This window comes from Tasmannia lanceolata, unplaced genomic scaffold (assembly GCF_043159265.1).
Source record: "Tasmannia lanceolata isolate RefF3 unplaced genomic scaffold, GAP_Taslan_0.1 ptg000007l, whole genome shotgun sequence".
NCBI classification, from domain to species: Eukaryota; Viridiplantae; Streptophyta; class Magnoliopsida; order Canellales; family Winteraceae; genus Tasmannia; species Tasmannia lanceolata.
In genome coordinates, this window is record NW_027518684.1 from 10,796,048 (window position 1) to 10,853,240 (window position 57,193).

The 57,193-nt window shown below is 37.0% G+C and overlaps 4 protein-coding genes and 1 non-coding gene across 7 annotated transcripts; 3 read left to right on the plus strand and 2 right to left on the minus strand.

Moving 5' to 3' along the window:
• The first annotated feature begins 1,907 nt into the window (after positions 1-1,907).
• Positions 1,908-6,770, plus strand: LOC143881857 (glucan endo-1,3-beta-glucosidase 14-like). 3 transcript variants are annotated; one of them, XM_077385174.1, is made up of 5 exons: positions 1,945-2,079; positions 2,858-3,084; positions 3,783-4,810; positions 5,580-5,756; positions 6,264-6,770. In XM_077385174.1, exons 3-4 carry the CDS (start codon positions 3,995-3,997, stop codon positions 5,634-5,636), a joined length of 873 nt encoding a protein of 290 aa, XP_077241289.1. In that variant the 5' UTR covers positions 1,945-2,079; positions 2,858-3,084; positions 3,783-3,994; the 3' UTR covers positions 5,637-5,756; positions 6,264-6,770. The 3 variants fall into 3 exon arrangements, with proteins under 3 accessions (XP_077241288.1, XP_077241289.1, XP_077241290.1); XM_077385175.1 differs by having other exon boundaries at positions 2,858-3,064; XM_077385173.1 differs by lacking the exon at positions 2,858-3,084 and having other exon boundaries at positions 1,908-2,079.
• A 1,043-nt stretch (positions 6,771-7,813) lies between these two features.
• On the minus strand, positions 7,814-29,175 carry LOC143881858 (Iron-sulfur cluster biosynthesis family protein). The gene is made up of 13 exons (XM_077385176.1): positions 28,637-29,175; positions 27,252-27,359; positions 27,048-27,148; positions 26,297-26,380; positions 22,752-22,821; positions 22,594-22,659; positions 19,937-20,026; positions 19,053-19,118; positions 15,126-15,268; positions 10,064-10,150; positions 9,925-9,988; positions 8,841-8,984; positions 7,814-8,242 (listed from the first exon to the last, which is right to left on the minus strand). Exons 1-13 carry the CDS (start codon positions 29,015-29,017, stop codon positions 8,099-8,101), a joined length of 1,548 nt encoding a protein of 515 aa, XP_077241291.1. The 5' UTR covers positions 29,018-29,175; the 3' UTR covers positions 7,814-8,098.
• Positions 29,176-30,290: 1,115 nt separating this feature from the next.
• Positions 30,291-42,895, plus strand: LOC143880565 (1-(5-phosphoribosyl)-5-[(5-phosphoribosylamino)methylideneamino] imidazole-4-carboxamide isomerase HISN3, chloroplastic-like). The gene is made up of 10 exons (XM_077383560.1): positions 30,291-30,306; positions 30,572-30,868; positions 32,712-32,752; positions 34,143-34,202; positions 34,864-35,071; positions 36,793-36,878; positions 37,728-37,829; positions 38,765-38,898; positions 40,049-40,097; positions 40,466-42,895. The coding sequence occupies exons 1-10, from the start codon at positions 30,291-30,293 to the stop codon at positions 40,640-40,642; spliced, it is 1,170 nt and encodes a 389-aa protein (XP_077239675.1). The 3' UTR covers positions 40,643-42,895.
• On the plus strand, positions 36,268-36,371 carry LOC143882395 (small nucleolar RNA snoR99). Its single transcript, XR_013252234.1, has one exon. It is a non-coding gene; the product is annotated as a small nucleolar RNA snoR99 (small nucleolar RNA).
• A 1,420-nt stretch (positions 42,896-44,315) lies between the features above and the next one.
• On the minus strand, positions 44,316-44,972 carry LOC143880955 (uncharacterized). Its single transcript, XM_077383931.1, has one exon. It carries the CDS (start codon positions 44,901-44,903, stop codon positions 44,400-44,402), a length of 504 nt encoding a protein of 167 aa, XP_077240046.1. The 5' UTR covers positions 44,904-44,972; the 3' UTR covers positions 44,316-44,399.
• Between the last annotated feature and the right edge of the window lie 12,221 nt (positions 44,973-57,193).

Consider the following 57,193-nt stretch of genomic DNA (forward strand, 5'->3'; position numbering starts at 1 on the left):
CTATTTCCATATTCTAATTTTATTTTTATTTTTTATAAAAACGGTTGGATTGGGTTAAGATCTCATCGTTGGATCATCTTGCAGGTAGATTGGGTAAGTTGGCTAAATGAAGCAACTAGATAAATTAGCCAAGTGGATTAGAAGAGGCAAGCAAGAGAGATTAGGAAAGTAGATTTGATTAGGTTATATTAGAATATTCTAGTGTTATCTCTTTCCATAGTTGTCTTGATTTATTTCTATTTTTATCATTTAAGTGCTCTTTATAAGCACCATCAATTGTCTTTGTAATTTATCCAAGATATTTAAGAATAATAGAAATTCTCTAAAATTCTTCACATAACATAGAAGCCCCAGTTGATCATTACAGTACACAAAAAAAAAAAAAAAAAAAAAAAACAAGAGAAAAATGAATGTTTTCATCACTAAATGGGGTTGAGAAATAAATGTGAATGATTTTTTTTTTTTTTAATTAAAAGCAATTTGATTTGAAATTACGTCAACTTTTGATATTTTTTTACTTCATATTAATTTAGTAATTGTTATAAAACTACCATCCTCTGCCCCCCAGAGCAAATTCCTGGCTCCATCCCTGAGTAGAGGGGTGTCATTATCAACATAGAGAGACAGGGAAAGATGGAAAAAGTATCATTCCTAAGAAATCTAAGCAATGCCCATTAAAAAAGAAAGAAATCTAAGCAAAAAAATCACATTTTTTGTATTTTTTTTGCTTGGATTTCTTTGGGGGGAAACAACGGTGACACATCAGCATCGACAATAATCAACTAGGGACATCCCTGGCAGTCTACAAGGATTTCAATGTTATATTGGTAGCCGAAGGAGGAGTTCTGCTGACATGGCACCAACAGGCCAAGCAAAACTCTTAAGCCATGGCCACTTGTGTACAACCAGACCCTGGGTTCGGGTTGGGGAGACCCAAGTTGAACCCTTATCTCTCATTATTGCGATTCTTGTTTGTTCTTCGTACTGGTCATCCTGAACAGAATAGTTTTTTTTCACGGAAAGGTGAAGGTTTAGCTATTATTGCACCTTGAAATAAAAGCCAGAGATGGTAGGAAGACACTTAGACACGCCAAGTGTCATTGAATGCGTGTTGTGCCACTTGCCTTTTTGTATACATGTATCTATCATATGCTCCCTTCTTTTAAACAAAACTTATTCCTGCTTTGCTAGCAAATCTCTTCAAATAAATAGCTAATTACTAACATTAAATATAGGGCGGTGATAAATGCGCACCCGACTGTAGGGGAATTAGCCGACAGGGGGTGCGAATTTATCATCGCTAAATATATTATAATTTATCCAAGATGGAGAGGAATTCTAGACTGAATGTAGCCCATGCAAAAAAAAATGTGAAAGGACTCTCCTATTAGCTGCACATCACCATCATGTTTGAATTAATAACTGCTGAAAAGTAACACATGAATGGACCAAAGAAGAAGGAATTCAAGACTGAATGGAGCCCGTGCAGAAAAGAGGTGACGTGCAGCCGATAGGAGAAGCCCTTTCACCTTTATTTTGCAAAAGGCTCCCTTCAGTTTAGACTTCCTCCCAAAGAAGATATAACCTTTTCCAGTTAGACCAAACAAAGATGTAGCCTTTTCCAGTCACACACTACAACTTTTGTAGGACGGGGCTATTCTATTCCGTTGAAAAACTAAAATTTTTAACGCCCCTTCACTTCTAAGGTTATTTTGGTCATTCAACTGTGTGAAACTGCAACTCATTTCGGCGGTGATAAACCGTTAATACAGTAAACGACTAAACGATATGTGGCAGCTAGAGAGAGACACGCCGAACGCGCTTGGACAGAGTTGGGTAAAAATGAGGGTATTTAAGTAATTAAACACTGATTACATGTCGGTAAAGGCGGGGGCCATTGTCGGTAATGCCGTCTACGAGGAATGGAAAATGTGAACACGTGTAGGTATGCGCCACCGGCTCAAGGTTATTTAAATAGCAGCAATCCATCTGTGAAACAAGGGTTGGTGGAGAGAGGAGCAGATTCAATGGCAAGTTTCCATCTTTCTCTTCCTCTTATGATTCTCATTCTCCTCTCAGGTACGATTTTGTTCTTCTTATCATTCTCCTTCACCTGATATTTTGTTTTCTAGATCTATTTATAGATTGGAAACTGAGGTTTTGCTGTTTCTTTGTTGAGATGAATCAGACTGTTTTTTCTTTTTCCTCTGTTACATTATAACTTCATTAAATCTCATTTTTTGGAGCCTAAAAGGCTAAAACCTAGTGTTATTCGAGATTTTCTTCTTCATATTCAAAGCATTATCGTTTCTCAGCCTACTTGTTAGATCTGAAGCTTAAACGAGTTCTTCTTCTCTGTTCTTATTCTTCTTCCAGATATTTTGTTTTCTAGCGCTCTGTTACATTAGAACTTCTTTAAACCGCTTTTTTGGAGGCTAAAACCGTGTAGTGTTCGAGTTTTTGTTGTTCATATTCAAAGCATTTTCCTTTTCCTGGTTACTTGTTAGATCTGAAGCTAAAACCGTATCTTTCTAGCTATCGGATCAGAGAGCTTTTCCTCTGTTTTGCTAGAATTGCTTGAAACTTTTTTAAGGAAGTGAAAACGGTGTATGTTCTTCTTCGTGAACTACTACTTTTTCTTGTGATCTTGATAGATTGGAACTGGATGCTTGAGAGTGAATTTTTTTTTTTTTTTCGATGTATTTTTCCTCTGTTTATCTTAGAATGCCTTCGAACGGCTCAAATGTGTTGTAGCTGAAAACGTGTGGAATTCAAGATCTTCTATTCATAATTAAGCTCAATTCATGATGGATCGAAAACGATTTAAATTAATTGTCTTTTGAACATCAAATTGCAGAGCAAAAGTATTGCGGGAAGTAGAATTAAAGATCATCTTTTTCAGTAATATAGCTTTACTACCGAGGGATCTTGACAGATTGGGGAAAAGAGATTTGGCATTTTCTTCTTTGCAACAATTAGGAGAGATTAATCTTACGATGTTGATATGGTAGGATTTTGGTCCTAAATCTCAGTACCTCTACATGGACATGTATTAGATCTTCCGGTATTTTCTTCATCTTCAAGGTCTCCCTTCATGCCATTGTTTTTTATTTCTATATTCTTCTCATTTGGTGGTTTCAAAAGATTTTGATACCCCCCTCCACCTTTTGATTTCTGATATCTAGTCCTTCATCTTCATAGATACGTTTCTTCCACGTGTTTGCATGAGCGTGCATGATCTTCCTCTGTTGTGTTGAAACAGCTGAGGATTGGACAGCTATCAGAGAATTTCTGGTTTTGTAATATAATATGGTTGCCTTGATCTAGTCTAAATTCAAAAGAAATTCTTTTCTAACATGCCCTGAAATAAAATATTCAGGCAACTTTTGAACATGTAATGGGTCATTTTGACCTTTCTTTTTTGGTATTCTGCTACTTTTTGCAAGGCTTTCTCCTGAATTTTTTCAGAATAACCTTTCCTACTGCTACTTTTGGAGTACCTGCAATTTATTCCAAATTGCAGGTGTTTCTCTCTGTTTTTTTTTTTTAATGGTTTCCTTTCATGAGAAGATATTCTAAGACTTTTTCATCCAATCTTCTCCAGAAATAAAAGCATTCTAGAATTCTCTTGGTGCAAATTGTTCTTTATCAGTAACAAAGATAGGCCTCACAAAAAGTATTGAAAACCTTACTTTTCTAGGAAAAACCATTTCTTCTCTTCTCTTAGACCTCTAAATACCTAACACTTGCTGAAAATACTTGTACTCTATTTGTTTTTGCAGGTCCAATTCACCAAACCCTCAGCCTCGGAGTTGGAATCAACTATGGTCAGATTGCCAACAATCTACCCTCTCCAACTCGAGTTGCTGGCCTCCTTCAGTCCGTGAGCATCAGCAAGGTAAAACTCTACGATGCTGATCCAAACGTGCTGCGATCCTTCTCCAATTCAACTGTTGAATTCATTATCGGAATCGGTAATGATAACATTTTAAACATGGTAGATCCAAATAAAGCCCTTGCCTGGCTCAAAGAAAATGTCCAACCTTACCTCCCCCAAACCAGAGTAACCTGCATCACCGTTGGTAATGAGGTCTTCTCTCTTAATGACACTTCACTAATGTCCAATCTGCTCCCTGCAATGCAAACCATTTACCAAGCTCTTGTATCCCTTGGATTGGACAGCCAAGTGAACGTCTCCACCGCTCATTCTCTTATTGTTCTAGCAAACTCATACCCTCCTTCCTCTGGGACTTTCAGGCAAGACCTTGCACAATTCATCCAACCCCTTCTCAATTTCCATTCACAGGTCAAGTCCCCTTTCCTCATAAACGCTTACCCTTTCTTCGCTTACAAGGCAGACCCTGGTCAAGTTTCACTGGAGTATGTCCTTTTTGAATCCAATTCCGGGATGGTTGACCCAAATACAAATTTGCATTATGATAACATGCTGTATGCTCAAGTTGATGCTGTTTATTCTGCAATCAAAGCAATGGGACATTCAGATATTGAAGTTAAGATTTCAGAAACAGGGTGGCCATCTAAAGGGGACCCTGATGAGGTAGGGGCTACGCGGGCGAACGCGGGGATTTATCATAATAATTTGTTGCAAAGGATGGCAGAGAATCAAGGTACTCCAATGAAGCCTTCAGTGCCAATCGATGTTTATGTTTTTGCATTATTTAATGAGAATTTGAAGCCTGGACCAGCTTCAGAGAGGAATTATGGGCTCTTTTATCCAAATGGTTCTTTTGTTTATGATATTGGGTTACCAGGATATCTTCCAGTTTATACATCAGCTTACAGGAAAGAGGTAAGAAACATTGCTTTCTCTAGAAATGCTCCTTTTCTTACTATATTTGTTTTTCATTTCCGTCCTTCTGGATTAATATTCAGGCACTAGCTCCTACCAAAAACAAAAATTATTCAAATTTGTTTTCAATTTTTATATTCAATGTAGTAATCGATTAATTTTAATTACTCAGCCTATTAAACTTCATTCTCTTTAGTAACTGGTGAGCTTTTAACTGAGCCAAATCTGTGGTATAGAAAAATACGAATTGTTGCCTACAATCAGTTCGGAATTCAACATTGATATCTACTGTTGGATTTGGCAAATCTCACAAAGAAAGATTTGTGGATTCGCCAAAGTATTTTAATTTTTAACCTAAAAATATGGTTATAACAAGTAATACATTAAATAAATAGAATATTTTAATTTTCGTCTAAAAACATTTACTATCAGGATGGATAAAACTCAAAACATGTTGTAATTATCAAGTTGTGACATTAATATTTAGAATAAAATAAGATAAAAGAGATTTTAAAGTGGCCCGCAAATCGTAAATATTAAAATCTGTCAGAACGACCGTTTTGTGCCGTTTCCACAAAAAATACACCTCTTTTCCTTTCCGTTTCCGTATCCAAGGCACAACTGAACAGACCCTAAGAATCCTTATAGCATGAATTGTTTTGTCGTCTTATTTCAAATTGTTGGACTGAATACAAGATTTTAATTTCAAAATTTCATATGTAATTGCATTATATAGTAACATTCTTCAATTTGGCCTATGCTTTTGCAGATGATAACTGGTCTAGGGTTTTGGTTTTTAATCTCTATTGGGGCCCTTCTAATATGACCTCCAAAACAAAATCTACATTAAATAGTTTGATGGAGAGAGAGAGAAGGACCACGAAAGAGAAAGAGGCTATCTTCCTGAAGCCGAAATCCTACAGAAATTCAAGCACCACTCTTCCAGGTGAGAAATGCTCCAACCTTCACCATCACAAGGATAATAATATCAACTCTAGGATCTTATCTTCATACAAAATTATTCGTCTTGTCCGCAATCAGACAAAAAGTTCCATTCTCTTTCATCTATTAATTTGGAGAAGTTCATGCCTCCAAAATTATCTTAACTTTTATCAAGAAAAGATCTAGATGCTCATCACTTTCGAGTGGGTCCCTGAGCCAAGGGCAGTCCAGGCTGGGGCCCACTAGATGGTCACTATATTGAAAGGTTTCTTTACCTATAAATCCCTAATTTGTAAAATGAATTCCAACTACTCACTGAAAGTCATGATCTAACAAAAAAGTTAGGCGTATTTCAACTAAAATGAGTAAAAACAAAATTTTGAATCAAGGGTAGGACCCACCTTGGGTGAAACTCAACTTCAAATTTGAATAAAGGGGGCACACATTATCATACTTTTTTGACTTTTTTTTTTTTTTTCTGGCACGATTGAATTTTGGTATGATTTTACAGGCCACCGCCCTCAGTGCATATAAACATCATTCCGGTTCGCACTACCACAGACAGAGATCCTCCCTTCACGCCGTAGTATAAGACGCGTCTGACTGTATGTGACACACAGAGATACTAGTCATTTCCAAAGCCTTTCCACACCAGAGAGAATAGGAATACTGATAGGAACCACAAAACTAACTCTATTACCCTTCATTTATAATATTTTTTCAATGCACTTTTTGGTTATTAAAAAAAAAAAAAGAGATTAAAGAGGAAAAATAAAAGACTTTAGAGGCGAGATGGGTACGCGTATACTGGAGAAATTTCTGTACTTTAGGATGTTCCATGGTGTATTATTATAGACGTCTTCTACTTAGTTTTGTTATATCTTGGGAAATAAAGCATCTGTAATTTCTATTTCTTCCTCTTCTTTAACTGGTAGTTTGTACTTTGTACATTGAGGCGTATTAAAATAGCTCGTGTATTCTACATGCTGGAAATTTTGAAATTTGGAGTTTTCTATGAGATTTTGCCTGATCCGTGTATGAATTTGAACGAGCAAATTTTTACCGTCCACAGTGAGGGCCTGCCGAGGTAGGGGACAAGGCCAGACCCAGCCTACTACAGGACAGGTTTAAAGGGCCTAGCCTAATGTGTTTCATTTTTAATGCCGTAACTATGGATTGGGTCCCTGAAATGGGCTTAGAAAAAATCTTATACCCATTTTTAGTGTAAAAATAGGTATAATTTTTGTTTTACGCCCAGTTTACGTCAAGGAAACAGAACATGAGTGAATCTTGGAAGAACTAAAATAAGGCAAAATTTCCTCTTAATTTTTGGACAGTTTGCACAATGGGTGCTGCAAATTTTCAGTCGGGCTTATAGTTATTAGGGGTGATCTTAGAAAAACATCTAGAATAAGGTGGTTTTTTCAATTCAGTAATGGTCAGCTTGTAATGCAAATCTGCAGTCTAGAACTACTTCCATAGTAAGCTTCTTGCGAAATGAAACTCAAACCACTTGTGCTGTTCCCCATTGGTATAGCGATTGGGGTTTTATTTTATCCTCCTACAGGCTTGCTATCCTCCGCTAACGTCAAGAACATATCCAATGGGTGGAGTGTACTATACAAGCAGTGTAGCCAGTCCCAAAGAGTTTATCCCAGCCAGGAACAATCTATCCAACAATTTTTATCCCAATGGAAAAACATCCCCATTATTCATTTCAAGGGGTGCAGTCTCATGTTGGCATCCTAGCAACCTAGACATATTAAAAAGAAGCTGTAAAAACGCCTGCATCATTAAGGAAATAAGTCACACATGACGTTAGCCATGGTGCCCGTATCAAATATTAGTGTCACAAATTTTCATGGACGACCCAATAGCAAACTAGATGTGGAGACCAACATTGCTGCAGTGGAGTTTAACAGACGGCTGTAAGATGTACAGATTTAGGTTTGTTTGTAGCACCCCAAATCTGAGTCATTCGATCAAAGATGGAATAGCCATATTAAAGTTTCTCAATATCATTCTCTTTTCCTAAACAGGCAAAAAAAATAACGCCAGTAATGTTTGAATCTGATAAGGGAATCAGCGTTTCATAAATTACTAAAAATGCCAAATACATACAAATATCCATATCCCCACTACCATTTTTTGCTCAACATGTTGTAATCAATATATATGGGTGAACCTATAATACAAAGACCTCTGAGGAAAACGAATGGGTTTGAACCTGTGGGGAGAATTTTTCTCTTTTTCTTTTCTCTTTTCTCATAACTATTGATTTTTCTATCATAAATAACAATTGACCAGGGCGCAAAGCGAGAGCTATACCTGTAGAACCTAATTTTTTCAGTCTGCCCTTTCAGTCTCGCTAAATCTTTGATCCCAATCTCTGGCATCGTAGTCTTGCTCGGACAAGTCCTTGTCGGTGCTGTACACGATCCGATCTGGCCCAATAACCGTTCGCCGGGCCATGTCTCGAGCACTCAGCAGCTGAACAAATTGGGGAAACATAAGCCATAAAAGTCATGTGAAATGTATGCAACTTGTGGAGAAAACAAACATTAAAATCTAGAATATAACCTGACCAAGGGTTGGGAATAAGATGACATAAAACCATGGAAGATTCCAGTCCAAATTGGACTGGATAGAGTTGTCAGCCTAGGTAAATCCGATAACTGTTTACAGTTCTATGAAATCTTGGAAGTTCTATGCTAATACAGCAAATAAATCATAATGTAAAGTTTCAAGAGGAATTATATGGTGCCTGCACACATAAGTTGGGTGCAACCTGTTCAACAGTCCAAACTGTTCATCTACCAGTTCCCACTGTTAACAGGTCACACCTAAAAGTCTCTGCTAATTGAAAACTTTTGTTAGTAGTAAAAAGAAAAGAAAAATCAATGAAAGGGGTCTAGAAGTTCATAACAAATCCATGAAGTGTCGGAATCCGACATGGGTACTTCGACCATTCAGAAGAATGCATGAAACAGTCTCTACCAAAACAAGGGATTGTGAATAACAATTCCCTTGGGAAAGATAGAAAAGAAACTGAAAATGAGTAACAGCTCAGCTAGGTTCAAGATTCTACCTTCCGTTTTAGAGACAAATCTGGGATTTCAAGTGCTCGAGCTTGCTGCTCTCTTGCCTGATTCCTTTTCTCTATTTGTGCATTCTTCTCGCGTAGAAGGACCCACCGAAATAATGGAATTGCAAAAAATGAGGCGGCATAGATCTGCATTCATTTTTCCTGTTAACTATATTTATAATAACATAACCGCCAGAACCATCATACAATCACACAAAAGAATAACTGGATTGCAAATCTGATCCTTTTTACGTAAACCCATCAAATGATATAAGCAATTTTTAGAGACAGAACCATCTCCTCTGCAATTCACATCTGCCGCTGTTTCAATAAATCCTAAATTACCATAATTGGGTTGAAAAACAAGGAAAATTTCTCACTCATCAAATTCCACCATTCTGAAAGACCAAAAATGATCTCTTCAAAATCCACCAGAACACCCTTAAACCCTGTAACGCCCAAAAAGAAAACCTCAAACCCTAGAAATCTCCAGTGCAAACAAAGTGAAGTCACTCCCGACAGAGACCCAGATGGCAACCTAACCTAACTGCAGAAGAGAAGGAGAACAGCCCAGGACACAGGCGTCAACCTCTCAGCCACCAGCACAAGTGAATAAGAGAAGATCATGTCTTAAATCTACGTAGCTGGAGACAAAACATTAAATCTCATCTGTAGTGTCATTGGGTTGCAGCTTGTCAGTCACCGCATGAGGTGGCGAGGGATAGAGCAGGTATGGTATGACAGGACCATCAACATGAAAGACAGAAGAGTGGGCCAAAAGGCAGAGGGGTTGTATGCAACCAGCATTAGGGGGTGTAAAAATCACAAATACACAGTTAGGGTGCGTGCATGGGTAAGTGTTCTGATGTTCTCAAGAGTGCCATAGTTAAGGTGCTCTACAGAAGTCTACTGCATGTCCGGCCCATGTGCAGGCAAACAGGACCCATCGATCAAGAAGTGGCACTGTTGATGGGGCACAGTCCAAAACCTCATTGATCAAACATTAATAGCCATCCAATCAATGGACTTTTACTGATTGAAAATGTTAGTCGTTTTTAAATATAGCAAGGGAAACATCGGACAATACCTGAAGTATAGGAAATATGTCAGCCACAAATGAAATGAAACCTCCTGGTGTGACTGCAACATTCCTTCAGATAGAAATGAAATTTATTAATAGAAAGGCAACATAATAAGAAAGAAATAGATTGAACAAGAAAACATACTTCAACATGCTACTGAGAATGATAACTCCAAAAAGATTAAGCCCTCCCAATCCTATAACCATTGCTCTTTCTGAATTTCCTGTGTTACTGCAAAATCACAAACTTCTCATTTAAAAACACAGTAATGAATCAACACTTCATTTTCAAAAAAATAATAATAATAATGAATCAATGCTTCTGCCACCAAAGCCAGGCAGTCTACTATTTAGTATCTAGCTCAGGTACCCAGCAACATGATGACATATAAAGCATCAAAGGTTCAAAGATGTGTAACAAAATAATCCATTACCAACCAAAACCATGGATCAGACAATGGTTTGTGTAAACTGAATGCAGATAATTGCAGTTTGAGAAGGAAAAAACAGCAACTAACGCTGTAGAAAGATAACTTTGATGGTTGTAACAGCAGGATGCAAATATGGAGGGGCCCCCACTGTCAGACCACGCCACCACGTCCTACATTGTCTGTACAAGAAGTGATGACTCGCAAAGATAGGGTACAATTGACCATCATGTTTTAATATTTGAAACTTTTTTTCTGAAGAATGGTTAATGGATCACTACCAAAAGCTTCGTAAGAGCAATGATGTAATTGAGCAAAATCCATTAATTTTAAAGCAATTAAATCACTTACCTATGGGTCAATAATTTTAAAGCAATTAAGCAAAATCCTTTGGTCTTTGAGTTTTCTAGCCTCCTTATGGGTCTTTGGAAAGAAAGGAATGGGAGGGTCTTTGATGATGTAACCAAGTCCCCTTATTATCTTTTCATCAAAGTTATTGCCTTGACTATAGCTTGGGCAAAAAGTCTTCCCCTTTTTCCGTTTTGTTTTGGCATTTGATCTATGGGAAGGTTGGAAGGAAATATGCTTCAGTGTAGAACAACGGCCCTCTATTGTGCAAGTTTGGCAGGCCCCTCCACCTGGGATGCTGCAATTGAATTTCGATGGCCCAAGTATATGAAATCCTGGTCGGGGAGGCCTAGGAGGTGTTCGTAGAGACCAAAGGGGGGAAGTAATTTGCGCTTTCTCAGGGCAATAGGAATAGTAGATGCTAGTGAATCCGAGGTTAGAGCCATCCATAAAGGTATCTTGCGCTTTGACAAGGAGTGTCTTGATCAAGTGATCGTAGAAGGAGACTCTCGATACAATAAAGTGGCTAGGGTTCCTCCTTGGAGGTTCACTCAGTTTTTTGACGAGATCATGGATAGTATTGAGGGTTCCTCTATCACCTCCAATCATGTAAGGAGATCGGCTAACAGTTTAGCAAGGGAATGAGTAGATAGGCAATCCTTGGTGTGGTTTGATTTTTTGCCACCGTGAATTGGTTCTCTCGTTGTATTTTTCTTTTCATTTGTTTATCTTTCTGGTACGTTGTATCTTCCAGGTTGACGCCCTTCATCTATTTTAATAAGTTCTTGCTACCGTTCAAAAAAAATTAATTGACTACCCTTTACAAGAAAACATATTCCAAACCATATGACCCACTGCTTCAAGAATATATATATATATATATATATATATATATATATATATATATATATATATATATATTTATAGAGAGAGAGAGAGAGAGAGAGATATTGATATAGATATATACATAGATAGAGAGACAGAGAGACATGATCAGTAAGCATAATAAAAAAAATTAAGACAACAAAAACTACATTAGAACAGCAAAGAAGATACAAAGGGGAGGCCAAGTTGACCCAAAAGAAGAGAAGAAGAGAAAAAAGAATAAAGAAAAAAGAAAGAAACAAAACCAAAATCACCCTACATAAACAGAAAGGATACACCAATAGTCTTTTTTCTGAACCTGCAAGGGAAAATGTTATTAATTAGGCAACGCTAGCATAATTACAATGGAGGCAGAGATCGCCCCACATACATAGAATCGTTATCCACAGCACCCTCAGCGAGATGATCACTGATCTCGTTTATGCCACAAGGGATGTGTGAAAAGGGAATAGAGAAACATGAGCAGAAATAAGTAATCTCATTTACAATCCCATGTGAAAACAATTGATGAATTCCCCTCGACTGACAGCTGTACTCTAATCTTCTCAGCAAACAGTCCCAAACCAATGAGGAAATTTCGTGCCTCCACCTAGTTTGAGTCCGGTCTACAAGTCGGTTCAGAGAAGGCAAGCAAAATGTCTTGCCAACAGAAGCACTGTTGAAGTAAAACTTGATAGGAGATTATGAACCCAAAGCAATTAAGAATTGAATCCCACACCTCAGCCTCCATCTTGCACTGAATAAAGATATGAATACTACTGATTCTTCTACTTCGATGCACAAACACACGTTCAATAGTTAACTCTTTCCTCTTCAACATGTGAAAGTGTTAATACTTTTCACTCTTGCTATCCCATGAAAAGCTATCACTCAATGAGGTACTAGCGCACCCTAGGTAATGGAAAGATGGGATTACAAGCCAACACTTGAATGAGTAAGGAGAAGTAATATCTAATCGAAAAGGGACCATCCATATCCAAAACCCAACACCTCATCATTCCTAAAGGTAGACAAAGTAAAAGACTCAAAAAACTTGCCAATTAAATCTCTATCTAATCTTAGAATATTGAAGATGGGTGATAGTAGTGAAAGGTGTATAAATCCTTCAGTTAAAGCTCTTTCTTATACTCAACAAAGGAAGATACTCAAGCACAAATGCACTGGATCCCATCAAAACTTCGAAGTTAAGCATACTTGGGCGAGAGTAGTACTAGGATGGGTGACCTTACTCAAGCCTTGCCAATGAGAGAGAGAGAGAGAGAGAGAGAGAGTAAAGTGACTCTAGTCGGTCGAGTGTCTCTAGTCGGTCGACTAGAGAACCTTCTCTCGTCCGCCGACCAAAAATACAGTGGGCCCACATTATTTGTATAATCCAAAACATTCATTTGATAGGGCCCTGACATAGATAGGGTGTGCCCAAAAAATCAGCTCCATAGGATCATCCTAACCCTTTTATTTGTGAGGTTAAAAATGGACAGATTTGTGGAGTTTATCCGCGTCTATTTTAACCCCCACAAATCGAACGGTTAGGATGATCCTATGGAGATGACTTTTTGGGCACATCCTATCTATGTCAGGGCCCATCAAATGAATGCTTTGGATCATCCAAGCAACGTGGGCTCACTGAGTTTTTAACCTCCACTGTCCATTTTTAACCTCCACAAATCGAAGGGTTAGGATGATCCTATGGAGCTTATTTTTTGGGCACACCCTATCTATGTCAGGGCCTATCAAGTGAATGCTTTGGATCATCGAAATAATGTGGGCCCACTCTGTTTTTGGTCGGCGGACTAGAGAAGGTTCTCTAGTCGACCGACTAGAGACATTTTTCTCATATATATATATATATATATATATATATATATATATATATATATATATATATGTGTGTGTGTGTGTGTGTGTGTGTGTGTGTGTGTGTGAAAAAATATTAAAAAGTATAAGCACATCGGAGAATAATAAAAAAGGGCGGCCCCAGTGCACGAGGCTCCTGCCATTGCGAGGTCTAGAGAGGGAAAAACCCATTATTCATTTTCCATCATAACCCACTAACTTAAATAGAAACTATCATGATCTGTTATCAAACATCATAATTTGAATTGTTTGCTAACAAACTTGTCACATACTATTTTTTTTTTCCTCATCCAAACCCATGCATATTGGATAATAACCATAAAAATAATAAAAGACACAAGTTCATATAAATTCTCAAATTCTCAAACATTGATATTGTCCTCATTATAGCCGTCGCCCTCTTCGATGTGAGTAATGATACCAAGTACATTAATTGTGCATGACTAGTTCAAACTGGTTCGATTCATTCGGACTCCACCTTATCTGCCTTCTTCCTTTTCACGAGGATAGCGTTTTCAAAGGCTTCTCTTATCACATAAGGGAAAAAGGGTCTTTCAAATGTAAGTCACATTTTCTTTTCTATAAAATTTAATTAGGAGAAATCACATGAATCATATATGAATTGTACGATTTATGATTGAACCACAAGATTTAATCAAAAATTGCAAGATTCATACAAATTAAGATTCAATTATAGGATTAAAATTGAAATCCAAAAGATTTTATTTGAATCTTAAATTGTAATATTTTCAAAACAATGTGTCTACTAAAAATAAAGCTTCTTACAGCCAGCTCATTACTATATCTTCAATCTCTCCCATCTCCACTGTCTGGTGTCGGTTGGTTTTTTTTTGAATAAAAAACATAGAAAGCAAGTTACCGTTGATTTTCGCCTCATTTTTTTTATACAATGATCCCAATTTAATCTATGAGCAATTGTCACGTGATTGAAGAAGAGAAGTTACCGTTGATTTTTGTCTTCAACCTACTCCCACCCCACCTTAGAATGTCCTCATGTTATTGTTCAAAAAGAAGCCTAGTCTCTCTTTCCTCCTCTAAATAATACTATATCCTCTTCCACGCTATCCAAGCAACTGACTCTGAGCAATGCGTTTTTTTTTTCTTACAGATGCTACATCAAAAAAATTCTCACTCCACTCATCAAATAATATAAAATAGACAAGTAAATATTGATCATGTAATTATAAGATACTAATCATAGAGTGATCTTCTTATGGAAGATCAAAATTGAAGTATGAAAGCCACGGTAAGGAATAAACCCCAAGGACAACAGAGTGCAGACTAAAAGCATGTTTAGTTGTTAGCACTAAAGTAATTTGAAGCATATTTGCCAGCACAAAGCAAGAAAAAGTGAAGCCCTTGATATTGGAAAGAAAGGAAAACTCTTATGCAAGAAGATTCTGATATATTTTAAATTTTGAACAGAATGTAGTGGCATAAATAATAGAAGCTGAAAAAGTAAAATTAAAAAGATAGCTGGATTCTCAACTTAACTCCGTCAAAAATAAAGGTAAAGGATTTACAGCTAATTACAGTACAAAACTATTTCTTTGGCCTTCATATTTACTTTGGTCAGTTATCTCAATTTTCCTTTTCAGTAAGCATTTCCCTCGCTGGGTAACTCATTCTTTACTAATCATTAAAAGCAAATAACTTAATGAAAAACCAAACCTGAATGGCCATTTATTTTCCTTGAAAACCTTATCAACCCCACCAACCCATTCAGCCCATCTTTTTCCAACATATTCTTTTCTTCCACTCCTCTGAGATGAAGCCGTTCGTTGCAGTGATGGAAACCGATAGAGAATATTCCCCTGCATGATCAGTAGTTAATGTGATTTTAAAAAAAAAAATAGTCCATCAAGAACAGTAGCAGGCCATACTCAGCAACAATTGCATTTGTCCTATTTAACCAGAGGATGAGGTGAGAGACCAAAGATGCTCTTCCAAGAAATAGATTGACACTTATCATGATGCCCCCAAATAATTTTTTTAACAATAAAGGTGAATTAATGTTTTCTCTTAACATCTCTGTTTTTTTTTTTTTTTTTAAAGGTAACATAATTTTATTCCCTCAACGCAATAGCGTACACAGCGGACAAGATGTCCCTAGAAAAAGCATGACCATGATATCAGTAAAAAATACAAACATAAGGCAAACATCAATGTAAATCAATGGTTTTCTCCCGTCTGTACAGCATCCCCACAAAGCATAACTTCGCGATCGACGCCTGCCTTTGCCAGTTCGGCGCCTTTGCCAGTTCATCCGCCATAGAGTTCACGGACCTTCTCATATGAACTAATTGCGGGCATATGATACGGACCAAATCCCTAATCTCGTCAATCTTGTTGGAAAGTCGCCATGGCCCACAGCTCCGATTCCTTGCCCAAGCAATAGTACTAGAGAAGTCGCCTTCAACAATCAGGGGACCCATATTGTGCTTTTCATACCATCTCAATCTGAAAACTAGAGCCGTTGCCTCGGCTTCATTAGCATCACAGACGCCGGTTGAAGACGAACCCTTGGATTGATGAAGATCTTCGATTTTGGTCCCTTGCTTGATATAATGATTCAAGCGCCTCAGATGTAGAGTTCAATATAACCGAATTAATTGATTCAGTCACTAGTGTTGGCCAAACCTATGAAGATGAGAGGAGAATAGGGTTGGAGAAATTTGAGAGAAACAGAGAGCTTGGATTCTTTTTTCTATGTCTATGGGAGAGGTGAGGATTGTATTTATAGAGCTTTGGTTAGGGGGGTTGCAAAGTTTAGGCATAGGAAAAAATCAAGGTTGTGATCAAAAGATCAAGATTTGGAAAGCTATGCAATGGTGGATGAGACAAGGAACTAGAATGTTCTTCTTTTTTAACTTAAGCAACCCTCTATGGACAGCCATACACGTCTAAATTTGACGTATGAATTGAGAATTAGAAAGGGTTTTGAATGGTTTCATTTGGCCCTTGTAAGTTGGGAAACAATTGGTTGCATAAGATGATGTGAAGTGTCCCCCCACCAAATCTTGCAAATTGAGAAACAATTGGAGAGCAAAGGGAAACGTCTAACTTTGTCTCTTTGCTGGAATTTTAGAAACAAATCGGTCCAGTTAGGAGGAGGATAAGTGTACTTTTTAGTTATAGGCAATTCTATGAACCAATGAGCATGTTTTCCTTCTAATTTGCAAAGATTCCCACAAAATCTCATAAAATAAGCCAAAATAATAAGAAATAGGAGGAAAATCAACTTGGGCACGTTTTCCCATGTTGGAAAAACGTGTGGGAGAAGAGAGAAAAAGAGAGGAGAGAGAAAGTATGGGAAAGTAGTAATTTTTGAGATTTTGCGAGATTTCACAACCATTTTTGAATTTTTCTTAAAAATTCTTATTCCCTGATTTTTCCTTGACATTTTGAGTCCAATATTGCCATATAAATTCCATATTTAATTATTTAGACTAATGTGAGCCATCGATCTTTAACGGCGAATCATTTGCCCAAAAATGATAGAATTAAAAATCTGATTGATCCGGTCTACTCAATTATTTTTGGATCGACGATCTCAGTAATTAAATTATATTCTTGACACCAATTAATATCTTTAAAATGCTTTTATTAATAATTGGATTTATATTTTCAACGGCCCACATTTATCTGCATTGATCCGAGGGTTTCTGCAGGATTTTCGCTCAATTAAATGATCCAATGTTTAATCTAGCTCTCTTTCTCTCAAATTCATCCAATCATAAACCATGATCCAACCTTACGGAACAACAATCTTGACAAAATTAGCTAGGGTCACTTCTCGGTTCGAGCTCTAATTCCATCCAACCCGTTTTTTATTAAATCACCAAATCGAGGGCTGTGATTAATTTGAGTAGTTTTACCATTAATTTAGGGTCATTTTATTAGAATTACATCAATCGGAGTCGATCCTAACCTAGATTAAACATCGGATCATTTAATTGAGCAAAAACCCTCGGATCAATGCAGATAAATGTGAGCCGTTGAAAATATAAATTCAATTATTAATAAAAGCACTTTAAATACATTAATTGCTGTCAAGAATATAATTTAATTATTGGGATCGTCGATTAAATAAAAATTGAATAGACCGGATCAATCAGACCGTCAATTCAATCATTTTTGGGCAAATGACCCGCCGTTAAAGATCGATGGCTCACATTAATCTAAATAATTAAATATGAAATTTATATGGCAATATTGGACTCAAAATGTCAAGGAAAAATTTGGGAAGAAAAATTTGGAAGAAAAATTCGAAAATGGTTATGAAATCTCGCAAAATCTCAAAAATTACAACTTTTCCATACTTTCTCTCTCATCTCTTTCTCTCTTCTCCCACACGTTTTTTCAATATGGGAAAATGTGCCCAAGTTGATTTTCCTCCTATTTCTTATTATTTTGGGTTATTTATGAGATTTTGTGGGAATCTTTACAAATTAGAAGGAAAACATGATCATTGGTTCATAGAATTGCCTATAACTAAAAGATACACTTGTCGTCTCCTAACTGGACCAATTTGTTTCCAAAATTCCAGCAAATAGACCAAGTTAGACGTTTCCCTTTGCTGTCCAATTGTTTCTCAATTTGCAAGATTTGGTGGGGGACACTTGACATCATCTTATGCAACCAATTGTTTCCCAACTTACAAGGGCCAAATCAAACCATCCAAAACCCTCTCTAATTCGCAATTCATATGCCCAATTCAAACGTGTATGGCTGTCCATAGAGGGTTGCTTAAATTAAATCCAAGCATTCTCTTTCTCTCAAATTCGTCCAACCCTATTCACCTCTCATCTTCATAGGTTTGGCCAACACTAGTGACCGAATTCTTTATCTCTTCTCTCTCCCTTTCTAATCTCCATACCTCTAAACCCAAAACCAAAGTCTACTTCACCCACTCTTGGCCGAATCTACTAATTCGGTTATTTTGAACTCTACATCAAAGGCGAAGGAATCATTATATCAAGCAAGGGACCAAAATTGAAGATCTTCATCGATCCAAGGGTTTGTCTTCATCTTTTCCAAAGAGGTAGGCCATCAAAAGTATAAGTTTTGTTAATTAAAGAGGGAATAACATGTAAACTTCTTAAAGATTCCTAAGATTTTTGAATTTTTGAGACTTCCAACTTTACAAATTTGGAAGGTCTCCAAAACTCAGAATTCTTAGGGTAAGGAGTCTTGAATCAATTTTAAATTTCCAATGGAAAAGTTATAGTTAAGATTACAGAACAAAGATTTTCTAAATTTGTTTGGAGAATTGGAATTGGAATTGGAATTGGAATTCACTAGTGTTGATCTGTAAGGTTGGATCATGGTTTAGATGACCCAAAGTGTTCAAGTACATGATAATTGGCTTCTCACATGATTTTAGTACACTAAAGTCATCAAACAGGGCGCTTTACCAATTTTCATTTTAAATTAGCAATCCACAACAGGTTCCATAGTCAAAATGACAGTTGCAATGAGCCAAATAACATAACACAGATTTTTTTTTTTAAATGTTCGACTGAATGCAAATATTTCAACAGAAGGATGTCATGGCATTTAATCGTAGACACTGAAAAAAGTCTATCTAAAAGTCACCTCGTCATCCACTTCTGGATGTCCATCAAACCTCAACAGCACCGGCAAAATGTATGATTCGATGTCCTGTAATCATTAAGAAATGGATGGAGGCCAAAACACACAAAATAAGTGAATGAAACATAAAATGCCTTATAGCAACATAGATCACAAAAGCAACTTCTGAATACTTAGAACTTTATTAGCAGCCTCAAAGAATAATTTGAAAAAAAATGCATCATCTAAATTTACAAAATTTGAAAGCAATTAAATAAAAAGATAAAAGTTCGACGAACAATGACCACAAAAACAATGCAAAATAAATTTTTTATTTTAGCAATAACAGAAACAGTTCATCAAAAATGATAAAAACGGTAAACAACAATGCAAATTGTAGGGAACAATTAAAGAGATCTAGAGATATAATGCAAATTAGCTACTAAATAGATGCAAGGCAAGGTAAAAGTAAAACAAGGAAAAATCAGGATACTACTAAAATCACAAATATCATTTGGATCTGAAGATCTGGACGACCAACTTTACAAAGCATGTTGCAGATGGTATCACATTTTCCAAGAGAAAGCCTGGGTTGATTTCAAAGGAGCAAGAACTAAAAAGTCGAAAGGAGAGATCAAGTTCAATTCACAAGAACCAGGCTAAATAACAAGTAATGAGTTAAGGCATTTTGCTTTTGAGAAACAACAAAGGTGCCGGCAAATTCAGGATCACAATTGATAGATGAACCTTCCATTGAAGACAAAACCCCAACTTGATAAGTTTGAAAAAAAAACCTATGTGCAAAATAGCAGCCATGCATCATTCAAAAAAGGCAATCTCAAAAGGATCAAACCAACACACCAATGCCCCTTTCTCAAAAGAAGGACCATTCACCATTATCCGCATACCGTGGTTTCCCCAGTTGGCAATATATCAAGATAAGGAGCAAGCTCTTCTGCTGTGACAACACCCCCATTAGAAGTTATGTATTGTCCAATCTGCCAAGACAATTTACAGGTTAAAAGTAAATTATCCAGTATCAAGGAAACTAAGAAAGGATTCAAGATAACTAAATCAAAATAAAGGAGCCAATGAGTGGGATAAAAGTCCATGATATATATTTTATAACTAAAGATCACACAGACCAATCCATAACAAATGTTCCATCAACCAATGCAAAGTAATGAAATATTAAAAATGCTCTTAATAGATTGTAATAGCTTAGTGAAAACATTTTTTGGTTTCAACCTTCTATGGAAAAAGGAAAAGGGACTATTGTCAAGAAAAACGCTAATATTGTCAAGCTATGGCACAGTGTGTGCGCGCGCGCCATTAACAGAAAAAGGCAGAAAATCATGAACCATTGTAATTCTGGTCCTCCAACAATCTGAGTATTGGCATGCCATATCTAGGAATAACTCAATTCCAATATCATGTCTAGAGTATTTCTCCTCACGAAGGAAATACATTGGCATTCAATGTTTGTATAGTTCTGAAACTAGGTTTGGGTAATAATGAACGAATTAATTTTCACTTAATAAAGAATTGTTATCTACAATTTATACAGCAGAATCTGACATAAAATGCCCCAAGATTTCTAAAGGATTTCCTATTACTAAAATAAAAATGCATAAAACATTAAAACATAACCACGAGGCATCAGAAAGCATATATTCAGTGCTATCTTCAAGCTCGAGAATGTTAACCCACCATTCCTATCTTGCTACTGAAAAGCTGAAGAATGACAAATATAGCCTTAGTGTACATCTACTAAGTGCTCTTGCTTCTAATGGAAGGGGTATTCAAAGTCCTTTAGCCACTTCCTTTGTTACAAAGTAACAGTCAACATTTAAATGTTTAGTTATCGTGAAACACGACATCAGCAAAATATGACATGTTATGGTGATTTAGAGATTATTCTTTTCTGTATATAAGAAAAATCTAAAACCATGTTTTGGTTGATGAAATACAATTATTCTAATCTACATAACTACACTTTAGGTCCAACTCCGATCTTGTGAGATGCTACTTGGAACGGTTTTAAATTTCCACCTAGTTACATAATTATATTTATATGAATTGCATGCGAAATGTGGTGTATGTACTATGTACTATGTGTACATATTTATTTGAATTACATGTGAAAAGTGGTATGTTATTAAACCATTAAGAATGGATGTCTTGCTTGTGGGAGGGTTTCTAAGTGTGAATTTGTGTTTACTCTAGCATTTCCTTAAGTTTAATCTTCAAATTCTGTCATTTACATTTTATACATTTCCGAGACTTGACAAGATTTCCACTGAAATTTCCAACCGTAACCGAAACGTTTTCGTTTCCGTGGTGACCGAAATCGAAATTGAAAACCTTGCATGGAAATTTGCACTAAACTATTGATAAAGCAAATGAGTTGGAACTACTCCTTTACATAAAAATGGCATGAATGAGGAACCATGAAGCTTAGAAAATAAAACTTGAATATTTGTTCCGTTAGATAGTTTGCGTAGCTTAAATTGTTAAAGTGACTATGATTCTTCCTAAAATGAATGTCCCCTCTCCTCATACTTAGAAAATGGCATAAAAGAAGAACCACTAGTCCACTAGGAAACATTGTATCTGTTAAATTTGTGAAATGGGCTGTCGTAGGTCCCATAGGGGTCACAGACTCCAGCAAAGCAGAGGTACGAGCAGTCCATCAAAGCATAAAGTTACTGGATACAGAAGCTTCGGATAAAGTCGTGGTGGAAGGGGATTCTCTCAACATGATCTGGTGGCTTTGGGGCTCTCCCATGCATACCCGTGGAGATTCGCACAATACTTTGACGAGATACAAGATATGGTAGGAGATTCGAATGTAACCTATCAGAGATTCGAATGTAACCTATCAGCACGTCAGAAGGTCTGCTAATGGAGCCTCCGATAGGCTTGCTAGAGATGGGGTATCGAAGGAGGGCATGGAGTTGTTCGACTTCCTCGCCCCGTGACATCGATCTTTGTTTGTCTCTTGCTGTCCTTATTGGGACAGTAGCTGTTTGTTTCTTTATATTGAGCTCTTCACTTTTTCTTATTTTTCCTGTATCGACCATCTCGTTCTCTCTCTCTTCGTTTTGTTTTAATTAAATTTGCTGCTATTCAAAAAAAAAAAATGTGTACGAGGATTTTGGTCACTTGACCTGTGAAAGTAATTCTTAACAGACATATGGGAACGACATAGAATGTCAAGAAAAAAGTAGTACATGTCCATTTTATAAAAACAAGTATATTTTCATTATAGTTTGAAGAGCAATACAAACAGCAAAATAAGCACAATAGGATTTGCAAAAAAAAAAAAAAATTGGTGAGTTCTTAAGATCATCTAAAATGCAACAAGTAGCTTTAAGTCTTTGCATATACTTGCAATGTAAAAAATAGGCTAATTCATGTTTACAGGAAGCTGTAAACATAGAAATTATGTACTTCAAAAATGGGAGAAGAAAATTGTAGGCTAAAGCAAGTACAACAGCTACAACCAAGACAAAGCATATGCATTGTAAGCAACGGACCACTAAACTCAGTGCTCAAATATTACCAACTTCCATCTCTCTTCTTCAATTCCTTGATTCGGATCTCCATCACCAAAAACAAATGAGAAAACCTGCAAGTGATAATCATACGTATAGGTCATTGCACGTCAGAAGCAGAAAAACACATGTTAAAGAAAAAGAAAACAAATGAGTCAAGCTTTACAGATTCAACAAAGTTCATTCCATCATCTTTTCTTATCTGCTGCCTTCTGTAGTAGTATGGATCCCAGTACCTGCAAAAGACAATACCGTATGATACAGAACAATAAGTAACTTATAATTCTCTTCAGCAAGTCAAAATCTTTGGCATTAAATGCATATGAACTCTGGAAATGCATAAGACTAGGAATTTCAAGGATCTCCATATCCTGCACACCAAGTTACTAATTGATCGGCATAAGCATGGTTTTAAATTTCGACCGAAACCGAAATGGTTGAAATTTCGGAAATTTCGGCAATTTCGGCGAAATTTGGTTTAAAATATTAATATTTTATTCTTTTACAGAATTTCGATCGAAATCACCAAAATTTCTTCGACCCAAAAATCCGTCGTTTCATTTGCTTGTACTGAATTTCACCCGAAATTTCAGGATTTTGGCTGAAATTTCGGTTTCGGATAAGTCCGAAATTTTAGCCGAAACCGAAATTTAAAACCATGGGGCATAACTAGTAGGGGTGGCAAAATTGGCCGAACCGAACCGGAACCGAGCCGAAACCGAACCGAAAATTCGGTTTCGGTTTGGTACTTTGGTTTAACCAAACCGATTCAAATTTCGGTTTGGTTTGGTTTGGGTATCAAACCAAACCGAAACCGAATATTTGCAATTATTATGAGTAAAGGGTGGCAAAATTGGCGGAACCGAACCAAAACCGAACCGAAAATTCAGTTTTGGTTCGGTTTTGGTTTGGTAAAACCAAACCGATTCAAATTTCGGTTTGGTTCGGTTTGGGGGTCAAACCGAACCGAAACCGAACCATTGCCACCCCTAGGCATAAGTATGTGGTTTCCAGCAAGATCTCAACCTTAGAGAGTCAATCTTACAGTAGGGATTGGAACCCCAGGATTGGATGCCTGTTACAGAAGGATCAATAAAATATGGGATACCATACTGCTGCAGTACTTCTAAAATAAATTTTCAAGTGATTTGTAAAATTGATTTTCTTTCCCTCTCAATGAAAATCAAATCCTATGGAGTGGTTCATAAGCCTTCGACATGGCTGTTTGATGAATTGAACTATGAATAGAGACAGTCATTATATATGCTTACATGGGGACAAGGTCTCTTCTTTTACTATGACAGATTAGACTGGTCTACCAAATAAAAGGCTCGCTATGGACCTATGTTTTTTTATTTTTTTTCTGAATGGTTACTATGGTCCTATGTTACATGGATACGTGTATGGGTCTCAGATATTGAGCAGATCTTGTACGGGGATCCTCAAAATTCCAAAAGCCTAGGCTAGGGATAGTGGATACAGCAAGGATCCGTAATGTATGTGTGGGATACGGTTAAGTATCCTTTAAGAAAATGTTAAAATAGTTTAAACCAAATGCAGTTTGAATTTTGAAAGGCATACATATCTCTCTCATTCAACAAATCAAGACATCCTTTTTTAGAGACCTCTCTCTCAAGTATAGGACACACATTTCCTTTATGATGAGGAATATATATATATAAAGAATATAAAGCATTTATAGGTTTGGATTTTTAGTATTTTCATTTCCAAAGATGAGGAATATAAAAAGAAAAAAAATGACGTATGATGCCCGAAAGGTCATCTTTCTTTCATCTATATATGAAAGATTAGTCATCTAACAAATATCTTGAACAAGATGAAATCCAAAAGTGAAGGATCGAGGTTTCATAGCTATGGACTTCACATTTTTTTAATGGTATGGACTCCACATATTTATTAAGCGTGTTGCATAGAGCAACAAATTTTCATAGCTATGGGCTTGACATTTGTTTAATGGTATGGAATCCACATATTTATTCAGCGTGTTGCATAGTGCAACAAATGACTTTTGGATTGACCATAGAAGATAGCTTCAAGCTTTGACTGTATGACCCCACAAAATATCAAAATTGACACGACTAAAACCTTAATAAATCAGAGGGAAGGGTTGACAGTATGACCCCACACAATATCAAAATTGACACGACTAAAACCATAATAAATCAGAGGGAAGGGTTGATGTAAGGCATGAATCAGCAGTATTTAACAGCAATCAATTCAGCATCCCATGCTAGATGAAAGCATATATAAGATCAACTAGCATTCGATTACAAGCGAAGGTTCCCGAATTAAGCCTTAAGAAATCAGTGGGAACGATTGATGTGAATCAAAGCAGTATTTAACAGCAACCAATTCAGGATCCCATGCTAGAAGAAAGCATATATAAGATCAACTAGCATTCGATTACAAGCAAAGGTTCCTGCACAATATTTGCATAGCAAATAGTTGCTCGGATGGATACAGAAACCCCTTGATTGGAGGAAGACATTTTGTTTTAGAAACCAAGATTCAGATAAAAAATCCAATGGAGTTTTTCCTTTGTTTCTTTTATTTTTCATTTTTTTTTTTTTGTGACATGATGGACAAGCGGCTTAAAATATGAGAAGAATTAGAAGAATCAAATAAGACTTGGAAAATGGAGAGGACGTGCGAGAATAAAATTGTTAGTGAACCCCCTCATTAACAAAATCCATAGGACCGTAGGAGTAATTATTGACAGTAGGGCACTCCACGAGCTAGACGCACCACGAGCAGAGCGAGAGAATGAAATGGGCCGTGGTGATGTCAGAATTTGCACCTATTTATAAATATTTAATTATCAATCCGCTAGTTTCTTTGATCTCACTCGGCTTTCCAGTCTTTTTCAGCTGCTTTCTGTTAATAGGAAGTGCCCGAGTGCAATGTGCCATACAAAGAGTAGGCTGAAGGGGGAGAGTCATTAAGAGAGTAGGGGAGGAACTGACAACATTGAAGAATGGGTTTGCATATGAGAAGAATAGGAAGCATGAAGTTTTGGAAAATGCAGAGGACAAGCAAAAATAAACACGTTCATGAACCGTTTCTTTAGCACAATCCATATTTGTAATTATAGGATACACATTTATATATGTAGTCCCAAAGAAAGTCTCCTACTGGTTTATGAAGGATATATTTGCGTTTTAACTTCATTTTCCCAGACAACCAACGCGGACAGCTCAGCTTAATCAAAATTGGCGAACCCGCGTGCAAAATATTGAGGTAGGGGAATTGCTTACCCATTAAAGTAAAAACACTACATGGTAAAGCCGTAAAGCAATAGAAACTGAGAAAGAAATAATAAGGGAAAGAATAAATTTTCATATCAAAGAATACAGTTTTGAATCCAAAAAAGATGAGCTTATAACCTAATTCATCAGTATGAGCCAAAAAGTGCCTCATGGTAGTTTTTTGGACCCATTGGGAAAATATAAACCTCAGGCACAATTCAATCAAACAATTACATGAAGCAAGGTGGACTGGCGATCAAACAGATCTCACTAATGATAACAACAAACAAGAGCTAATAACCACCATCATCTTCAAGATAAATGCATCACACAAGTATATGCATATCACATATCTTTCTTTTTCAAAGAGGTGGTATTGAAGAAGAGTCTGTCAAACAATGAAAAGAATTCAACAGATAAATCTAACAGATCTAAAGAATATTACCAAAACAAATCAGACGGACGAAAGAAAAAAGTGAAACCCGAGTCATATGATCTTCCACCGCGTCTTCCACGGTTGTCTTCATCACTGGTAGCAACAAAAGATAAAGCACAGTCAGTTCTAGGTCAATATTTCCTGTACAAAAAAGGGTCAAAACCAGAGTAACATGACAATTTACGAGAAAGAGAAACTCATGCAACTAAAACCAGAATACCTTACTTCAAGAATTCAGGAATCGAATTAAATCACTACACTCCTACTGCGTATGTTAATGCAATGAATTGTTGGAATCATTCAAGTTTTGTATTGGTTAGTGAAGATCTAGAAAAATATGAAAAACGTGCATATATGTAAACATGAAACACTTGTTCCAATCAAACTAAAATAAGGAATTGTTTAAATAAGAAAAAGATCCACATTTTCTTTTCCCAAAAGTGCCATTAAAACCAGCAGAAATATTGTTATTTTCTTACTGTTAAAAAAGAAAAACACTATTAAAGATGCAATATGACATAAATTAATAAATTAAAAATTAAAGAATTGACATGTGACAAATAAAGTGTTTTAATAGGTGGGGATGAGGCAATACGATTTTTTCCAACTTGCATTTATCTGAGAAATTTGAAGGTCAATGCACCAAATCTTTAAAACATTTGGAATACCAGGAGTAGATAAAAATCAGCATTGTAGACTGCTTACACAGAATAAAACAGGTAAGTGCAAGAAAATGAGGTACAAAGTGGACATGGAGTACCTTCTACTTGAAACGAGAGCAATAATTGTGGTGTAAACGAGAACAATCGAAACTATTAGTGCCGTCCCAAAGGAAACCCTGATTAAATACTCACCTGCAGCCTATGACAATGAGTTGATCAGTAGAAAACAAGGTTCAACATTCCATACCATCCATACCATTTAAAAAAAACATTCCATACCCTCCATAGAGGACAATTAATACCTTAGATTTTTCAAGTAAAGGTTCAATTTTCATCCTAAAAGATTTGGTTGCAAGCTTTGAACGATAATCCTTAGGAAAAACATAAAGCACATCTCCTTCATCCGAAACCTGTCAACACCATCTTGAAAAAGATTGCATTCACGAAATCAAGAACTTCAAAGAGCAAATAAAATATTACAATTGCAAAATTTTGTGCATGTTTGGAAGTTCTACACGAACAATTCAGACTTTCAGGTACTGTCACATAATTATAGGTGCTTGGGCAAAAAAAAACAATCGAAGAGAATGCTGCCAACCCAGACACCACAGACCTTTTTCCTACTTTTTTAGGAGATAAAACCTGGCCAAGGAGACACAAATGTGTTTGGAAACCTGATCGAAAGTATTGAAAAGCAAATCCCAATCACTATAAGTGTAGACGAATATTGCACTAACTGGTTTGGAAGCCGACAACATACTATGAGGTTAGGTTCATAAGAGCATTGGTACATAGCAATGGGTCTCTGTGCTCTGTACTGAGTGATAGTTCTGTCGTCTTGCATCAAGTAGCTATTGGTGCTGAGACTTCTACCCCATGCATACATGTCATAAGGCCGGATTGGATGCATAATAATTATTTTTTGTTGGGTAATTATTTTCTTGGAGCAAGAATGCAAAACAAATTCATTCATGTGACAGTTTTTTTTTTTTCTTTTTACGCGAATCATTTATGTAACAGTTTTCATGCAATCTATGATAATTTGGGTCTACAGAATATAAAGTAGCGACAATACAGATATATTTATTGCAAACCCAATGAGGCCCTAAAGGATGCTTAAACTCATCATACACTATGCAGAGTGCCTCGGCTTGGTGTTGGGAACTCCAACAATAGTTTCCCGGAAATGTTTCAGAGAAACAAGTAAGAAGCATTTATTTAGTTTGGTGTAACTCAACAAATGATAATCAGAATTCAAGAATGCATAAGTTCGTTAACTTAATCAAGTAAAACAAAAAAAATCAGCTACAATTATGGTATCACAGAAAACCCTAGAATAATCTCCAAACAAAGAGAAGCATTGAGAAATCTAATATTTTCCGTATAATAAGGTATTGACAAAATTCATAACTCAACAAATCATAATCAGAATTCAAGAATGCATAAGTTTGTTAACTTCATCAAGTGGGAGAGTGTGGGACAGAAAAACAGCTGCAATTACGGCATCAGAGAAAACCCTAAAATAGTCTCCAAACAGATAGAAACTTTGAGAATTCTAATATTTTCAACGAATAATAATCAGAATTCAAGAATGCATAAGTTTGTTAACTTCATCAAGTATGACAAAAAGTACAGAAAACCCTAAAATAGTCTCCAAAGTCCAAACCAAAGCTCAGGAAAAATCTACCTCCAAGAATCCGCCAGTATCTGTAGCGAGAGCCTGTAAAGCTCTCTCGGCCTCATTCAACTTCAGTCCTCCCCTACTTGCTACATCTCCGATCGTAACCCTACCTCCGAAAGAATCAACGGCCTCCATCGCTCGATCGCGAACATTCGACGGCAATTTATCTGTTTCAACGCTTCTTCCTGGCTTAATTCCCGAGGGAATTTCGATTCCTGCTCTGATAATTGGAAAAGAAACCCTAGAATTTTGAGATTGACCCAAATTTCGGAGGAAAATTGGAGTTTGGAAGATTGGGGAATGGAAATGCGAAGGTTTGAAGGATGGTTTTAGAGAGAAATGGCGGCATTTTGCTGACACAGCCAAGCAGGTGGCGATCGAAGCCATGAAGATTAATTTCTAGGGTTTTGACATGGGGGAGAAGGGTTTTTAGGAGATTTTTCTATCGAGATATGAAGGCGGCTAAGAACTTCAGATTTTCGCTCTCCCTCTCTCTACTTCACCTCTCCTGAGATCGAGTACAGCTTATCCACGATTCGAGAATGAGATAAGTCCAAATGGTAGAGTTTTTACATGGGGGCCCGCCTATATTGTAGAGTTACGGAAACCTCCACGTAGCACGGAGAATGTGAGATCATCGGAGATGATTTTTGCTTATTTAAACTGGGCCCCGACAAATGAATGGTTTGGATCGTCGAATAATATGGGCCCCATTAAATTTCTACAAATACTAAGACCTACATGCCGCAGTATAAAATCTCAAGGAAAAAAAATGCTCACGACATGACATGCCATGCCATGCCATGCAATCCAAAAATTATTGACATATTTTGAGGATAGCTATTGTGGGAAGAGTCATGAGTGTGAGTTTGGGAAATACCGAAAGAATATGGGATATTTTCTACTAAATCTACACTATGACTTAATAGCACAAATCCATAAAGATAGCAAGTTTGAATGATGGAAAATATGAAAAGATACACGAAACTAGCAAGTTTATACCATTTTGAGGTATTGAAGATATTGGGAAGCATGGAAGAGTTAGCAGATAAGATTTCCTAATATTTTGCAAGTTAGAAATTGTTTTAGTCATTTTCTAATTCCTGCTTTTCCTGTTTCGTAGAAATCTTCCTATTTTGTAGGAATTTTTGCTTTAAAAGTTTAATATGGGGAATGTCAGGGACGGTTTGGAGTTTTGGAAATTGAATTAAAAAAAATCTAGTTTCACATTTTTGGGGAGACGACATATGTGATAGTTCGTACGGCTTCTTCTTGCTAAACGTCCTCGGCTTTTTATCTTCTGTGTGGGCTCTGCCAGATTGATTAAAAAAATCTAGTTTCATGTTTTTGCGGAGACGACATATGTGATAGTTCGTACGGCTTCTTCTTGTTAAATGTTCTCGGCTTTTTTATCTTCTGTGTTCACACCATCCCGATGGTGGAGATTGAAGCACGAGATAGACTACCCATGCTTTGAAGACAAGTTGAAGATCTGACGGCCTAGATTCTCCACTTGGAAATGTCTACCCAAGAGAAACCGGAGAAGAAGATGAAACCCAAGTGAACCCTTCCTATGACAGCGTGCGGATTGAAGCTCCAGTGAACCCTGAACCCACGTGAATGAGACGACCGTAGTTGTGAATCCGGACTAGGGATAGAGATGTCCAAGTTCCAAGGTGAATTGTTCACGAAAGAGTTCTTGGATTGGTTATGCACGACGAAAGAATTTTCAAGTTCAAAGGGATTACAAACCACAATCAAGTCCAACTTGTGGTTTTGAAGCTAAGGGGACGAGCCTCGGCATGGTGGACATAACTGGAATTGACACAATATTTTCGTGGAAAGTCCAAAATCAACACCTTAGAGAAGATGAAGAAGAAAAATAAGGGAACCCTTCCTCCCTTTTAACTACCATAAGTTTTTTTTATCAACAATTACAAGACTCGGGAGAGAAAAAGCCATTACTTACCGAAGCGGACGATGACAACCAGGATAAACCTATCTATGATAAGTCTGACGCTGAGGAGGATGAAGTAGTAAAACTACAAGGCGATGTTGGGGAAGCTTTGGCCATTCGAAAGGCAATGATTTCACCTCGAGACAATTCTGATGGCTGGCTCAAAAATAATATTTTGCATGCTACGTATACGATGGCCGAAAAGGTTTACTCGTTGGTTACGAACAACATGAGTGGTGACAACATCCTATCGGTGTTTGCCGCCACCAAGTTACATGTTGGTATCAAATATCATCCAAATCCCTATAATATTATATGGTTGAAATGAGAAAAATGAGGGGGATCTGTGAGGATGATGTATCGAATTAGAGGTGAATTCTTCTTAACAGTGGGCGACGATGCAGTCCAAAAATTATCAATATATTTTGAGGATGGCTATTTAAGAAAGATTCGCAGGTGGAAAATAGGTGGAAAATACGGCAAATGAATACGGGATATTTTCTACTAAATCTACACTAGGACGTAATAGGCGCGGATCTTTGGAGAATATGGGAAGATATTAAAAAAATACCGACGGTGAAAACTACAAAGTTGACATGATTTTGAGGTACTAAAGATATTGAAGATTGGTTTGATATATTGGGAAACATGGAAGATTTGGGAAATAAGATTTCCTAAAACTTTACAAGTTAGAAACTGTCTTAGTCATTTTCTAATTTTTGATTTTCCTATTTTGTAATTCTTTCCTAGTTTGTACACTAGTTGTTAGCTTTTCTTTTATATTTTGTAGGATTTTTTTGATTTAGTAGATATCTTCCTATCCTGTTGGAATTTTTGCTTTAAAAGTTTATTACGGAAGATATAAGGGATGTTTTTGAGTATTGGAAATGGAATAAATTTTTTTAGCTTCACGTTTTTGCAGAGACGGCATATGTGATAGTCTGTACGGCTTCTTCTTGTTAATTGTTATTGGCTTTGTTTGGTCTTCGGCCCATCCATGTCTGGCTGCCATGAATATTTTCTTCATGATAAATTAGTGTCACCAAGTGGTATGAGAAGGTCCGGAGAGGAGGAAGAAGGAGAGGTTTGAGGAAGAGCATGAATAAGGTGACGGGGAGGAGTGGCTAAAAAATAGGAAAAAGTCAACCACACATATGGAGTGGAGTATTTTGTTTCCTGATTTTTCAAGCTTTTCTTGCCCTCTCCTCACCGAGTCCCTCACTTATTCCAGAAAACAAATCCCTCTCCCAGCCTCTTAGACTCGAAGAGGCTAATTTATCATGAAATTATTAATCTACCCTACTCTTATTTTAAGGCTACTGATACTGACACTGTTATGTTTTATTAATTGCACACACCAGTTTGTCCTCTTTGTTTTAATTGGCTTCTAATAGCATTTTGGAAAACTGTACTAACCATTGACAACGACAGGTGTTTAAATAATAAAAGACAAAAGATGAATTAATGCAATTATAAAAAGCTGAAAATAATATCAAGAGAAAAGTCACCTTGACTTTTATTAATGAGATAGAATATAAAGGAGGAATGCTAAACTCAAGGGCGTCATTTTTGCTAGGACACCCTATAGCATTCCTCAATATAAAAGGGATGGCTTGTAATTATAATATCGAAATCAGCCTTGCAACTTGGGTTGGGCTCAACCTGGACCTGATGGGTTCAACCCGATTCTGGCTTTAGGCTGGGTTGGGTTAGGGAAAAGCCAACGCGATCTAATGTCAAGTTAGGTTACTCGGGTGGCGACATAGGTGTAACGGACTCAACATTATTACCCATAGAAATGATGTCAGCCTTCCAATGGTTTGATATTGACGCTCAAGTTCCATGTCTTTTAGATTCGAAGGCCTGTCTAAAGGTTATTACAATTCCTAAAAATTTTAGCTCTCGCAAGCCCTTTAAATACTAAAAGACAAGAAACTTGAGCGTCAATATCAAAGGGAAAGGGCTGGAGGCTGGAGCGCTGATATCATTTCCCTTTATAAATTCTCACGCTTCGTACATTCTGCAATTCTCTGTTGCAGAGGATTCATGAGGTCGGAAATCGGAAAGGCTTAAGATGCAACTAGACACGTGGCTGCTCAACAACACGCGTATCGTGAAGAAAATGACGCTCTGCGTCTCTGTTTTCCCAATTTATTCATTTTCGGGTCTAGTGTTTTTCGTTTCTCTCCCTCTAACAGTCCTTGCCTTAACCAGGTTTATAGATCACCGTATTGATCTTTGCACTCCCCTCCGGTGCAGTTCCAACTGACTAAACATGAACACTACCCTTCCATTCTCTATGGATTTTCATAACTCCATTGTTTCAACCTCTAACCTTACTTCACTGTGTTCTTATTATGCTTCAATTTACCATGTAAAGAAAAAGCACATGTTTATCTCACTCACGCCAACACATGGCATTTTAGTTCAAAACGGCGGTTTGCCAAACGGTGTTTTCATGTTTGGTTGGCCAAATCAAAACGGCGTTGGCCAAATCAAAACGGCGTTTTAAACGGAGGTACTGTGTGTTTGGTTGCAAATGCCCTAAAACGGAGTTTTAGTGGTAAAATGACCAAAAAGGGTATTGTTTGGTTGGCCTCAATGTAACTCAACTACTCTCTCATTAGGCCCAATATTAAAAGGTCATTAGGATCTTATTCAAACAATATTAAAATTAAACATCATTGCCAAAAAAAAAAAAAAAGGCTTTACCTTTGGGGTTCTTCTCCTTCTTCTTCTTCTTAACGGCCGGATTTGCTAGATTTGACGGACTAGTAGAGGCGCTGAGGTAGTGAGGAGTGAGTGGGTTTGCAACTTTGCAAAGTAAATGAAGAAAGTAAGAAACTAGGGTTTTTTTTAATTCTTTTGTCTTTAAAAAATCAAAATTAAGAGATCATATAATGATATCAGCAGTCCCTTGTTTTGAATTAAATATTAACAATTTAACAAATTTGTGTCCTCAAGAATGATATTAACACCTCCACTTTTTTGGTATTTGACGTATAAAATCGCACTCATATACGTAAAAATGGGTTTTGGTGAGGGCAAACACGTAAAAACCCACAGCCCAAAAACTCCGTTCAAAACGGCGTGGTATTTTAAACGGTACGCCAAACACGCACTTAGTTAGTTAGGACTTAGGAGTACTAGAGATAAGGCTTATCTAGATTAGGGATTTTTAATAAATAACTTGCACGCAGCCTTTCTTTGTTCAATGAAGAAATTTATCGCCAAATTTGTGTTTTTGCAAAGAAAAGAGGAATGACCCTTCCCTCGTAGTGGGTCAAGAGGCTGATCTTCCCTCTAAGAAGTTCAAATCCGTTACGAACCGATTTAGGATCGTAACAGTTCCCATCTCTGTCCCATCTGTTTGGGAGTGTGTGTGTGTGAGAGACCATGTTGCTATCTGGGTGCCAATTTGGGGCTTCTTAGATTTCACAGTTTAAACATAAATTACAATTTAAAAAACCCCCAATTGCAATCATCCAAACGCGCCCTTGTACATTGTATTTGGCAATATAATAATCTGATACCCTAGTTTCTGGCTATGTGCAGAATCTCTTCAGCCCATCCGATGTGCTGTTCGTTTTCAAACCCTGTATTGATATTCACAAGGTCTGTTATTTATTGTAGTTCTTGATGTGTTTTGCTGGAATTCATTGGAAATAAATAGGTTTTGATTGCAAAGAATTGTCACAAATCATGCTATCTAGTATTATTATTTCTTATAGTTATTTATTCTTTTGTTAGAATTCATAGGAGATAAATAGGTTTTGATTGCAAAGAATTGTCAAAAATTATGCTATCTAGTACACATTGTTTCTAGTGACAGTCAATAAACCTTTTCTTCATTATGCTATTGGACATGACTTGTTTAATATGAATATGAGGATATGACTACATCGCTAAAATAAAATTTCATATTTATATTTCATGCCATTTGTTGCCTGGATGACATACTAGAATCTGTTTATAAGCAGACAATTTTGTAAGTGTCTATTGATATGGTGTGTGCATATTATATATAGGAAAATGATATCGGCTCTCCTCTGTCTTCATAATGGCACTCTACACTTAGTGAAGTAATTTTCTGATTGGATGTTGATAGTTTTATTGGAATTGTGATTAGAAGGTGTAAATTGAAGAGCATCATTATCAAACATGAGAGTGGAGATATCAATTCCCTACGGGTACACACAATGAATATAGTCAATATACTAATAAAAAAATAAAAAAATGACCTTATCATTGTTGGTTGAAACATGAAATATTTCAGGGGAAAGTGAAACAAATTGTTGGGTCCACCCTCCAGGATTCAAATGAGGGCGGTTCTACCCTCATAACCAATTTTGAGTCAGATAAGCCACCAGCAGCGTTTGCGGATTTGTACAAACAGGATGAATTTACAGGTGGTCATGTAATAATGCTTGGTGCAGATCCCTCAAGCAAATCTGCAGCAATTGAAGCCTTACATGCCCATCCTGGTAAGTTAACGATTGTGACATTTATTTGTTTCATTTTTACCATTAAAAAAAAAAATTGTTTCTTTTTTGTCTAAAGAGTAAAGGCATACTTATCAACGTTCTGCCTTTTCATACAGTGGGTAGCTCCTCTTTTTGTCAGCTATAAACTTATAAATACAATTTAATATATTATTAGTGTTAATTAGGTTCTTAGAGTTTGTTTACATCCTTGAACTCAAGGCAGATTCTATTTGTTGGATGGAATTCTTTTGTTATTCTGATTTTTGAATAAAATTGCCATCCATGTCTAAATTAATGCATTGGGAGTTGTTGGGTTTGTCAGTTTGAGACCTGATAGACAAATTTGATAGTTCTCATGATTAACATGGTAGAAGGAACCTATCAAAAAAAAAAAAAACATAATAGAAGGATGAGTGCAAAGCAACTGTTAATTGGTTGCCTTAATTCAAATGTGATTAGATTTTTGAGTCATTTGGAGTGATAAAACTCAAGTTGCTAAGCTTCATGACAAGACTGCGACGCATGTGCTTGTCATGAAGCTACAATGGATAACGAGATGACGAGATGATCCACCACATTTTCTCTATCGTGCGTCTGCATCTTCTGATGATAACCCTCGTCCTACTGCACATTTGATCATTGGGTGTCTGGAATTCAAGTTTTTACAGATTCATCAGTACTAATCTAGTGCAGGCAAAGGGGTAAAATTGAGTTTGAGATGGACCATTTCAACTCTATGTTCAAATCTGGCTTTGTTCTGCTCCAGTTGTACTTGGACCCATGGAACTGTGCGTCAGAAGTAGATTGTGGTGAAAAGGTGCTCAAATATTCCAACTGAATAATTTGCAGGAATGTTTTCGGTTAGTGTGCTCGTAAATATGAGTCAGTCTGGAACTATTGTGTACAAGTTTCAGATAAGGGTGAAATTTTATGAAAAGCCAAGGAACACATAAAAATGCAAAGACATCTTAATCTACAGGGCCAAGTCCCAAACAGTAAACTCTAGCATGGGCATGCCACATCTATACAATTTGTCTGTATTACCTGTCGATGTGGCTATGTTGAAGGTGTGTAAGAGAAGTAAATCATAGTCCTCTCTAAAGCCTCCATGACCTTCGACAACGGTTATGGGGGTGGTGACTCGAGATTGACCCACTTATGGGACTGGACGTCTACCCCATTAGCTTCTTATTGTAGTGCCTTTTGAGATGAACTGGTCCCTTACATCCAAACCCATCCACTTAACTTTTTTATTTATCTGTTTTCCTGGTTTTAGCTGATTATATACGGTGGAACATGGTTCTCTTCCTTTCTAATTTTACCATTCAGAAAAAAAGCACTATCCTGTCACAAAAACAGAGCTAGACTGCACTTACAGATGCAAAGATGAGAGAACTAGGCTTCACTTACTGAATACTGACACATACTTATGCTGCAGTTACCAGAACAAATATTAATTCCAATACACAAAATAAATCATTCTTGAGGTTGTTCTCATGCTATGATGATATAGGTGATTTATTTTTCTTTTTTTGAAATCTTCTAGTTTGATTTTGGAGAGCAAGATGGTTTATTCCCTTGATAATCTCAATGTGTACCTTGGATAATCATTACTTTAGTATTATTTGAGAAATTCTTACAATGGGATTAGACTTTTATATATATTTTTTTGTGGTCAATAATATGCTTAACATATTACTGAGAGGAATGGTAACTCCTAGGCGGTTTGCAAGTCGGAGGTGGAATCAACTCAGACAATGCTTTAAGTTATCTAGGGGAAGGGGCCAGCCATGTGATTGTTACATCGGTATGGAATTCATATATATTTTGAACCATCATACTTGTTGCATTATTGTGTAGGATTAAGTCCTTGATTGTTCATTCTGACGGTATCCCTAATTTCATATCCTTGTCAAGTTTGCCTTCTTCCTCTATAGTCTAGATGTCCATCTTTGAATCTCAAATATCAACTATCAGCTAGAACATTAGGGTTTTGTATAAGTGTTGGACCAATGCTGAAACCTTTCAATTGTTTGAGTGACATGTCCATCGGTATGGCAGTTTTGGAAGGAACACATGAGAAAACACCTTCAAGATCCACCTTTTTTCTGTAACTCAGATGGACCACATTGGCTACATCTCTATGTTTTCTCCGCCTTTCCCTCTAGTTGAACAGGTGGCTAGCTACCTTGTTTAGTGGGACTCTGTGAATTTGTAATGTCTGTTTCACTTTTTAATAATGTCACTTCTGAATCATAAAGAGTCTCTCGATGCTATGAAAATGATATTTTCATTTGGTCACAAGACAAAATCCCTTCTCGCCTCTGGGTTGTCATGACTCATGACTCATTACTCCTAAATCTTGACACCAACCTTTTGACATTTAAATTAGTATCTGCGGTTTTCTATGTATGACACTTGCCCTACATAGGTGCCCTTCACCATGTAGGGCAAGTGCCATACATGGTGAAGGGCACTAAGACGCCTTTCACCAAAACAGAACAGAAAATCACATGGATAGATTTGTTTTTCAGTGAAAGGAGAGACTTGTTGCACAAATAAGGGTGTAGTTTTGATGGAAGATCTTACCATTACGATTTTCATTTTTCCTTTGAAACTGCATATTCTTGACATTTTTTTCTTGCTTGTGCTTCAGTATGTTTTCAGTAATGGAGGGATGGACCTTGAAAGGCTCAAACATCTCGTCAATATGATTGGAAAACAGAGACTTGTTTTGGATCTTAGTTGTAGAAAGAAGGTTAGCTATTTACATTTGGACCTTTATTTGATTAGCAGATACACCTAATTTATAACTAAGGTAAGTTGCGTGTATATAACGTTCTATATTTTAGCATAATTAACCAAGTTGCTTTGGCAATAAAAGCCATTCTCTGCTGGAAATCTGAGGCACAATCCAAACTCCCAATACTCTTTAAATTATTGTAAATTGACTGTCATCAACTGACTTTCTGTTTTGCATGAAATCATTATGGACGGCACTAGTGGAAGCAATAAGGTCTATACATGTTTTTTTGCTTTTGTTCTGTTTTGATAGGTCAGCTGGGAATCTGGGACTGAATCTGTGATCTCAAGTTTTTGGCATAGAGCCAACCAATTGATCTATGGCTTCAGTTCTATGTGCACAGGGCTATAATTTTAAGTTATGAAACAAGGACACTGCACTTTTGTGAAAGAAATTCTGATGTTGGATACACATTTATAACCAAAGGAAGTTACATGTATATACTGTTCTATAATTTTCACATTTATAACCATATGAATGTTGTTCCATTGTTCTACTCTGATTTTCACATTTAACTTGACCCATTTGCCCAAAGCAAATGTAATGAGATTTTTGGTGATTCATCAAGCTCTTGATTTTCACGACACACAAACAGGACCTTATGTTTCTCCTTGACTTCAGCTGCAACGACCATGCAGTATAAAGGATAACTTAACATTTTCCGCTCTTTGAAATGGTCATAAACTGCTTATTATTTCTCTTTAAACCTTTTTGGATTTGTATGATCATCTGAAGGTAGTTAATTTTAATCTTCTCTATGCATATATTTCTTTATGTTCACATATTTTCTATTTACTCCAGATAAAGTGGGTGTTATAGGGCATAAGGGAGGTATTTGTTTTCACTGCTTCTAGTTCGAACTAAGCTCCCCTTATTATTTTCAAATGCAGAATGGGAAGTACCCAATTGTCACTGATAGATGGCAGAAGTTCAGCAATGTATTTCTTGATGAGAAAACTTTGGATTTTCTTGCTTCATTTGCTAATGAATTTTTGGTTCACGGGGTTGATGTTGAAGGAAAGAGGTGTGACTATTTTAGTATTTTTGCCATTTGTTATATAAATCAAATTTTGACATATGGGGTCTTTTTCAGATAATTGAAAGGCCTTCTGTCTCCTATCATCTGTAGCGGCTTTCAACATAGTTATGTAGGGAATATGACTGAGGGCTCACTAGACCTTGACATTTCACTATAACTAAAATCTTTATCATGATTTGAAAACTATGAAGTTAACTACATGTTTCAGGCCGTTCTCTATACTTATTGCACGGTGCCAACTTATGCTGATTTTATGTTTACTTGAATCTTGCATAAATTTTTCACGGTTGGGCCTGTAGCTCAATGGTTTAGGATTTGTATCTCAACCTTGAGGTCGCAGGTTCGATCCCAGCTTAACTACGCAAAAAAATGAGTCACACTACATTAGATTGGCCATTCATCAATTAGATACTTTGTTCTTTTTTCTAAACTTGCCATGTTGGGCACATTGGCCAACACTGTTAACTCTCCTAATAAAAAAATACCTTATTTGTTTATTTGGTAAAATTGTATGCTGCTTATTTAGTTTCAGTGACTTCATTTATGTATAGATAATTTCTGTATGCGTTTTGCTGTTGTGAGCTACTGTCCAGTCCTGGGAGGATCCTGAGATAGTACGCTATCATAAGATCCTTTCGGAATAGATGGTGGATGATCACATATACACCGAGCAATGGTGTATACTATAATTGTTAGTGGGTTCCATAATTATTATTTTTTTGTGTGTGTGTGTGTGGGGGCGGGGGATGCTAGTTTACCGGTTCCATGCTCCTGTTTACAGTATCATAGTTCACCAGAATACTGTTTATGGCATTCCCTGATTCAAACTAAAAATAGGAGAAAACACTTCAAGAACAGTAGGAACGATGCACTGGTTTGGTATTCCTGTGTGAGCAAATCAGTGTTCCTCTCTCTCTCTCTCTCTCTAAAAATAGAGAAAAACTTTTGAGGTGGAAATATAACTTATAAAATTGCTACATGCTGAATGGTTAAGCTTAAAATTCCTTTATACCATCTATTAGCTAGAATCAATTGATAATCACTCTATGTAAATTTGGACTGAAACTAATATTCCGCAGCTGTAACTTTTTGTTCATTAAAGTCTTTTATTGATTTCGGCTTCCATTTATTGCAGGTTAGGAATCGATGAAGAACTTGTAGCATTACTTGGCCAGTACTCACCTGTGCGTAATAATATATTTCGTTAGTGTGATGATATTTGTTTAAGCTTTCTTTTGTTGTTTCTAAGAATACCCTTGCCTTTTAAGCCAAATTCTAATGACCCAACGCTCCTTTATCGTCGCTATGAGGCTATGACCATGATATCCTCTCCTTTGAATATTCTCTGCCTTTGTCCTCGATGTTTTGAAATGATCGCAATTCATTTTTTTCTGAAGAAAAACCACAATTCTGTTTATCTTAGTGCTGACCAAAAGTTCTTTTTATTTATTAGGTGCAAGGGTTGTTTTTTATAGGATGCATCCATCACAGTTACTTTGTTGCCCCTGATGAAAATATATTTGGTCATTTCTTATTTTTGTTTTGGTCATAGATTTCGGTGACTTATGCTGTCGGGGTAACGACTATGACCGACTTGGAAAGAATAAAGATGGCAGGCATGGGGCGGGTGGAGGTTACAGTTGGAAGTGCATTGGACATTTTTGGAGGCGATTTGCCTTACGAAGATGTTGTTGCTTGGCATGAAGAGCAGGCCATGGCAGTTCAGTAGCTGAGAGACTCTTTCAAGGGGAATTTCCTTTTAGTCCCTGTGTTTGGGTCTTCAAATTTTGACTGATATTGAAATATTTTAAGAGTTGGAAGTACTTACAGCTTGTTTTTTATATTTGCACCCCTTTAAACTTATAGGCTTTTGAGACCATTTTGGCAATGAATTGTAAATCAGTGAGTGATCTAAAAAAAGAGTATGGTGGCAATATGACTACAAAGGGGTGGGAATATTGATATTCAAACAATAATTATGTCCTGATACTTTGTATAATTGCTCATCAGTTATAGTACATGAATATGTTACATGTGCACAGGGGATAGCTATCCTAGGAAATTTTTTGTTTTTGATGAGTAAGCCTGGGTTAGGCAAGACCACCACCAGATTTAATTAATGAGGATAAAAATATACAAGATCATGGGGGCTCATAAGCCAGCAACAGGGGAACAAGCTCCCAACAAAAACCCACCAAAGAAGGGGAAGGGTGACAAAATGAAAGCTACAGCCTGAGATAATGTTTTCCATTACAGTCATCTTTGAGAATGTCTTGCAGATCCGGGGGAATGATCGAGGGATGTATGTCTTCTCCTTTCAAGCAGAAGGAACGTTTTGACAGGAGATCTGCTGCGCCATTTGCCTCGCGCCAAAGATGGGTGATACGAAAGGATTGAAGTTGGTCAATTGCTAGGCAGATTCGGTGAATCCTATCCAGGTGGGTCCATGGTTCTTTTGAGTTCCCGTTTAGATGCTTACTGAGAATTTCGAGTCCGATTCTACTCAGATCTTATCAGCTCCATGAGCAATTGCGAGTTCGATCCCCTGCAAGATGGCTTTAAGTTCAAGAGCATATATTTCTTCGGGCTCAGTGTTGGTGGAGAACATGGCAAGGCATTCCCCAGCAGAGTTTCCCAATAGACCTCCAATTCCACCTCCCATGCCATCCAAGGAGGCATCTGTGTTGGCCTTTGTCTCTTCCACCTCCGGTGGCTTACATTGGCTACATTTTTTATCCTTTACCAACGGGCAGAAAACATAACCAAACAAAGTTGCAGATTTTTTGTTCATCTCATTGTCAGTATCTGCTATTTTCAGAGTATTGATCTTGGACCGGACTTCAAACAGAATTTCCTTTAGGATGTCTGTCTTGTGCCTTCTAGAATTTTCAAAAATCTGCAATTTCTTTCGCGCCAAATTTTGTGGATTAAGGCAGAGAAGCTGAATTTAATGGCCGAAACACGCTGACCCTGGCCTTTAAATTTTTCTTTAAGCCATCCCACTTCAGCCATGAGAGATTTTTTTTGGTTTTCACCGGAATCCTGCTCTCCAAAGACATGATCTCCAAATCCATGCTGAGAAGCTGCATTTAAAGAAGATATGATCTGCATTATCTGGTTCTGAGTTGCAGAGAACACACCTTGTATCCATGTTGCTTACAAAGGGGAGGCGATCTTTCGTACTCATTTTGTTATGAATGGCTTTCCAAGCAGTAACCGCGTATCTTGGGACATGCCCCTTAAACCAGAGCAGGTCAGTCCACGACACATTTGGATGATGAATACGGATGGAGTTCCAGGCACTTTTAGTCGTGAAAGAGCCATCCGTTGTGGGTTTCCAAATAATTTTGTTCATATTTCTACTGTTGAAAGATGCTTGCTTGAGCATTTCAAATTCATCTGTAAGGGAGGCTATTGACAGGAAAGGAACCCATCCAACTCTGTTGTGGATATCCGCCAAGGAACGAGCAGATGCTAGGGAAGAATCAGTGCAAGACCTTGAGAAGAGATTAGAGACTGAACCCTTTGGATGCCATGGTTGATCCCAAAGATCAATCTCTTCTTCTTTTCCTATATTGTAGCAGATATAAGGCTTAATGAGATGTTTTGCTTTGAAGATTCCTCGAACCCCCTAGGATGGCTGAGATGGAGCTTTCATAACCCATATGTTTCTGCTTTCGAGGTATTTGCATCTAAACCACTTAGACAAGAGAGAACCATTTTCTTTGATTGAATTCCAAAAGAGTTTCATCTGGAGAGCTTTGTTTACTTCTTCAATTTTTCGAATTCCCAACCCACCTTCCTCCTTTTGCTTGCAGAATTCCTCCCATCCAATGGAATGGAATTTCCTCTTGTCACTTTCATGACCCCATATGAAGGCCCTGCAAATTATCCTAGGAAAGTTGTCACAAGACTGGGCTGCCTAGCCTAAAGTGTTCATCAGTCCTGGTGCTTTTGTTAGGTACGAGAGATAGGGAATATGGAGTGGCGAGTATACATTGAAATTTGAAACAGGAGGGCCTAGTGGGTTTGGCGGAGACATAGAAGAGTAGGGACTATCGGTAGCAAATGAGTGACACGTTTATAAGCTGTTCGTTTAAGATTATAATAAGTTAATAACCTGTTCGTCAAGTTTTAAATTTCGGTACCAATATCAGACCCCTCAGAAATCCGAAATTTCGGACCGAAATTTTGTAACAATTTAAAAATAAAATAAAATGGCATTAAATCGAAATTTCGGACAGAAATTTGGTAAAGGGCGAAACCTGAAATTAATTTTCGGTTTCGGTCCCCACCGAAATCCAAAATTTCGGATTTTGGCCGAAATTTAAAACCATGTTGTTCGTTAATAACCTGGTCGTTGATAACTTGCTCCTGTTTGGTTGCTCAAAGGTGGCTGGGAGATTAGTAGAAGAAGTTAAAACGAAGTAGGCCAGCATGGAAGATGTATAGAAGAGTGGAAGAGTGGTCAGTAGTGTTTGGTTGCGAAACAATCCTCTAGAAGATTAGTGGAAGATGTAGGGATGTCATTATTAAAATAAGGAGTGAAAAAGGGAAAGGGAAGAGAGAGAAAGAGAATAAGAGAAGAACTTCTCTACTCTATTTGCACCAAAATTCTATCAAAATGGTGAAATTCAGTTGGAAGATTAGAAGAGAAAATATTTCTGCCACATGGTCGCCACATAGGATAAAAGGCAATTATGATTGTCCGGGAGTCAAAAGGGAGTTTAGTGCAAATTTGGCAACCAAACATATAGCCATACACATCCTCTCACTTTTCTAATGTGGAATCTTTGCTTTTGCGCAGAACCCCAACATTGTGAGTGCCAAACAGATTATTAGACTCAAAATTACATTTTAAGGTCCGGTTCATTTTAGATTATGGCAACCGATAGTCAACACAAACCTATTATTGAACTCAAAATTACGTTTAATTTTGAGTCCAATAATATAGGACCTGGCTGACATTGGGTTGCCACAATCTAAAACGAACAGGGCCTAAATTTCAGTCCAATAATGGGTTTGGCACTCACAATCGGTTGTCATAATCTTAAACGAACAAGGCCTGAGAAGTAGGGACAGCAGATGACGGAGACCAAGGGGAGAGAAGACGCGTGGCAACCACCCTCATATGGTAGTTTTTCTTAGTATTATTATTACGTTGTCTAATACTATAGGACCTGGCTGACAATGGGTTGCCACAATCTAAAACGATCAGGGCCTAAATTTCAGTCCAATAAGTACTGAAATTTTCACTGTATCTTAATATTTGTTGCTGATAATCCCAATAGGTTTCTTGCATTTTTGTACTAAGGCCCATTACAAGATAATTGTATTGAACTCTATTCTCCATTGGCAATATATCTTTCACAAAGACAGAAGGATAAGAAGTATTAAAAGGATTTCTCTAAGGCCAACCATTAGTTTATTTATGTTCAATCTGAAAATCTCTTGAGCTTAGAGAAAGAATTACAAAAAGAATGATTTCAGTTAAAATCAGTCCCTTCAGGTATGCTTTCTAACACAGGTCTCCACCCTCTATATCCTTCACTACTGCCATTATCATCATCACCAGCATCATCTATTGTTGGCTTCTTTTGAAGGTAAGAAATCACATCATCAACTGAGACTCCTTCCTTTGTTAACATGTCCTTCAACTCCTGCTTAGTAACCACCACCCTTATTCTAACAACACCCATTCCTTCTCCGGCCACCGTTGCAATATTTGTTACTGGATTTTTTGCCTCTAACGCCTTCCGATTGTCTTCAATTGATGGCAACGGCGGTGGGAGAAGATAATACAAGCACCCACTTCGCATTTTGGTCTCCGGACGGAGATTTTGGAGGACTGGGAGCTCGTCGGAGATCAGATGGCCGGAGAATTCGGACAGCACCTGATGAACTTTCAAGGGTGGTTTGTATTCAAGGATCTTCCCATCTACCTTCATGATCTTGATAACATTCTCTTGTAGTACTAAGCAATTCCCCATAGACTTCAGATATCACTATAAGAGTCTAAGTTTGTGATGAAAAAACTATCTTATATGGTATGGTACAAAGAGGGAAGTGCTGGTATTTAAAAGAATATTTTGGGAAAGCAAATATAAAAAAATTTCAAAAAGAGATACCAACATGAAATCAACCAGGTTTTCTTTAGTGGCCAAAGTTGGAGGTGAGTAGGACTGCTTAGTGGTTGACTACTGAGACATGATTGATGGGCATCAACGTTGACGACACAATTAGAGGGTTGAATTTTAGATCAATTCACTTGGGCCCTCTTTGTTTTGGATTTTGAGTCCAATAATCAGTTTTGGCTCACAATTAGTTCTCATAATCCAAAAGAAACAGGGTATCTGAAAAAGTATTCTTGAGATAGTGATTAAGCCAACTTTGATCAATCATTTGGCGCATTAGCTGTGATCGGTATGGATCGTTTGATGGTACAAAGGAGGTCTGCAGAAGTAGATAAGGATATTTTGGTAAATGTATCAGGATTAATAATAGTATTGGTAGAACTACAAAGGATGTTTTGGATTTAAGAGGAAGGACTGTGAGTCCAAAACTGATTATTATTTAGTTTTTGAGCCCAATAATCAGTTTTGATGTAATGAAACGACCCATTTTGTTTTATATTTCTGTAATTGGCTGCAGATAGATTTTTTTGAGAATTGGTATAGCCTTTTGACAGTTGGTTAAAACATGTAAAACATGTAAAACAAGGTTAGTTCGTCTCGTTATCAAAACAAGACACTGGATATAATTTCCCTTTCTTTATCATGAAGAATGAGAAAGGTAAAATGTGAGGTCAGGTAGAGACCCACTTGAGATAAGGGCATGATTCACTGAGGATATTGGAGAATCTAATAGTGCGTGAGGATTGTTGTCAACACGCAAACAATGAGGGTCGGTAAAAACCCAATTTCTTGCAGTGAGTACAGAGTGCATACACCACACATTAGGTGTGTATATGCACCAGCGTATAGAACTGCTAGTCGTTGTGGGTCCATCCAAGTAAGCACCTTATACCAATATTTTTTTGGACCCTGCACTCATGCAATTGTAAATTTTATATACCCACAGTGTTCAGTTTATGCAATCTTACTTAAATTCATAATTTTTTTGTGCGCGGTATTAATTATATTTTATGAAAGTCTTAAACACATGATTTTAAATTTCTACCAAAATTAATGCGAAATAATCAAAACTTTTCTATTTTTATTTCCACCGAAACGTATGCCGAAACTAAAACTATGAGTATATTAGTCGTATAATATATAAATATTTATTATATAATGATTATTGCATGTAAAATGTGATGTATTATGAACAAATATTTATATATATGAATTATATACGTAAAATGCGTACGTAGTGAATCATTAAACATATACGCATGTCATTAGAGCGGACCTACTTGATCTGATGGACTACAAAAATCAACGATTTAGCATTTAGGCGAAACATTCAATGAGAATTGAGGGGAAAGGAAAACACACAGATTGCATACTAACAGTCTTCTTAGTGAATACACCCTGAAAATCCTAACAAAGTTATTGCACGTCTGTTTCTATCATGATCACAGAATTGAAAAGGGACCGCCCAATGGTCTCTCTCTCTCTCTTTCTCATCAGAGCTTTAAGACCTTAGGTGGTCCATGACTGGCCAAGGTGGCACAATATTGTTACACCTATTCTAAAGACAGTGGGGCGGCACCGTCGAGAAGAACTGCCATGTTTTGACTTGAAAATTTTCACCTCTCCACATTTGGCCTTCTCGAAGTCTTCAGAGAACTTGAACTGTTGAAACATGAATACAAAACGTGCTATGGGCGAACTTATGTCACCGGTCCCATGGCTCAAACCTCTAGAAACTAGAGGAGCTTCTAGATATATGGTCACCCGCCCCATGGCGCAGAAGAGGTACAGTTGAACTTTGATGCGTCAGGTCTGGTGTAGGCGGCACTTAGAGATGAGGGTGATGATATATGGGCTTTTTTTAGCTCAATGAGGTGTATATCTATTGGAGTGGTGCAGTAACGAGTTAAGATCATATACCAAAATATCATAAATAAGGTCATATTGTAGGGTGACTCTTTGAACGTTATAAAATGGTTGAAGGGAAGTGCATCCCAACTTTGGAGTTTTACTTGTTGGATTGATGAAATCTTGGATTGATTGGAAGGATCCTCTATATCATTTGTTAATTTGTTAATGTAATAAGACCGGCCAATAGAGATGTCAATAGGCTAGCTAGGGAAGGGTCCTTAAGGGAGGAGTTGGAAATATTTGAATTCCTTCCCCCTTAGTGGTTTTTCTATTGTTCGTAATTACTTTGCCCGTCTTATGTATTTCATTGATCACCTCGATCACGGGTCCGCCCCATGTTTTTTTTCTCTCGATTAATATTATTCTTTGCCATCTTCAAATTTTTTTTATCAAACTTATGTCTCTTCAACATGGTTGAGATCTCATATCATATAATTTTATATATGTAAAACAGAATCCTGGACAACATGGGTGTGCCACGTGGCACCCCTTCTATTCCCCGTTTCCTTTCCTCTTAGCTAAGAATATAAATCTTTTCACATTCTAATAATTAGGAGGGGTATCTATTTATTCATATTTTAGACAGATAAAGTTGGAGAAAATTTGGGATGTGGATAGATTAGAGATTGTGTTGGAGGATTGATTGAAGATTAAAACGGCCAATTCTTTTACTGCTAATAATTTCTATTTAAGAGAGATTTTAAGAGATTATTTAATTAGGGTTGTTATTTATTTTGGGAGAAGTTTTAGAGATTTTATTAGATTACTATTTGAAAGTTTTTTAATAATGGTCTCGAAACGTGTGAGAGGGAGAGAAATACTAAAATTTTTATTAGACTTCCAAACTGGTTAATTTTTTTCTTTTTATTGGGCCTTGATGGATCAATTTAGGCCTATTTTTTTCTCTCTCATTTATTTCTCAGTATATTATTTGTTCGTTTGCCCCGTGGATAGCATGGGTTTCCTCACTAGTGATTTTAATGAGCAAAGTTAGGCCATCCTTTTCCATGTTAAACCTTCATCCTTTGCCACCTCTTTCATGGGTCACCAGCTCCCTTTTCCGGGTTTCCAACTTATGGTTGTCCACCTGTTCAATGGTGGACTAGCAAGTATGGGCTAGTCTTATGGTTGCCCCCACTCAATAGACTCAATTATGACATGCATGGGACGAGAATTAGGCTCTCTTTAGGCCTAGTTTGGATTGCAAGGAAAACATTTCTGAAGAAAAAAATATCGTCATCGATACAGATCGAGGACAATGACATGATTATTATTAATTTAAAGGGATATTATCATAAATTGAAGTTCCCTAGAGTTGGTTCAAGTAATCTTTTCTCATGTGTGAAAAATGAAAGAACTCTTAGGCTCTGTTCACTTCTTTTCCTTGGTGCTGTTTTCTCTGGAAAACAGTCTTTTTTTCCCTGACAAGACCTTGACAGAATTTCTGTGTTCACTTCTTTTCCAGGGAAAAATATTATCAGATGTGGATTTTCTTATTTAAAAGTTGAAAATGACGTGGAAATTTACTTTTTCCCTGTTAATCGAGATTTGGTTTCCGATTAAATATATCGGAAAGAGGCTTTCCAAGGAAAACGAAACATTTTCCTTAACAATTTCCCTGGATTCCTTTTCCTTCTGCCATGTCACCCGGAAAGGAAAGGAAAACGAAATCCTTTCCTTTCCTTTCCGGAGAAAAGAAGTGAATAGAGCCTTAGAGATATTTTTCCTTTCCAAAATTTTCCAGAAAATTCCGGTAATCCAAACAGGCCTTAGTTCCTTTTCTCTTTTGTAGGTGTGTTGGAAGAAAATTCTCGTAATCCAAACAGAAGAGCAGTTTGGTTTTTCATTTTTTATAGGGTGCTGCTAAGGAGACCGGATGCTTACCCAACTAGAACCAAACAAATCCCTATATGCCACATGGCATAGGGAGGGTACTTTTGTCATTTTGAGAAAAAAGCACAAAAAAAGAAGAAGGGATAATTACATTTACACCCCCTCTAGTTTCTGACACATCCACTTCCACCCCTATAGTTTAAAACGTGACAAATACACCCCTGTAGTTTCAATTTGTTTGAGGTTTGCCCCCTCAGCTGAAGTTTCGTCCATAGATTGAAGGGTTAGGATGATTCGATGGAGCTGATTTTTTGGGCACACCCTATCTATGTCAGGACCCATCAAATGAACGCTTTGGATCATCCAAATAATGTGGGCCCATACCCGAATCCAAACACTACCAAACCATTTTGTACTGTGTATGATGGATGAGAGAACAAGTGTGGCCACTTGCTCATTGATCCAAACCATTTATTTCTTACTCCTTGATGTACACACGTACGAAAAAACATATAATGGGGCCAACGACTTGGTTGATGTAAACCATTGATTTTTGGTCCCTGTTGTGGATTGGCCGTGCCCCAAAAATATTCTCCATAGGATGATCGTAACTCATTGATTTGTGGAAGTTTTTGTACTGTGATTTTTTGAACTTTCTGAGCCGTCTAATTTGTGTCATATCTATATAGCTAGGAGGTTTAGGATTTTCTTTTTGAGAATTTTTTTGCAACACGGCCTATCAATGGTCGAAACCAATAAATTGAAGGCTTAGATTATCCAAAGAGGTGGGCCCTACTGTACCTTTTTTTTTTTGTTGCATATGCACTTTTAGAAAATTCTATCAGTTTGGCGGTTAGCTCCTCGGGGACTGTACAGCCTTGCTATAACAGCTAATTATAAGAGTGTGTATGGAGAGAAGGGTGCTGTTAAATGGTAACAAACTAAGAGAATTCAGATATAATTGCCCCTGAGTTTATTGCAAAATAAAAATTGCATGGAACATTATACTATGATTTGAGTAAATTTTGATGGGATGTAACTTGTAAGACTATAGATTTAGAGTCTAATACAATCTGATTTTTCATGCACTATTACTATCTATGTTGCAGCCGTCATGGGTAGAACTGATGCGGCTAATCTAAAAAAATGATTCGTGGATTCGGCAATATAAGGGAAATGATTTCAGCACAACTATGTTTTGATACATGCGTTCATGTATCTTGTCTTCTGGCATTTAATTGTCAGGTAAGTACTTTTTGGGGACAGTAAAAACCCTTTTACAGCACTTCAAATATAAAAGACAAGAAACATGAGAGTCTTGTATCAAAATATGTGTGTGTTGAGATCATTTCCCATATTTTAATTGGTTCAAACGTTAATTGTTCTTTTATCCGATAATAGGTTATGACAGGTAATTATTGAAAAATTTGAAAAGTAAATAAACAATTTTATAGTTAAAAGACAAAACATGTGATAATTATAAATGTGTTTTGTAGTATTAAAAAAACAGTATCACAGCGAATTCTGAAGTATTCGAATCCAACACGTGTCCTCCATGGTCTTTCGCCCATTTAGAAATGGAAATGATAAATGCGCCCCTTTTCATCACTTGAGACACCCAGTTGCATTGTACGTGGCAATCAGGTCACTTCATTCGTTGAAATGTGAAGTACATCAGCACCTTTGCAGTCATAGATAATGTAGCTGGGTGTCCCAAGTAATAAAAAGGGGCGCATTTGTCATTTCCCTTTAGAAAAATCAGTGTAGCAAGACAATAATTTTACAAATCAATTCCATTACCAGAAATTCGTAAATTTGAAGAATATTCTTCTCCTCAAAATGCCAATGATCACTATTCTTTGGAAAAGTTATGGTCTTCAATCTTCGACATGGTGGGTGTGGTAGGAGTTTATCTAAGTTGGCCTCTTCACTTTTCCTAAGGAATATGTAATGTATAGAAGTGGAGAAGACCAAGGCATGCCAACACTTACTCTATTGGTTGCTTTTGAAGAGGAGTCACTAGAACTTGCAAAAGGTATGATCACCACATGGTGGGGATGGGGGAGGTATATCTACTAAGTTGGCCTCTTCCACTTTCCTAAAGAATCTGTAGCGATGAGGAACAGAAACGCCCACAGGTACTCTAGCCATTTTGTGTGGAGGAAATTTTTGTAAAGGAAATTTTTGTAAAGTGGCATATTTCAAAGTTGACTGACAAAACTAAGCACTTCTAGCTTTTTGTAAAGGAAATTTTCTTTTTTGTGAGTGATAGAATAAGGTATCTGATTCCTAAGCCTTCCTACATTGTCTCACTTCATTTGTTTATTATATATTTCTGTTTGTATTTCATTCTTTACTGTTATAGGGGTGTCATTACTGATAGAATAAGGTATATATTAAACTGGTAATGAACGAGTGAAAAAAATAGGAAGTAAAAATGTGTTCATAAGGGACTGATAAGCACATTCGGAAATTGGTAACTCCATTTTTTATACTAGATAACCCCAATCCTAGAGACTTGAAAAACCCCCTCCCAAAACTCTAGTACCCTTGGCCAATTTTCAGGGACTTGATAAGCCCATTCGGAAATTGGTAACCCATTTTTTATAGTAGATAACGCCAATCCCAGAGACTTGAAAACCCCCTTCCAAAACTCCAGTACCCTCGGCCAATTTCCAGGGACTTGATAAGCGCGTTCGGAAATTGGTAACCCCATTTTTGATACTAGATAACCTCAATCCCAGAGACTAGAAAACCCCCTTCCAAAACTCCAGTACCCTCGGCCAATTTTCAGGAACTTGATAAGCTCATTCGGAAATTGGTAACCCTACTTTTGAGAGTTGCTAACCCCATTCCAGAGAGTTGATAAACCCCTTCTGCTACAAAACCCCCTACCTATAGCAACTCTTCTAATGACATTACAATTCTGCTCAAGATAGAAATAACAAAAGAAATGGATGTTGTATTCATTAAATGTGCTTCATGTATTACATACCAATTCGTGTATTACAAAAAAAAATTAAGTACATCAAAAAATTTGTAGCCATGATTCATGTATTACATCAAAATTTTCTTATACAACCACTTGTCTTCCAAAAAGTGACTGAAGCCATCCATGCATCATCTCCAGAACACACCCTAAAATACAACCGCTTAAACCCTAAACAAGATAAATAAGAAACAGAGGAAGATGACTAGCAGGGTAAAAAAACTCAACTTTCAAGTTTTCGAGATACAGAGAGATAGATGATAAGAACTCAACTTTCAAGACTTGCCAACAACAATGGTGGCTGACCGAGGAGGAAGATGACTAGTAGGGTAAAAAATAAAAAAAAAAGTGAAAATGGAAAAGTTAAAAAAGAGGGAAGAAGGAAAAAACAAGGTGAAAACGTGTTGTAAATGCCAAAGGGCATTTTCGTCCAGCTTTTACTGACAATACCTCTTTTGCTCCTAGTTGATAATTTCAGAAAAGGATGGGTCCTGTTGACAATTACGTCATTTTTGTGCCTCCCATTGGTAATTGTTTCTTATTTGAATTCCTTCTCCCCTAGTTGTTTTTGTATTATTTGTATTTTCTTTGCCCGTCTCCTGTATTTCATTGATCAAGTTGGTCACCGGGGATCTGCTCCATGTTTTTTCTGTTGATTAATGTTAGTTCCTTTTCTCTTTTGCAAATCTTCTCACTTAAACAGAAGAGTAGTTAGGTTTTTCATTTTTTATTGAGTGCTGCTAAGTAGACCGGATGCTTACCCGAGTAGAACCAAGCATGGCATACGGAGGGTACTTTTGTCATTTTGAGAAAAAAACACAAAAAAATAGAGATAGTTGTTATTAACGTCTGAAGAGGATATTTGTTGGGTTCCATTCTCCGTCCATATCATTATTCTCTTTTAGTTTTGCTTTTCTTCACTACCACTTTTTGATAGATGCAAGAGGTAAAGATCATCCAATCAACATGGGTAACAATAGAAGGCCCTATTGTGGTCGCCAATCAGATCAACGGACCTGATCACATCCACATAGCATGTGTGGTTCTTTGAAAGTGGCACATAGGAAAGACTAAGAGGGTAGCAAATACATTTTTTCCAAGTAAAAATAGGTAATAAACATAGGTAATCTTCCCAATTTGACGTAAAGATTAATTGGACGTTGAACTCATTTCATATGATGGGAGTTGCTTGCCTTCTGGGCGCTGCTCCGCTATGCGCTATTCATGGTGCTACTGTAGAGAAAGCCCTATTAGTAAGGGATTCGAAGATGGTGACATTCCGTGCTTTTGCTTTTCACCGCTGAAGAGACCTATTGGTCACTGCTAACCACTTCGAGAGGTGAAAGCCGGTTCGGAGAAGTAATCAACATAAGTGGTCTGTTCCCTAGCTATATAAGTGGTCTGTTCCCTAGCTATACGTGAAACTGAAGGATTGGCTTGTGGGGATGCTGCGATCGAAGGCTTGGCTGCTTCTGACGCATTCTCGGCTGCTACTGACTCGGTAATCTCTTGCTTACGAGAGAAAAGGAATTATGATGAATAAGAGATCAAGTGTAGCCACTGGGCCGGTCAATGATCCAAATTATTTGTTTCTTACTCCTTGATGTACACAGGTACGAAAAACCATATAATGGGGCCAACGACTTGGATGATCTAAACCATTGATTTTTGGTCCCTGTTGTGGATTGGCCATGCCCCAAAAATATTCTCCAGAGGATGATCCTAACTCATTGATTTGTGGAAGTTTTTGTACTGTGATTTTTTGAACTTTCTGAGCCGTCTAATTTGTATCATATATATAGCTAGGAGGTTTAGGATTTTCTTTTGGAGATTTTTTTTGCAACGCGGCCTATCAATGGTCGAAACCAATAAATTAATGGTTTAGATTATCCAAAGAGGTGGGCCCTACTGTACCTTTTTTTTTTTTTTTTTTTTGCATATGCACTTTTAGAAAATTCTATCAGTTTGGCGGGTAGCTCCTCTGGGGCTGTACAGCCTTGCTATAACAGCTAATTATAAGAGTGTGTAATGGAGAGAAGGGTGCTGTTATGTGTTAACAACTCTAAGAGAATTCAGATATAATTGCCCCCGAGTTTATTGCAGAATAAAAATTGCGTGGAACATTATACTATAATTTGAGAAAATTTTGATGGGATGTAACTTGTAAGACTATAGATTTAGAGTCTAATACAATCTGATTTTTCATGCACTATTACTATCTATGTTGCATCTGTCATGGGTACCGACTATTCGATGTGGCTAATCTAAAAAAATGATTGGTGGATTCAGCAATATAAGGGAAATGATTTCAGCACAACTATGTTTTGATACATGCGTTCATGTATCTTGTCTTTTAGCATTTAATTGTCAGGTAAGTTCTTTCTGGGGACAGTAAAAACCCTTTTACAGCACTTTAAATATAAAAGACAAGAAACATGAGAGTCTTGTATCAAAAGATGTGTGTGTTGAAATCATTTCCCATATTTTAATCGGTTCAAACATTAATTGTTCTTTTATACGATAATAGGTTATGACAGGTAATTATTGAAAATTTTGAAAAGTAAATATACAATTTTATAGTTAAAAGACAAAACATGTAATAATTATAAATGTGTTTCGTAGTATTAAAAAAAAAAAGTATCACAGCGAATTCTGAAGTATTCGAATCCAACATGTGTCCTACAGGGGTGATGCCACTTGAAAGGGAAGAGGGTCAATTGCCCCCCTTAATTTTTGGGGAAAAAAAATTATACCTTTATTTTTTTATATTTTTTTTATGCTTACCCCCTTTTTTAAAAAATATGCCCCCCCTTTCCAATTATCCCTAAGATAGAAAATAAGTTTAAAATTTTAATTTTACTTTATGTCCATACCTTCTAAAAAATATCTTTTTCCCTTTCCAAGTAAATCCTCCTCCATCCCAAAACCAACTAAATCCTCCTACCATCTTTTTCCCTTCCCAAGCAAAAAAATTACTATAATTTTTGCCCCCCTTGTGCAGAATTTCTGGCATCGCCCCTGGTGTCCTACATGGTCTTTTGCCCATTTAAAAATGGAAATGATAAATGCGCCCCTTTTCATCGTTTGGGACACCCAGCTGCATTGTACGTGGCAATCAGGTCACTTCATTTGTTCAAATGTGAAGTACACATCAGCACCTTTGCAGTCATAGATACTGTAGCTGGGTGTCCCAAGTAATAAAAAGGGGCGCATTTATCATTTCCCTTTAGAAAAATCCATGTAGCTAGATAATCATTTTACAAATCAATTCCATTACCAGAAATTGGCAAATTTGAAGAATATTCTTCTCCTCAAAATGCCAATCACTATTGTTTGGAAAAGTTAAGGTCTTCAATCTTCAACATGGTGGGTGTGGTAGGAGTTTATCTAAGTTGGCCTCTTCACTTTTCCTAAGGAATATGTAATGTACAGAAGTGGAGAAGACCAAGGCATGCCAACACTTACTCTATTGGTTACTTTTGAAGAGGAGTCACTAGAACTTGCGAAAGGTATGATCACCACATGGTGGGGATGGGGGAGGTATATCTACTAAGTTGGCCTCTTCCACTTTCCTAAAGAATCTGTAGCGATGAAGAACAGAAATGCCCACAGGTACTCTACCCATTTTGTGTGGAGAGTGAAGTGGAATATTTCAAAGTTGACTGACAAAACTCCCCACTTCTAGCTTTTTGTAAAGGAAATTTTCCTTTTTGTGAGTGATAGAATAAGGTATCTGATTCCTAAGCCTTCCTACATTGTCTATCACTTCATTTGTTTATTATATATTTCTGTCTGGATTCATTCTTTACTGTTATAGGGGTGGCATTACTGATAGAATAAGGTATATATTAAACATTATTGAGGGAGTTTAGAATATGAAATTGATAGCACCCCCCACGCCACCCCCCCCCACGCCCCGGCGCCAAACACACACACACACACAATGACCTGCAAAATCACTATGTTGTGAATAGAAACTCTGTCGGAATCCCTTTCATTTACAGAAAATTAGTAATCCGCCCCCCAATGACCGATGCAGGCCAAGTGAAAATTATTTCTCCTTTCCCCCAACCCTCGCCACCCCAAACCGGTTTCCACTCCCTTGTTTTGGTATATTCACACTAATCTTGTCATTGGTAGCCCTCTCTTTAATGAGACAAGTATTGAAATCCCTTGCAAATGTTTTTCTAATGTTTTTTATGACATTATATACTGGGAAAATTGGGTGGCCATTTAAAACCTTATAAATGAAAAAATTTCATCTAATTACTAAATAGTTTATAAATGTAAACTCCTTTATAATTATGAACTTATGCCATATGGATGGAAAACTTGGGCAAACGCCTTTATAACTATGAACTTATGCTGTATGGATGGAAAACTTGGGCTGCCCCAGGCTATTTAAAACCTTAAAATTTAAGGTTTTTTAACAATTAAATACCTTATATATATATATATACACTGTGCATGATGCAATATATAACTTTGGATGCCCCCTTAAATAAAAAGTTTCCTATCACTATAAATGTGAATTCCTCCGTAGAGATAAAATACCTTATACTGAGTTTTTGTATGGTGGCCGACTGTCAGACAAGAAAGGCAGAGAGAGAAAAACCTATCCCCCTTGATTTTTGATCCAGGTCAAACTCTCATTTTTGACTTTTAACTTGATTAAAAATCAACGTGGTTGATTTTTTCTCTCATGTAAAGGGCGGCCACCATTTTGCGCCCAGTTTTTGCATGTGATGAGACCCATGTCGTACGATTAAATGAGCAAGACAAAATCTGCCAAAAAGTCATGTGTGGCTGTCATCACATGCAAAAGCCGGGCACGTATTGGCTTTCTACAAAAGTGGCTTGCAAATCCCTAAATAAATTACATTTTAAAGGTCTTGCGCTAGTTCGATCTGATAAACGTTTAGTCATAAAAGCGTATATTTTTTACATGAATAATGGTGGTGCATGTATATAACACGTCATTTTCTTGTCTATATTCTGTTATTATTATTTTGTTATTTTGATAATTAGCCTGAACCGAGGAAAACACTTTCAAAACAAGATTTCGTTTGGAAAATAAAGACTAGTGGAATTGGCCTTTTTTTGCATTTTGTGGTGATAGGAGCTCACTTCCTCGTCTTTCGCCAGGGGTCACAACAACATGGGATTTCGTCTTTACCTTCCAAACGAAATCTCGTTTTAGTATCAGCCCAAGTGAACTTATTAACTCATTAATTTGTTCATTAGCATTTTCTTAATAAATTACATCGATGAGATGTATATTTCACTCAGACAAATTGTGGATCTTAGCCGGCGTTTCTCTTTATCGTTGTTCTCTCTTCACACTTTAAAACCAAGCTTTGCACCTTTTCTTTAAAAACTCATTTTAGTAAAGTTTGTATATAAATGGCAGACG

What these genes read in the sequence shown, in the direction of transcription:
- LOC143881857 (XM_077385173.1), top strand. Translation starts at nt 1,923, where the DNA reads ATGGAAAATGTGAACACGTGTAGGTATGCGCCACCGGCTCAAGGTTAT. An exon ending in GATTCTCATTCTCCTCTCAG is followed by an intron (nt 2,080 to 3,782) that starts GTACGATTTTGT and finishes TTGTTTTTGCAG; the next exon opens with GTCCAATTCACCAAACCCTC. An exon ending in CATCAGCTTACAGGAAAGAG is followed by an intron (nt 4,811 to 5,579) that starts GTAAGAAACATT and finishes ATGCTTTTGCAG; the next exon opens with ATGATAACTGGTCTAGGGTT.
- LOC143881858 (XM_077385176.1), bottom strand. Translation starts at nt 29,017, where the DNA reads ATGGCTTCGATCGCCACCTGCTTGGCTGTGTCAGCAAAATGCCGCCAT. An exon ending in CGTCCGTCTGATTTGTTTTG is followed by an intron (nt 22,822 to 26,296) that starts GTAATATTCTTT and finishes TGTCTTTTGCAG; the next exon opens with GTACTGGGATCCATACTACT. An exon ending in AAGAAGAGAGATGGAAGTTG is followed by an intron (nt 20,027 to 22,593) that starts GTAATATTTGAG and finishes TTGTCTTGGCAG; the next exon opens with ATTGGACAATACATAACTTC.
- LOC143880565 (XM_077383560.1), top strand. An exon ending in CCCAATTTATTCATTTTCGG is followed by an intron (nt 32,753 to 34,142) that starts GTCTAGTGTTTT and finishes GGCTATGTGCAG; the next exon opens with AATCTCTTCAGCCCATCCGA. An exon ending in AGCCTTACATGCCCATCCTG is followed by an intron (nt 35,072 to 36,792) that starts GTAAGTTAACGA and finishes GGTAACTCCTAG; the next exon opens with GCGGTTTGCAAGTCGGAGGT.
- LOC143880955 (XM_077383931.1), bottom strand. Translation starts at nt 44,903, where the DNA reads ATGGGGAATTGCTTAGTACTACAAGAGAATGTTATCAAGATCATGAAG.